This window comes from Perca fluviatilis, chromosome 17 (assembly GCF_010015445.1).
Source record: "Perca fluviatilis chromosome 17, GENO_Pfluv_1.0, whole genome shotgun sequence".
NCBI classification, from domain to species: Eukaryota; Metazoa; Chordata; class Actinopteri; order Perciformes; family Percidae; genus Perca; species Perca fluviatilis.
In genome coordinates, this window is record NC_053128.1 from 17,362,932 (window position 1) to 17,435,020 (window position 72,089).

General features: G+C 40.2%; 2 protein-coding genes across 4 annotated transcripts; one reads left to right on the top strand and one right to left on the bottom strand.

Annotated features, from left to right (window-relative positions):
* Positions 1-3,233: 3,233 nt before the first annotated feature.
* Positions 3,234-9,111, bottom strand: ccdc80l2 (coiled-coil domain containing 80 like 2). 2 transcript variants are annotated; one of them, XM_039780887.1, is made up of 13 exons: positions 9,046-9,111; positions 8,430-8,826; positions 8,252-8,340; positions 7,915-8,088; positions 7,659-7,810; positions 7,195-7,518; positions 6,781-6,994; positions 6,442-6,598; positions 5,468-5,604; positions 4,677-4,828; positions 4,427-4,530; positions 4,039-4,119; positions 3,234-3,799 (listed from the first exon to the last, which is right to left on the bottom strand). In XM_039780887.1, exons 2-13 carry the CDS (start codon positions 8,704-8,706, stop codon positions 3,465-3,467), a joined length of 2,196 nt encoding a protein of 731 aa, XP_039636821.1. In that variant the 5' UTR covers positions 8,707-8,826; positions 9,046-9,111; the 3' UTR covers positions 3,234-3,464. The 2 variants fall into 2 exon arrangements, with proteins under 2 accessions (XP_039636821.1, XP_039636820.1); XM_039780886.1 differs by lacking the exon at positions 9,046-9,111 and adding an exon at positions 8,912-9,039.
* Positions 9,112-13,414: 4,303 nt separating this feature from the next.
* On the top strand, positions 13,415-48,886 carry nnt (nicotinamide nucleotide transhydrogenase). Of its 2 annotated transcripts, XM_039780883.1 has the most exons (22): positions 13,415-13,497; positions 15,431-15,646; positions 18,990-19,219; positions 19,424-19,641; positions 20,222-20,309; positions 20,470-20,558; positions 21,065-21,252; positions 21,633-21,766; positions 22,528-22,719; positions 24,344-24,497; positions 25,633-25,794; positions 29,373-29,483; positions 31,854-31,999; positions 32,154-32,349; positions 33,027-33,260; positions 35,074-35,234; positions 37,741-37,920; positions 38,216-38,375; positions 41,534-41,615; positions 43,951-44,069; positions 45,243-45,358; positions 46,293-46,442. In XM_039780883.1, exons 2-22 carry the CDS (start codon positions 15,493-15,495, stop codon positions 46,440-46,442), a joined length of 3,264 nt encoding a protein of 1,087 aa, XP_039636817.1. In that variant the 5' UTR covers positions 13,415-13,497; positions 15,431-15,492. The 2 variants fall into 2 exon arrangements, with proteins under 2 accessions (XP_039636817.1, XP_039636819.1); XM_039780885.1 differs by lacking the exon at positions 13,415-13,497 and having other exon boundaries at positions 15,493-15,646; positions 46,293-48,886.
* The last annotated feature ends 23,203 nt before the right edge of the window (positions 48,887-72,089 follow it).

Here is a 72,089-nt window from a genome sequence, read left to right on the forward strand (position 1 = left end):
CTCTATTTTTTGGGAAGGCTCAGGTCCTTCAACATCTGTCAGAAGATGCTAAAGATGTTTTATGAGTCTGTGGTGGCTAGTGCTCTCCTGTATGTTGTTGCATCCTGGGGCAGCAGGCTGAGAGTGGCAGACACCAACAGACTCAGCAAACTAATACAGAAGGCCAGTGATGTTGTTGGTGTGGAGCTGGACTCCTTAAAGACCGTGTCAGAGAGGAGGATGCTGTCCAAAGTACACTCCATCCTGGACAACTCCTCCCGCCCACTCCACAATACACTGGTCTGCCTGAGGAGCACCTTCAGCGACTCAGACACCCATGATGCACCACAGAGCGCCACAGGAGGTGGTTCATGCCTGTGGCCATCAAACTATATAACTCCTCCCTCTGAGTGTCCCACGCTTAGAGTTAAAACTGAAAACTTAAACTCAATATTCTTGGACAATTATATACAATAATTCCTTCAATAGTTATCAGCTACATGAACATTAGTGTTATTTATTTATTTATTCACTGCTGCTACTTGTATTCGTACTGTACACTGCACTACAATAGACGTGTACAATCCATTGAAACAATGTTTTTAACCTAGTCTGACTTGTAACCTAATCTCACTTACTTCTACTTAACATTTTTATTTGCCTGTAAATACTTAACATTTTATTTATATCTTATTGTAGATATGTTACTTATTTACTGTATACACTTATTGTCTTGCTCTTTTCTCACTCTTATTTTACCTTGAATGTGACTGTGAGCAACTGCAACTAAATCATTTCCCTGAGCGGATAAGTATTCTGATTCTGAATGATTCTGACAAAAAGATAATTGCAACAAAATGAATGTCCAAACCCCAGCCCTATGCCGTTAAATTAACATAGCTGAAGCCTAATTAGTAAAATGAAAAATGCATCCAACTAGAGGCAAATAATATAGATTTTTAGCCATGGTTTGTCAAATGAAACCGGACAAAAAGTAAAAGTACTATAAATAAGAAAAAATTATCTTAATATATATATATATATATATATAGGTTTAGTTTTTTTAAGATAATTTTTATATATATATATATAGTTACAAAAACATCTTCTGATTCACATATATATATATATGTGTACTGTATGTATATTGTTACGGTAGACATGATTGTTTTCCTGTCTATGTAACAGAAATGTGTAGTTTAGGGTTATGAGAAAAGGTGGTGACAAATAAGTAACATTTACCCACATAAACCAACTAAGGCTCACAACAGATTCTCCCAGGATGCACTGGGTGGAAGGCACTCACCAGGATCGTTCCCCAGTCCACACCATTCATCATCCGTAATGTGACACAATTTGCATCTACCCTGTCTGGTTGCCATTTATTTGACCTGTGGAAGGTACATTACACCAACATGCAAATGTGATCATTAGCATCAATACGTTCATGTACGTGTTATCTTGTTATTTTGATGTTATTTGCCTACCAGAGTGTTTCCAAACCTCCAATTACCAACTTCTACTTTTCTCTTACTGTAAGATGCTGCTCCACTAACAGATGCTGACATCCACATTTAGGCATGTGTGGTGGTTGCTGATCATTTTCTTACCCATATATTTCCCCTGAACTGAGTCTGCGTATATTAGCATTGCTTTAGGATATATTTACAGTGCTGCCATGTCATGACTGTTCACTACTGTTTGATATATGGGAAATATCTGGAAATGAGATGGAGACTAGAACAAATGCTGAGTACAATGAGTTCAGACTAATGTAGCTTTATTCACACAACAAACAAACATACTTTCATGAAAGGGAGAACAGTTGACATGCACCAAATGTATATGCCAAGGTTTCTCTCCTAGAAAGGAAGATAACCATGTGTACACCCTCCTAAGAGCACCCATGTACCCATAGTGTCTCTACGAACATCAAGATAGCTCCTCCTTTATACTTTTTGTCCTCACACACGTCAAGCTATCTATTTCAGTGCAACAGTTTACTTCCAAACTACACCTTTTATGGCCGATGCTCCTAATAGATTCTCACATTCCAGGCTCCAATTCCTCTTTGTGACAGTTGTGCCCAAACTCATAATAGATTTACCCATTGTAAGCTATTCCTGTGGGGGAAGGTTGTCCCCAGACTAACCTTCTCGTGTAGTACCTTAAATACAAGATATGAAATACATTTGAAACCCTGCATGCTGAAATATCCAACCTATCACTGTCTCTACTGGGCCCTGGATTGGTCTATGTCAGGGGTTTGGAACCTGTGGCTCCGGAGCCACGTAAGTCTTTTGCCCATCTCCAGTGGCTCCCTGTGGCATTGACAAAAAATAATTTTGAAATGACTAACATTTTATTTTACAATGACATTTCAGTGGACTAAAATGTGCATCATAGCCTTGGTATATGTCTACAGCCCAGCACCTTATCCTCTAAATTTTGAAAAACCTCAATAGCGGTCTTGCCATTCCAGTTTCCATAGTCTAGCTATGGATTCCAAATCCAAAAAGAGTAATATTGAAAGAAATCTCCAGAAAAAGCACACTGCTTTTGCTCAAAAGTATCCGGCTGGGGATGAGAGAAAGAGAGTTTTTTCTGATTTCAGAACTGGTGCAGAAAGCAAAGCAGAGCACATGTTTTGCTTTTAAGAATTGGATCAAATGGTCAAAAGACCGGGCAATAAAAAAGGAAACAAACATCATCATATTTATAAATGCTCATTTAGACCTTTCATTTAGTTGAAATTTTCATTTATAATGGCCAAAACTGGCTCTTTTGGTAGTAAAGGTTGCTGACCCTTGGTCTATGTCTACTGTATATGATATGAATCACGCTCTCCTTATTATAAAATAATGTTTGTGTGTTTGTTTGTAGATAAATGTATAAAACCAAAAACAGTTTTTGGTTCCACTGATGGTATGTTTTTTTAAGTACTGAAAGCCTTTGCAGAAGGTTAAATTTAAGAACTGTTATAAAAGGATGTCCTGAGGCATGTAACGAATCCAGCATCAACAACTCTTTGTTTTACTGACCCTGAGGTGTCTGAAGACTGGAGCTCTTAAAAAAAAAAAACACATGTTCGGCTTTCCATTTTTGTGAATGTGTTTGAAAAAGAGTGGACAGAAGTGTTGCCAAAGAGCACAATCTGCTCGGGCTTGGATGGACTTTCTTCTTGTCAAACTGTTGCTGTAATCAGCAAACAATAATAGAACACCATGTTTTCTAAAAAAAAAAAAAAACAGTTGAAGGGTGCACATATGCTTTTATTAAGACTTTCTTGAATGAAACATTCCAATATATTCTGCTCTGCTTTTCAAACGTATCTTATAATTGTGGGTCTGTGAGTCCTGGACCTGTGAGTCCTGAAGATGAGTTTACGTATTAACTTGCTTTTGTGTGTTCATGTATTTGCCTAGTCATCTCAAGAATTCAGGTAGCTTTTCCTCACTCCACTGCATCTTCTTCCTCCTTTCTCATCATTCCTCTGACTGGTGATACAAGTACATCTCCTCCACCCCGTCTTCATCATAGCCGTGATAATGCCCCCCCTCACTGCCTCCTCTCCCTCTGTCCTCAGGGCAGTGGATCCCCAGTTTCTTCTGCAGCTTCTCTTCCTGGAGGCGTAGCTCCATGGAGTCCACCAGGTCGTAGATGCTATCCAGGGACCACATGGGTGATGGGAACCACGCCTTGACATCGCTATCCTTCCCCACAACCAGCATGCTGAAATAGTCCTTACTGATCTTCAGCTGTTCTCTCAGATTGTTGACCATGTCACGGGATAACGGCTCAACTTCACTCTGACTACGACCTGGAGGAAGAGTGACAAGGTGAAAAGTAAGTTGTTGCACTTTAGAAAACACCTTAAAAGGGGATTTAAAAAGACAACTTGGAGTCCTGACAAACCTTCAACCTTCAGTTCAACCTTAAATTAAAAAATGTTGGGCATGTCTCTGTATATTTACATTAATATACACAACACTGACAATACAGGTACTGTTTCCATCACAGTCCCATGTACCTGTACTGCCTCACATTACTGTGACTCACCGTTGAGGGGAAATAGTTCAACCGTTCCTGACGCTTTGTCTCCAGTTCCAGTCAGCTTCAACATGGCAAAGTGGCGAATGCCTGCAGAAAGACCCAAAAATCAGGTAGTCAGGAGGCAGCATAATACAGTGTGCAGGTAGCATAATACAGTGTTTTATAGTATAAATAAGAATATATCATAGTACAAATTATGCAGTACACTTCTGTATGTATGGATGACCTTTTTTATAGTTGTTATGTAGTTCTGCCAAATAAGGCCAACACTGTGTTGGTTTGAATGTCAGAGAAGAAACGTGACTCTGTTGTAATATTTTCATATTGCGCCAAAAACTACAGATCAGACAGATGGTGAATTGTTCAGCAGATGTATGTGTGGCGTGTTCCTGACCCAGGTGACACTCCTGTCCACTGAGAGCAGACTGCTGCTGTTGGAAGGAGTAGTCGTCCTCAGACGGAGCAGAGACGACCAGCAGTCTCCTTTTAGACATGAACCTAAACATCCATAGAAACAGCGCTTTAAGTTTAAATGTTGGTCTATACGTCTATAAGTATTATGTGACTGTTACATGATACCTCCAGATGTTGTTTGTCTTGTTGTAGTATTAGGTAATAATTAGCACTGGATTACAGTACAGTACCTGAGCAGTGAATTCTCAGCTCCAGGCTTTTGCTTGCCATTGGAGCAGGACGGAGGACTCCTCCTTTCCTTTTCTTTTTCTGAGCGCCTTGAGGGAAAGTTGTCAATGTACTCGAACAGAGCAGTACTTGATGGGGGAGCCTCAAAGACGCTCTAGGGGAAAGATAAAAGTTAATTAGGTAAAAAACAACAACAGAGAAACAAGTCTAGTCGAGGGACGTGTATTTGTATTACACGGGATAACATTTCAGTAGTTCCTGACATAGCCTAAGACAACAAAACATGGAAAGGACATTGTAAAAACACAGGAATGACACAGCTGGATTATTAAAAAAAAGTGGGGATCAATTGATTATTTTGTAAACCTCCACTAAATTATGCTGGATTGTCTGATACATTACATATAAGGGAGCTATAGTGTGCGGACATACAAAACATACAATCCCATCTCCACCCACCCAGAAAATCTTTATGTTTTCTTAATGTTTTTATTGGTCCAGAACCTCCCTTCAATGGTATTTGGATGTGCGCGACTACTATTTATTGTATTGATTATTTTAGATTTTCACAAATAAATGAAAGGATTGTCATACAATTTTATAAGAAGTCTTGTCTTTGTGACTCCTGCACTGACTTGGCAGAAAAGGTGAATGTTGTTCTCATCACTCTGAGCAGCTGTGTACTTGACTGCTTCCAGGTGTGATCATGAGTAGGAGTGGTGCTGAAAAACGAGCATGCACGCTTATCAAATCCATATAAGAAGAGAGAAACAAGTGCAGAGGAGACTCATACATTGGGCTTAATGTCGTAGTCTGTGACGGTCATGGAGAAGAGGTCAGAGGACGACAGGCCGAACTCTGCTCTCAACACAGAGGCCAGGCCTGAATCTGAGAAATGTTCTGATTGGTCACTGAGTGGAGGTTCCGACTCTGAAACACACAAAATAAATGAATAAATGTGTCTGCATGGATATAAAGGGTGCAGACAAAATACCACCATAAAGTTGAATCGCCACCTCTGAACAATGTTTGAAGCATATAACCATGGAGGACAGTATTTATTGCACGTCTGATTTCCAGTACTTTGGTTTATGACCAAATACCTACAAAACAAACGACATTCCCATCAGCCTCAGCTGTAGTTCGTGTTTCCTGCTAATTTAGCAAAAGTTGGCATGCTAACACAATAATATGTGTTATCATTTAGCTCAAAGTACCACTGTGTGTGTTTTAGTGCACCCTTAGAGCTGCTAGCATGGCTGTAGAGTCTTGTTTTCCATTGAAGCGGCTGCTGTTCAGCTGCTGCCTCTCTTGGAAGTATCCACATCATATAAAAACACCCCAGCACAATAACAAATGTTAGCAGCACAATCACAAAGCAGACTATAGCTGCTTGTTTTGAAAATCGAATTTGAAGTCAAGAGGATCAGGCTTAAAAAACACTAGTATGATTTGTTTTTTTGTTTTTTTTTACAACAAATACAAGAGGGAAGAAATTCACTGTTTCAGACCTATTGAATTAAACCTCCACTGCTTTAACTATGGAAGCAACATATTTGCTTTTGGTCACGCCTTGGTTAAAAAATACAACGTGTTCCTCTTTTGGTTAAGAATATTCCAACAGTAGTTATATATGTAAAAACATCTGCTCGAGATTTTCCGATGACTTGGTTCACCGCTAAGGAGAACCTAACCAAATGTTTTAGATGCAAATTTGAAAACAAACAGCCTCGTTTAAACACACAAACGTGTACAAACACTCCATACCGAGCTGGTGGTGTTGCAGCGTGAGCGTGGCGTCACTTCCGCCTCCCACAATGGTCGCCACGGTGATCATCCTAATAGCAAGGTCACAGTGATGTTTCTCGCTGTCGTCTTTCTGCTGGATGTACAGCGTCGCATCTCTGCTGGGCGTTGAGATCAACTAGTACCAGGACAACACACACACAGATATACATCACTTCAAACGAATGATAGGGAGGCACAGATGTCTTAAAAGTCCATGCTACTTTGCATGCATTTATAATGTGGATGTACAACAGGATTAAAGCTAAAAGACAGGGAGAAAAATGTAGACAACAGGATGCAAAAAGAGAAAGTTCTCACCATTAACCTTCTTTTCCCCTTTAAACTGTCCAAAAACTTCTTCAGTGCTGTTTTATCATTCTCACTGGCCTCTCTGTTGGACTTTTTCCCTCTTCCTTTCCCTTTCCTACCTTTTTTCCCTTTACCCTTTTTCTTAGAGCTCTGTTTTTCTTTTTCATCTTCACTGTTTTTCCCTTCATGTCTTCTCTTCCCTTCTTCCACAGTGGAGTCAGGCCTGCAGTAGAACAGAAAAAAATAAATGACTTTGATGTTCATCCAGCGCTAAAAAAACCCCCCACTTCTGTCTAGTTTAAGGGGATGAGGAAGAATGACAGACCAGATGGGAACACAAAATCTAAACAGGGTTTAAAATCAATCAAACATCCGCACTCTAACGTCTGTTTGAAAAATTGACCATAAATATAAAGATAGCACCTGTCTTTCTTCACTTCTTCGTTGCTCTTTGACACAGATGTAGGGCTGTGCACTCTTTCCTGTCCATTAGAAGTGTCTCGGCCACCACTGGTCGAGGCCTTTCCCTTCGTGGACCCAGCAGCAGGCACCGTACGGATAACAAACCTCGACCGTCCACTCAGTATATCCTGGATTTTACTCTTCAGGACAGCTTTTTTGTCCAGGGGAGGTTTTCTTTGTAATGCCACAACCGAAGTCATATTCCCTTGCCTCTGAGGGCTCAGTACCATCTTCTTCTTCATCTTTTTCCTTTTCATCACAACCTTCTTTTTAGTGGTTTTACACCTAAATAAAATAAAAACATAGTTTTCCAAACTTTGACATTATGGTCATTCTTCCTACAAAAAGCACAAATTTAAATTGAAAGTGGACTGAATGAACTTGTGAAATTCTTCCTCCGTTCTCTATTAGTGTTATAATGGAACCTCAAATTGGATCCTTTTCTTGTCATCTTCTCCAGCTTCCTCATGGGGAAATGATCAATGAGCTCCAAAACTGCCTCAACACGGACCGCATAGGGGAAGCGCTCACTGACCCGAAGGTTCTTCTTCAGAACCAGCATGGTGAACCCTTGCTCCTGAAACAATTGGTACAGTATGAAAACTACATGTCAATTGAATTCAAATAATGAATTCAAAGTCTGTAACCTGCGTATATCTTGTCGAGATACTAACTGCTTACCTGGCTGGTGAGCTCCAGGTAGTGCAGCAGTTTGCTAACAGTGTCGGAGTCCAGGCTCTCCACTGTGGCGTCTCCTTGGAGAGTTGTTTTCTGGATTCGACCTTCCATCATGGCGTTCTGGATGATGGTGATGATGAATGTGTCTCTTTCTGCTAGACGGCAGTTGAGCCCTTTCTGAGCGAGTCAGGGAGAGACCCAAAAGAAAGAAAGAAAATGAGTTACAGAACAGATAGAAAGGGGACTGCTTTTAGTGAAATTCCTTTGTATGTTTCCCAAAGAAAATGAAACAGAATAGAAAGATAATCTCCAACGGGTGTAAAATAAATCAGTACAGTACCTGTTCCATGTCTTCCAGTTGTTTCTCCATCAAACGAAGGTAGTGGTCATTGTGTGATGGGGCTGTTATCACCCACAGTCGCTTTTTACCTGGAGTGGAGTAAGGGGGTGGAGGTACAGTACTGTAATTAGGTAAACAGACAAGTAGATACATCAGCTGATCGGTACATTTGTCTTGCCTGCAAAGTCAGCCAGGAAATCCAGCTCCGTAGCCAGGCTTGATGAGGACTCTCCAACTCCTCTGTTGTCTCCATGTTCTTCGTCCAACCCCAACCCCTGCTCAATCCCCGGAGGCAGGTCTGAATAGTCTCCCCAGTCCCGCACGTTAGGGTCCAGCTGATCCTTGGGCTTGCTGCGACTGATGCCCGGCCAGGCGGTAAGCAAACTTGGGTAGCTGAGGCTCCACAGAGCAGCAAACAACAGCAGAGGCAAGTGTGACTTATAGAAATGAAACATCCTTACTGACTGACTGTTGACTGGTTGGTTTGTTGATCAGCTGGAACTGGTTAGCGGCTCACAAATCCCCCTCTGATTAAAAAATGCATTTGTGCTAGATCGTAGGCATCAGTGTTGCATCTGAAACAGACAAAATGGATGCAAACGTGATTTAGGAGTTTAAAAGCTCTAGATCAACAGGCACAAAACTGAGAAATTTTCATACGTTGAATCCAAATTCAGAACCCCATTAAGGGCCGAAGAATTCGGTGTCCTTAAAAGAAACAGGTGGACCAAATCTGACATGAATCTCGAAGGTAAAAGGACAGCAAATACTGCAGTGATGTTAACCCCTCTCACCAGCAGAGAGAGACTGACTGGGGAGACTTCCCTCTCCTTCAAACACACACACACACTCCTGGTTCACGTTATACACCAGGATCGTTAACAGGAAACTCCTGGAATTTTCTGTGACTTCAAAGCATTTTCTTGCTGAAAAAAAATCCCCTCCCCCCCCCCCCCCCTTTTTTTTTTTTTTTTTTTTTTTTTTCTCTCAATCTCTCTCTCTCAAAATATCACACCACACACTCACACACATTTTCTGTGTGTGGTGCTGCTTTGTCCCACAGCTAACTGGGGGTGACTTTAATGTCCATTTAAAAAACAATCACTCACAGAAATGTGAAGGCATCTGCCCTTCTGTGTTTTTGATGAAGAGACTTGCTTGCTGCTCTGACCTCTGACCTCCCTCTAGAGTGGGGCAAGTGAAGAGACAATATCCCTGCAAGGATCAGATTTCTTGCATTATTACACGTGGTGAAGATTTGACAGTGTTTTTTATTTTAACATTTGTCACCATCCATCAAAGACTGGCACTGAATATTGTAGACTGCCTTGCACATGGAGAAGGGGTAAAAAATAAGAAAAACTGAGCATTGACAGAATAAAGGGGTTAAAGTGAGAGATTAGAGTGAAAGCAGTTCACCTTAAAGCCATTTGTTTAACAGGAGTTCAAGCTTTGTAATGAAGGGAAATGGCCTCCTCAACCATAAATAACCCAGACGGGCTAATGGATGCCGCAAGTCTAGGAAAGTTCACACCAGTTCAAAGTTGGGATTACGAGGCAAATGTGCCCACAGGCGAGTTAACCCTGAAGACTTTCTGCAAGGAAAAAGGTAATCATCCCTCCCACTACTGCCCCTTAAATGCGCCACCAACTAAAATCTTAAACAAAGTCTGAATCTATCACTTAATGCACAACCATGTCTACTATCAATTCCCACCAGGAATCAGACCTCGAAATTTCCCTTTAAACAGCTGATATTAGCATGAGACCACATGGCTCCACAAACTTATAACCATAAACTTGACTCTTTTATGTACAGCCTTTTTTTTTTAAAGTAAGTAATCCTTTATTTCCAAAATGTGGAGCTTTAAAGGGCTGCAACTAAGGGAACAATCTAAGCTCAGAGCACAAACATGAAGCAAAAACTAAAATGAAGTTGACAGCAGAAATTAAATGAGTGAGTTCTGATAAAATCCACATGGGAATGGGAATAGGATTGATCCAAGATCCTATTGTTTACTCCTTTTTATGTAAGGCCAGGGTCAGTCACCAAAAATCAAAATTTTGATGGCCTCTGATGTACAATAATCCAACATTCAACAGTCAATCAACATTATTTGACAATTGTAAAGGGTCTTCATTCTATCCTTGATTTTCAAAATAACATGGAAAGCACACATGGCCTTAAGGAAAAGAGGAGAGATTTTTTTAGAATAAAAGATGGATATGCAATAAATGATATGATATAAACACTTGCATATACTTAACAGAGCGAGGTACATGGACAGGTAGTGTTACACACTTTGAAATGACTGAAAACTATGACTGTTAAGGGGCGTTATGATCAGAAATGTTCATCTACCTGCTCCCTGGCTTCACAACATGTGTTGGTTACATTTATAGTTTTAATCACTGAGGAAGAAAAAGAAATGAAGAGAGATCAATAGGAGAAAAAGAAAACCAAAGACAATCAAGCAAAGCCAATGCAATTAGAAGAGCCATCTTTAGGGTGAAACGCTGAAATGAGAACCAGGCGTAACAACAATGCATTCCACTCTCTGAGCCTGATAAAGAGAACCAGATGATCAGTATGTGTGTGAGAAAGAGAGTATATATCATGTCTACACAGTTCATATATCGTACTGTTCAGGAAGTGTAGGGATGTGCTGGTGCAGAGTGAATAGATATGCTGATAATAAGATAAAGAAATAACGTATTTCTCCTGTTCCTCATGTTCAAGATTTCCAGTTAAAAGGAAGCCAACCACCTTCTATGTGTCTCTACAAGCACAGAAACACAAATGCAATCTGTCCCTCAAAAGTAAAACATTTACAGCACATCAGAACTGGAGGAACGAGGCAACATGCATGTGACAATTCAACAAACACATTGTGTAATGGTGCTGGAGAGGAGAGAATGGGCTCCACCACAGTGACCTTATATTCTATTTATTATGTATCATGAAAGTTATAAAGCATCCAGAAACATGTGAAATTAACAGTTCAGATATCCTACAAGCCCACATCTGTTTATAAGGAAGTGATGCTTTGGAAAAGTGTTTCTCAAATGTTTGTTAACTTTGGAGTACTGCAGAGGGTATGTGAGATTTTTGCAAAATGCTCATTTAAAAAATATGTCATGCATAATTCCTAAAATAATTATGCTATAATAATGAATGAATTACGTGATGGATTCTGAACATTTGAAATGTAGCATTTAAATGTTTTTCAGTTACAAGGTTGGTGTTGTTTAGTAAATCTATCACTGCCGACACTGTATTGTTCCTCTTTATATAGACTTTCTTTTCTACCAAAAATGTTTTTTTGGGTACTTGGCTTAAAAACACAATTCAAAGGGGGTACATTATTGAAAAAAGTTTGAGAACCACTGCTTTAGAATACACATACTGTGCAACAACGTCTAAAGCACCCTTTCCAGTGACCTCACACCACCGTCCAAATGACTCAAAACACTGGATCTCACACAGTGTGTGTATGATTATCTGCATCAGTCACACTTCCCAAAATGAGGGCCAGGTGTTCAAAAAGGGAATTAGAGTGGGGATGCTGTGCAAAGTGATCTATTTGTGTGTATATATATATATATATATATATATATATATATATATATATATATATATATATATATATATATATATATATATATATATATATATATATATATACACAAATAGATATATATATATATTACATTTAGTTAAAAGGATATACATCTAAATGTACTTATATTAAAAAATTACAAAGACATTTCCATCAAACAAGCTTTTAGGCTCATACACCTCCCCCAAAAATGTTCCCAGAAAAATGCCCATTGTATTTTGTTTGTAGGCCTATCAGTATATGTACTTCCTTTGGAATATCAAAACATATTATTGAAAAGGGAAAATGTATTTACAGAAAATATGTAATCAAACATGTTTGTACATATCTGCAAGCCTGGATTAGCAACTGGGCAAAATAAACTACTTTCTCCAGAGCTCTTGGGTGCCTCTAAAGCTCCACCTTCACTATGTGTCACTGCTGGTTTGCGGTCATTTTTTTTATTGAGAATTGTTTCAGGAGGTGGCTCAATGAAATGATTTCTATGGCTAAGATGGAACAGATTCGGTTTAACAAAAGAAATTCACAAAAACACTACTTGGTGTGCAAACCTTTTCTGATATTGCTTGATGAGACCTAAATGTCTGATTTACGTGTTTGCTGCTATGTTTTGCCCTTAATCTGAGCAAGCTTTGATCTTGTACTCTGATACTCTGGTGTTTGTGTGTGTGTGTGTGTGTGTGTGTCTCTGTGTGTGTGTTTGTGTGTGTATTTGTTTCTTTGTTTCTTTTCGCCGTCTGTTTCTGCTTTTTTTTATTGCTGTTTTGTCTAGTGTATTGTGTGACTGTTATGAGAAAATGAAAATAAAGTATTTAAAAAGAAAAAAATAAGTAGCTTAAGGTGGGTCCTGCTTTATTTTCATGAGACCCTGTCAACCTGTTATGTCATGTCTCACCCAGTGTGAACAGATATATCCAATCCCCTGTGCAAAGGATAAAATGGTATAGATAATGGATGGGTGGATGGATGTTGCATTGCCCCATGCCCTCTTAACAGGATTTTTTGAAGGCATATTCATATGTAAATTCATGTGCAAGTCATACTTTTAAGCTTTAGTGTTGAAGGAAAATGGATCCTGAAAAAGATTGAAAGACCAAATTGTATCACAGTGCAATGCTGAATATAAAATGGTAAAAGAGCGCTCCTCAGTGGAAGTATATAGAGTTGCATCTTCAGTACGTTTTGGGACGCCATTCCTGATATAGTAGAATACACGTATGAATGTGCTTATTAAGCATTTTCTTCATCATCGAATATGTATTTGCATGGTTTGTCTATTTAGAGATCTACTTGCCGTGCATAATGCTTCCAACAAAGTTTTTAAAACTAAACGTGTGCCTAAATGAAGCCTTACTGTAACTGATCATGTTTGTGATAATACAAAATTTGAACATTAATATTACTGTCAATGAATTAAATAAATGAGTAAACTGTTGTGTAGGCTTCAATGTGTAGGCCTATGTTTTTGTTATCAGTGACAGCACGTACAAAGTCATCGGATATCCTCTGATGCATCTTCTCATATGATCCCATAATACTCTCATGTCGGCTGCTTTCACCAGACATCTTCCGGGTCGACAGAGAGTTCGCCTAGGTGCTGAGCAGAGCCAGGACTATTTTGCAAAGGTCAGTCGAGTTGTCTGCCGCTAACCTTCCCACTCTCACTTTTCAGCGTGCATTTGTTTCCGTTTGCATTTCGGTGCTTGTGTAGGGGGCTTTTTGAGTCATACTTCGACTTCATGCACGAGACAGATGTGTATTAGCTGCCAGCTAAAGTTAGCTTAAATGTTAGCTTTCGAGCCAGGCTACATTTCCCAGACAAAATGAGAACTGTCTGGGTAATAGTCTGTTTATAAACGTCACCGAGCACCTATTGGGTCATAGACGTTAAAGATGCGTTAGCCAGATGTTTATGAAAGCCGTTCAGTCCTGTACCCAGGTTCAATCCATTCAGGGCAAATCAACAAGCGTTTGCTATATGATGCCGTGTTCATCCATTTTCATGAGCTAACTTGATAGTGTTGGCAAAATCTGTGTAATTCATATTTTTAGACCGCGATACTTTTTGGTGATGTGGCAGCTTCAGTTTTTTTTGGACATGAAATAAGAGCCCTGAACACAACACTCACAGCTGCTTGTTTTTCTTTTAGTCTCTTTAAAATAGTTTATTATAGTTATAATAATTGGTAAATCGTTCCTATAATTTATCAAGCAAAAAAAAAAAGTTTGTTTTGATTTGCTGCTTAATTTTTTATGATTTTAAATTAAATATATTTGGGTTTGGGTTTCTTTGTTCGGCAAAACAAGTTATTTTAAGACATGAACTTGTACCCACTTTCACTATTTTCTGACAGAGATGACATGACATAATTGACAACCTACTTTGAAACTTTCAAAATGCTTACAGAGGGTTAGATTAATTTCTAGGTTCATTGCTTTCAAATGATTGTGGCCTATACTTTGCACTTTGAAAGTGTAATACTGATTCGATGCAATGATTTATTGATCCTTTGACTCATCTATTAACATTCTACCAAGTAGGTCAGTTCTGCCACTAAGGCTCCATTAGTGGCGTTAGTGGGACACAGTTGATTCACATACAAGATTTTATTATGCCTTTGTGCTAATTTGCATAGTGGGAAATGCCTTCCAGGGCTGCAACTTGACAATTATATTTTATCACCAATTGATTATACTAGTTTTGCAATTTAGTCAATTAATTGTTTAGTTTTTAAAAGTTAAATTATTTAAACTTATTTTAGAGATGCTGGAACCAGCAAATTACAGGTATTTTTTCTTGATAAACAGCCTTAATGATTAATCGATTATCAAAATGATTATTATGCAACATTTTCAATTAATTTAATCACCATTTCAGCTCTAGTTTCAGCACTAATGAGGAGTGGTGTTTATTATTTTCAGTTTTAAGTTGGGTTTCCTCTGTTTTTGACCTTTTTAACTAACGTGGCTTCTTTATTCTGCACTGTTCTAATTTAAACCTTAACCAGTCTATCCCAGTTCCATTGCTTGCCTTTAAAGTAAACACGCTGTCCCTCATGCTGTTAACTGCCTCAGAGTCATTCAGTAGGCTGCAATTAAAAGAAGGCTGTTCGTCATTATGTTAATGTACAGGTGTGTAAAAATTACGCATTTGTTATCCTTGAAAATGGGACAAAATTGCACATATGCCTGCATTGGAGCAAATACCATGGCCAGATTCATAATGTGTCTCCAACAGCCAGGAATGTGTGGATTTTGGTAAATGCATGTAGGGAAGTGTGTGACCTGTTGCATGAACATAGGTCATAAGTGTGTGTTTACACAAGGGCACAAGGGGACACTGTAGGACATATTTCTGTGGAACTTGTGGGCACAACTTATAGTACATACTTTTTCAAATGCGAGAGTATTTGCAATTGAATTGAAAACTGACAATGATGGATAGAGATATTTTCCCTCTCTTCCACACAATTTCATCCTCCTGTTATTCCTCTTCACCTATAATCTCCTCCCCTTTCTGTCTGGCGGTGCCCTTATCTTTCACCTGTCTCTTTCCCAGGAGGGGTGCTGTCTGCCCTGTTGAGCTCCTCCTGGTGTGTGAGTGTCGGGTGTGTGTGCACCATGGCAAGCCTCCTACGTGTTGTGGCGGCCACCTGCTCGGCCCCTTTGTTCAGCGGTGTTTCCTGTGTGAAGCTGCAGAGCGGCGGTGCTGTCAAATCATCAGGCCTTCGCTTTTTCAGGACCCACCAAGCTCTCGGACGATGTGCCAGTCCAGGTAACACACGATGCACACACACTGTGATTTGACATGGACGATGTAATAGAACCATTTACAGAAACCATCTAATGCTACATCTGCAAATAATAATTTTACATTTTGTTTACCAATGGTAGAGTAACATCATTACAATTAAGACAATTCCTGAAAACTGAGATTTCTTTCAATAGAAAGCAACACAGTGTTGTTGCAAAGATCTCCACTGATGTTACATGATCTTGCAATCTCTACAGTGTGACAAATGGTCAATAACAACATAGATGTTATATGTACAACATACGTAGAAAGCATAGAGGTTCTGATGGAGCATTTAAATATTTTCCAGCTGTCGTTGAGCAAATAAAACTGTTTGAAACTTAAATATGCTGATAGTCTGCCAAGTTTTGGACTTTTGATTTATTGGCAACATGCATGCCTTGATTGACAAACTATAACCTAATAAGATTAGCATCAACTCTAGATGAAAAGCTGCCCTATATAAGTGATCAGTATGATACTGTAGACTGGAAATTAGTTAAAATGTTCCTTTTTTGATTGCTCACCTGGCTGATAAGTTATTAGCTCTTAAGTGACCACTTTCATTTTTTAAGTTTTACTCTACTGTACTGTATGTGCTACATGTGATCGGCAACGGTTTTGATAAGAAAGTAATCGTTAATCATCAAAAATGCCAAATATTCTCTGGTTCCAGCTTCTCTTTTGTGAAGATTCACTAATTTTCTCAGTTTTGTTTCGTTGTACAATTAATCTCTTTTGGGGTTTTTGACTGTTGATCGGAGAATAGAAAGCAAGCAATTTGATTATGTCACCTTGGGCTCTGGGAGTAGTTTCAGTAATTACTAGTGGCTTATTGGCTAACATGATATATTTTCCATAGTAACTAAAAGGGGATGATGGCACCAATAAGTATAAAAATGTAGTGTACTTCTTTCTAACTTTCGAGAGAAAATGCTCAGGTACAAAATTGGGTATGTGTGAGCAGTTACATAACCACATATCCCATGACTTGGCTCCTTTTTTATATGTATGGCTGATATGTCACACCAGCAGAGGTCAATGGTATAGCCTTGTCTGTATTCAAGGTAGTGTTTATATAAAAGTAAATGAGATCATAAAGGGATGGTTTATTTCATGGACACCAGGCACATTGGACTCTAAATTTAACACACTTTAACCCAGCTGTTGAAGGTTTATAGATCCATGGTTTACTACTACTACTACTGAGCCACATTAAAGCAATGTCACCTGTAGCTTCTGTGTGCATTCTCATGTACTTGTGTATTAGGTGCAACATGGTGGCAGGTGGCAACATTCTCATTACATTAACAATGACAGAGCTTAGAAATTCAGCATTAGAGTGGATAGACACGTATGCTCATTCATACCATTGTGCTTCGTTGGCCTTGGCAACTGGGGACACAAATCTGTCACTGTCATTTTTGCATGCTTATTACTTTTTAATTCCTTCTTCATTGTAATTGTTTTGAAGAAGGTAAGCCCCCGTTTAGGCCCAGTAGAGGTACAGTAAATAAAACCAAACAGAGGACATCTTTCCTTTACCCTCCTCTTAAAAGTTTATTGTAGAGGTCAGTGTTGCTACCTGCATTTACTTTCAGCCTCAATGTCACATTAATGATGCTGCAACCCTGTGTGTGTGTGTGTGTGTGTGTGTGTGTGTGTGTGTGTGTGTGTGTGTGTGTGTGTGTGTGTGTGTGTGTGTGTGTGTGTGTGTGTGTGTGTGTGTGTGTGTGTGTGTGTGTGTAAAATAATAACAGTGTGCAAACATCGAATTTCCCCTCTGGGATTAGTAAAGCATGTCTTCTTCTATAAAAAAAAAGATACAATGATTATGACAAAGACACTGAACTATTATTATTTTCAGTCAGTAAATTGTGTGTCGTTTTTAGTATTCAGGTCTATAGTAGTGTCCAAGCGACAGGCAGATCACATGTTGTTTCAGCTCCTATGGAAAATTCCACTGCAGCTCTTTCCGTCAGTCTCCTTGTCTATACATAAACACACGAGGCTCTGACAGGCCTCTCCTCTCACCCTGCTGTGGTGACCCGTCCTCTAGTAACCTTTGTTTAACAAAAAAGTTAAACACAAGACAGCCAAAACACTGGTTGCCAGCTATTTGATTATTACCTTTCTATAAACCAAGAGTCACCAAATGCCATGTATGCACTGTGTGTCCCATTTGTTTTTGCCAACAAACTCAGCACTCAGGTAGCAATCAGTTGAAAATATACACACATTGTAATGGTAAAGAAAATACCTAAAATGAAATCCACAATGTACCTTTAGGGCCATGGACACAATGTGATTATCAAACTGATTCTCACTATGCACACCCCCACTAATGCACAGTTGGTGCCCTGTTTCAAGTATAATTACTGTATTTATGTCATAACACTAGTCCCTCAAACAAACATCTACAGTACATCTAAGCTGGCAGTGCTTGCAAGATTGTGAATGGCAGTAACAGTTTGTTCATAAAGCAGTCTCACATGGACACACTGCCTCAGTCTATAGTACTGTATGTCTATAGGCTCCCTAGAGGTCAGAGCATAAGCACGTCTATATCTAAGTGTGGTGTGTTCCCCTCCTCTCAGAGCATGTAAGCTAATACTTGTGTGCCCAGAATAGACGCTGCCAGCTGTTTCTGGCGCTAGCTAAACTGCAGGAATGTGGGCATGAACCAGGTTACAAGCACCCTTAAACACCCACCTACACATACATGAACCCAGCTCACACAGACATGAAGCACCTGCAACCAGCTGGTACTGGCTTACACGTGACAAGCTGGCCGTGGGGCTCTAGAGATCGCAATGCCAGTCGTTCAGTTAAACATTTGTCAAGACTGTGTTATCTTAAAAACAAGCCTATAGGATGGATTGCCATTACATTTTGTACAGAGACATTTATGGTCCCCAAATGATAAATGCCCCTAACTAATACGACTGTAGACTCTTGTTGCTGGACACTTACCTTGTCTGTCTGCCTACAAAGCCCATTGCACATACACTACAGTATTCTTGGTACACCCAGTTTTAACTCTGCTCATGGCCGTTTCCTGAGGAGATTGTCCTTGAAGCTGCAGAGGTATCTGCCTTAGAGAGTATTTTCCCCTGTGCTGTTGAGATGTTCATAATTAGCTATTTTCTCAAATGATCTCCTAAAGCTGCAATAGTTGCAATGATCTATTCAATCAACAAAATAACTATAAAGTATCCTGTTTATTGTTTGTGTATCTGTTTTGGAAGGTTTTGAATAAATGAATGGCGATAACCGCTGTCACTTAAATCATATGCTCCTGTACTGTTTCTCTTTGCCTCTGCAGGTATTGCCTACAAACAACTCACAGTCGGTGTACCCAAAGAAATCTTCCAGAATGAACGTCGTGTGGCGCTTTCTCCCACTGGTGTCCAGGCGCTCATCAAACAGGGCTTCAACGTTGTCGTGGAGTCTGGAGCTGGAGAGCCTTCCAAGTTTCCTGATGAACAGTACGCCCAGGCTGGAGCAACAATTAAAGATATTAAAGATGTCTTGGCATCTGATGTGCTGGTTAAGGTAGGATTTAAGTGTCTGTGTGTGTGTGGGGGATGAGTGGTGGGATGTTTGATAGTTCAGAGAGAGAGAGAGAGAGAGATAATCTGCATTGGATGTCCTTTCACACTCTCTGCTTTACATTTACAGCTTTTAATGGAATATTTAGTTGTCCCTCTCATGTTCCCCCTGTCCGGGTCTTTTCTAAACAATATCTCTGTTCTCCAGGTTCGTGCTCCCATTTTCAACCCTGACTTGGGTGTCCATGAGGTGGAGATGATGAAGGAGGCCGCCACTTTAATCAGCTTCATCTACCCAGCTCAGAACCCTGAGCTGATGGATATGTTGTCCCAGAAGAAGGCCACCGTCCTGGCTATGGACCAGGTGCCCCGAGTCACCATCGCCCAGGGTTTCGATGCACTGAGCTCCATGGCAAACATCGCAGGGTATGTACACGGTGCCTTCAAGAGGGATCGTGTCTACTTGAATGACTCACTGATTTGATTTTCTATCTAAGATAGACTTACTGATAGACTACTGCACTTTTATGTGTTCACATATTAACAATCATGTCTTAAAGCTTTAGCGCATAACTTTTTGATATTATTATTTGTTGTTACAAAGCTAATTAAGACTATCAGCTCCACACAACTCTCTCTGTATTTCTCAGTATGGTTATGTTAAGAACATTGTGTCGTCCGGTGACTTTCCCTCGCAGAAAATCGAGTGAAGATAATGACCTCTTCTGAAGAGTCCATCATGTTTTTGTAATCCTGCGTGTCCTCTGTGGCTACTAACAACAACAATGACAACAACACTGTCGGCGCGTCCACATGATACAAGCCTTACGTGATCGCGCACGCGGCGACAGTGTTGTTGTCATTACTTAGAATTCCTCATGGGGGAGACAGAAACTACGTGCTAAAGCTTTAATTAGACATGTTTAAACATGTACAGTTCATACATTTAGATTCATATTGCTTGATGTTTTACTTGCATTTTCTGTGTTTCTCTCCGTCATTTTAGATACAAAGCAGTTGTGCTGGCAGCAAACAACTTTGGTCGCTTTTTCACTGGACAAATCACAGCAGCTGGGAAAGTGCCACCTGCAAAGGTGTGTAGTATGAGTGTGTGTTTCTTTAGTTAGCATTTCTTTTAATGGCAAAGAATATAAGTATTATTGTACTGTAAGGGTGAATGTGTCTGCCATTTTTAACATGCTAAATCACTGTACCGTCCATCCCAAACTATGTCATGCATGTGAATGTGAATAGGTTCTGATCATTGGAGGTGGTGTGGCTGGGTTGGCAGCAGCTGGTTCAGCCAGGGCCATGGGAGCCATTGTCAGAGGATTTGATACCAGGTGTGTTTTTAATATTGTACTGTATGTCTGAATTGCAAAAGGCTTTCAAAGATTTTATTTGAGCACAAGTGCTTGAAGTAAATGATCTAATTGTCTTGTTCACCTGCTAATATGATCAGATTTGTTAAATCAGATCGGATCAACATCTGCAATGGCAGCATGTGATGTGCTGTGCATGTGCACGTAATCATAGCAAACCCTCTTAATTAAAAGCCTTTAAAGAAACTATTCAAGACAATCAAGTGTTTTGGTACAATGTTGGTAATGAAGGAGTGACAACAATATTGCATAATTTCCACATGATTTGATTGATATAGATTATATTACTTAAAATTCCAGTCCTGGGGCAACAGACTTATGTTGTTTTAATAAAGAAGTCAGCAACCGTGGTCTTTGTAAGTCTATTTGTGCAGTTTTAAGGACAAACAATGTTACTCCTGCATTACCAGTCATGCAGAGATATTTTCCTTATGCCTGACTAAAAATAGCTACACCTACTCTCCCAGAGCTGCAGCTTTGGAGCAGTTTAAATCTCTGGGCGCAGAGCCGCTGGAGGTGGACTTTAAGGAGTCAGGAGAGGGTCAGGGAGGCTATGCCAAGGAAATGTCAAAGGAGTTCATAGAGGCAGAGATGAAGCTGTTTGCCAAACAGTGTCAGGAGGTGGACATTGTCATCACCACTGCTCTTATCCCAGGTATGCACTGAAGCACAGACTCGCACACAGCGTAAACGCTGACTGCAAATGTAAAAAGTGAAGGACACAATACCGAGGCAAACAAACGAAAGGACGGGGGAATATCTGGAATATTACAGAATGTGAGACATGTATTCTGGGCATGTAGTCAGAGAATTTAGAAATAAAAAGCATCAGTCACGGAATAGTGACCATTAAAAATAACTTTACCAGAAAAATATTTTACAACAGTTTCACATTTGTTCCATTACTCTGGTGTTTTCAGTCGTTTTTGTACATTGTACGGCCATGTATCCACAGGAGCTGTAGTGAATAAGTTTCACCTATTGGGAAAGTATGTATAATGCCTTGATGTCTGTGTTTCCATTGTAACATTGCAGGTAAGCGTGCACCCATCCTGATCACCAAACCAATGGTAGAGAGCATGAAAGATGGGTCAGTGGTGGTGGACTTGGCTGCTGAGGCTGGAGGAAACATTGAGACCACAGTACCTGGAGAGCTGTCAGTACACAAGGTCAGCGCACATACTCACACCCATACCAAAAAGACCAAGCAGTGTGTCCCCTAGAATTGTACAAGCCTGGGGGGTTTGTACAAAAATAATGCCAAATCATTGTGTTACCCCTATATTCATACTGCAGCGATGCACTGCCGTGAGTCCATGAACGAGACAACTGTTTGTGGTTAGTTCCCGTCTGTAACAGCAGGACAGTCGAGTGTGTTATCTATTTATTTCTGTCTGAACGGCTAAATCAGTTGAAACGTTGCCGGTAGCCTACCGGTTACAAACAGGTGCGACAACTTTAGCGAATGACATGCTAATGTGCTGACAGACTCGATATTTGGTTAAAACAGATCAGTGATGATGTTGGGCCCTCGTTGTTCTCCGTGAAGTTTGCTGGAAGTGATGTTATGTAGCGTTTTATGTAGCGTGAGCACTGCAATCCATTTAAAAAAAAAAAAGCCTTTTAAATGCTACATTGCTTGTAAGGAAATAACGTGAATAACATGCGAACCCGCTTTAAAAGTGACGTGGTGTCTTTTTAAATAAGTGCTCTGCGGTGGATTCATTTCATGCCGATGGGAATAGTGGTTCATGCAGATTTTGAAAAGTAACTGATACATATTTAAAGAAACTTTAAAGTCTTAAATTTGCTGTGGTGGTACCGAAACCAACCCTCCAGGCTAAAGCAGTCCACCTAGGGGAAACACTGGCAAGGTTTTTTAGTTTATGTTGATTGTCTTTTTTATATATATGTAATTATTTTTTTTTAGGGAGTGACCCATATCGGCTACACAGACCTGCCCAGCCGTTTGCCGACACAGTCCAGCACTCTGTACTCCAACAACATCACTAAGTTGATGCGGGCAATCAGCCCAGACAAGGACAACTTTTACTTCAATGTGAAGGAAGTGTTTGACTACGGGACCATGGATCACGTCGTAAGGGGATCTGTTGTCATGCAGGTATGACATCCAGTGTGGCCAGCAGCCGAACAAACATGCATGTATGTCTAAAGCTGAGATATCACACATATTTGTCAGCTGATACACAGCACAGACAAAAATCTGAGGATCCTTGCAGTCATAGAGAAAATCATTCAAAATGTCCCGCAGGTCCCTTTCACTGTCACTAGATGTCACCCTAAGAACACACAATCTTTTCTTCTTACACTTTCTATTCAGAGCACCTTTAGAGTTGCCAACAGAGTGATGTCCCAATAAACATAAACCTTTTAATCCATGTTTGAGTATTAACAGTGAAGAATATGGCACCAATAATAATGATGATAACAAATATACAACCACCTTCACACGGAATAAAGAAGCCATAGCAAAGATACCTTTTGATACCTCTAATATAAAATGTCATTGTGCTTCTTATATACTCCTTACTTTAGATTTATTGTTGCAATTATTTAGTTAGTCAATTAGAAATGGGTTCTTGATAATTTGACTCAAATGTTCCTAATATTGTAACAATTTAAATTTGGCAGTAAATTACTAGTAATAAGTTAAACTAGTAAATACTACTACTACTCTTCAATACTGCTCTAACATTGGCATAATTTAATTATCGCTTTTGATAAATCTTTGACTTGTTTTTAATGACTTAATTATGAGTTTATCTGTCCAACTGTGAGTCCTGTTACTCCAAAACAAAAATGTCTCCAAACAAGTATTTGTCAGTTCATTACAATTAAAAGCTCGCTATGTGTCACCAATTAAAAACATTTTTCGAATGTAAAATGTCCCGGTCATCAGTTCTGCAAATTTAAGGGATTTGTATCAAAATGTAATCCATGATACTCCACTTCCGGGATTGCTCCGGTGCTGCAGGAAATTCCGCCGGATGCATGTCTTTTCGCCGATGTCCGTTTCCTTCCGCTTTCTTTGTGTGGGCTCCTCAGATCTCTGCAGGGTAAACTGAGAAAGCTAGCTAGGCTATCTGTCCAATCTGAGTTTTCTCTCGAACGACTAAAACAACTTTTGAACCTACACACGTCCCACCAAAACAAGTTCCTTCCCGAGGCTATTTTGCAGCGGCTCCATGCGGAGCTTAGCGCCACCCATGGCGATTGTAGTTTAAAGAAATGCCAATAAACCAGAGCAGGTTTTTCTTCCATCCCGGAATGCTGTGTACACCATGGACTAGCCACACTGTCCTCCGCAGCATGTGGAGGAAGGTCTGGCAATGCAACACTATCTTTGCTGTAATAAATCTGTCCAGCTGTGTTTATTATTTTGGTGCAAACTAATATATTTCCATAATTTGACCCATATCTGATCGCTATAATGGTCCCACATCTTATAAATGATGCTGAAATGCAGATATTACTTACTGTGCTTACTGATCATTAGTTTGCTTACTTTGATCTTGACAGCATTGTCTAATGTTTCACAGATTTACGAATGCAACAGAGGACATTGTACACCATCAGGTGATGAGATCAGGGAATAAAGTGCAGACAAGCCGAGCCATTAATATCATGGTTAGGAAAGATTGATTGAGCTTTCTGTTTGTTCTTTTTCCCCCCTCTTTCTCCCTTTAACATCATACCTTTCTCTGTCTAATTATTGTCACCTCCAGAATGGACAGAACCTGTTCCCCGCTCCCCAGCCTAACAATGTGCCCACTGCAGCGCCTCCTAAACCCAAGTCTGTCCAGGAATTGCAGAAAGAGAAGGCTTCACAAATCTCCCCCTTCAGGGCTACACTTACTACTGCTGGCATGTACACTGGAGGTTAGTAGAATGTGCCATTACATTTAGATTTTCTAAGAAGTAGAGAAATCAGGAAGCTGCTATATCTGAGACCTTTGCTCATCTACAAGTTGTATTCTTGTTTATTGTCTACAATGGGTCTTAAGGGAGGTTGCGGTCCACCAGAAGGTGACGCATAGGCTAATAATTGGCTTTTAAGGTTATTGCTGGAATGTGCACAGGAGGTGAGAAGTGACACACACAGACACCCTGTTAGTGTCAGGAAGTGTGCATTGTAAAAAATAGTGTCACGCTGAGTGTGTGTTTGAAGTAGTGCTGTAGCAAGTGGTTTCCATGGTGCCACACAGCGCTCTATGTAAGTGCGCCACATGCAGTTAATGCGGTTCACACATTGTTTAGGTCCTTGACACCACCACCACACAGCTGCTGGTGTTAGCTGTCAGAGTGAGAACTTGCTTCGTGCTGCTTACATTTTTTATTAGCGTGGCATGTAATGTTGTCATTTTTAGTTTCGCTCTTGTGGATATTGATAACTTATTTTGTTACACCAGACACTGGTGGCATGTAACAGACTAATTGCTCTTTGACTGATAATTATATCTGTCTGTTGAAGTAACAGGAAATAAGGACATCATGGGTGGTCAAGTGCCTACCACATCTTGCAGTCAAAGAAAATGTGGTTATAGTTGGGGAAATAATATATGTCCAATTAAACTGCTACTGTTAGACCAAATGGGTTGAAAGATGCTAACAGGGAAGGAAAGGGAGAAAAAAAACATTTCTGCTACATAAAAATCTGACTTTCTAGTTTGGGCTCTTTTTTTGTGAAGTATTGGATAGTTTTCTATCTTCTCTTTGGGCTTACACTGCATTGATATATATATATATATATATATATATATATATATATATATATATATATATACACACACACACCCTGGGACACAGGCTTGAAAGTGGAAGTTTGTGTTATGGGGTAATAAGCTAAAAAGTTTGGGGACCACTCTACTGGAATAACTATTTCTAGTTCAAAATATACTGTACACTAATGTTATTTATCTCAATTGCTTTTAAATTATATATATATAAAAAAAAAAATCTTCCCCCATATATACAAGCGCTCAAGTTTTTACAGTAGCTCTTTTTCTTTAACCAGGCGCTGCCACCCTGCTGGGTCTGGGTCTGTCAGCTCCCAACGCTGCCTTCACTCAGATCGTCACCACCTTCGGTCTGGCTGGCATTGTGGGATACCACACAGTGTGGGGAGTCACTCCTGCTCTGCACTCCCCACTCATGTCTGTCACCAACGCTATCTCAGGTTAGTTGTGTTCAGTGTTTCTTTTACAATCACCTTTCTGTAAAATGCAATCCAGTACACAGCCACTGCTTGCCACAGACACAAGGTAGGGCTAAACAATATGATCTGTGATCTATAGATCAAGTGTCCAAACTTCATAGCAATACATGGGATGATGAATATTTTTCAATACATCAGTACTTGGAGATGCCTTTGTCATGTTTGCTTACATTTATATATTCATCTGGATTAATTACAATATGACCAGTTTAACTTTCCGGACTTTAGATAGATTTGGACTATTTTTAATTGCAAACTTTGATGTGAGTAAATTTAGATTAATAACAACATATTAGAGCATCAATTTCCGCATAGACACTAACACTTTTATTAAATTACTACCAGAGTGGAAAAATGTCTTAAAAAACAGCACAACAACATGAAACATGCAGAATAAATTTGGTAACAACACCATTAAATCTAACACGTAGTACACTAGTAAAAAATATATGAATAAAATATGTCAAACAAAGAATAAAATATGTCAAACAAAGAATAAAACATTTAAACATAAAATAAAGACCTAGCTAGATGAATTAAACATGTCACATATCGGTACAGCAAGTCTCTGCAGCCACGCTGAGTCCAAATAAAACACTCCCATAAGGACACAAAGACTGTGTCCTTATTGTTGGCTGCTGCTTAACACAGTGGGGTTAAGAGGTTAGAGAGCTAAGTGCATGTGTGTGTTCTTGTGGCTTTGATCACTCTTAAGACCCACACTGGGGTAGGAAGTAACACACCGTCGGCGATCTTTGAGGGTCAGGGCAGTCCTTTAAGTCATGCACATGATTACCATCTTCACACAATCTAACTTGTTCCTCTGGGTCTGTGCCCTTTTACAATCTGCCCTGTTATATCTTCTTAAAGTTCATTTTCTGTTACACTGTCAAGTTTGTCAAATTCCATCAAAAAATGTGATTTCTTTAATTGTGTTCATGAGATCATCACTGATTATCAGTAGACTATGAGATCGCGAATGAAAGAAATGAATACATGTTAAAGTTAATTTGAAGGTTTTCCTTTCCTCCTTTTCTCCCGTTTTGAGGTAATTTTTCTTCATATTTAGCATTACTTAAATACTTTTTTTTCTGTCACTGACTAACTGTGGTTATGGAAACAGTGACACCAACGGAACACTGTTGTTGTGCCAGGCATCGTAAAGACAGAGACACACACACACGCACACACTCTTGCAGACATTAGGGAATCATATTGGTATTTAGTGAGGTTATATTCTATTCTTCATGGGGAGATTATAGTGTTACAACCAGTAGTGACTCTGACTGGTGGGTCATCTAAAATTCTTCAGACACTGGTCTCATATCCAGTGGCTCATTGAGGCAGATCTTTATATCTGGTGTCTGCTAGAAATGCTTTAATCTACTTTAGAGCACTGATTCACTGTCCCACTCTGCCTGTAGCCTGGTAGCTGATGTTTGTCACACACCTACACCTACAGGACGTTGGCCCACCCAGCATCACTATGTGTGTATGTGTCATAGTTGTCGTGTGCGTCTGTCCACTGATGCCTATTGGCTTTCTTTCTGGCTAATCTGTTAGTTGTGGTGGCCAGGCTTGCCTTTGATCTCCGCCTAAATGGTGTAACTGTACCTTTTTTTTTTTTTCTTTTCTTTTTTTTGATCAAGTAGCTCAAGAAAAATAAGGTGTGCCGAATTGAGATGGCTATAGCTGTTATTTCAATGTGTCAGATACATTTATTCTACATTTACAGTAGGGAAATATAGGTTAGAGCTGTAATCGGGCCTTAAAAGTATTGCCCGAAAAGGCCCGAGCCCGACAGAGTTCGCCGCGAGCCCGAAGAGTACATTTTGATTGACAGCTTTTTAAAAGCCCGAACCCGTTTACAGCCCGACTGTACAAAAGGCCGTCTATCAGCAGTCATTAGAGTGTCGGAGAATAGCGCGGACACGCGCTTCACACCGCGAGCGGGCACACGCACCACTCGGCGGAAAAGGGAGAGAAAGAAAAAAGAGACTGCACCGCACGCACACAGCTCCTTTTGTCTTTCGTAAAGAACGAGTCATTTAGACATGTTTTAACATAATTTATTCATGACTAATGGAGGAGGCTATCGGCCACTTGGAAGTTGGAACAAAGAAATTAATTAAGTCCTCCAGAGACCAGCCTCCGTTTCACCTCCTCAGGATCCATTTTCACGCTAATCGAAACGCATCACCGGACCGCTCATTTACCATGCACCCCGAAGCCCAAGCCCGAGCCCGGCCCGAGCCCGTGTAAAATAAGAGAAATTAAGACTGAACCCGTCGGGTCCCGTTGGGTCCCGTCGGGTTCGGGCAAAGATCTTCAGGTATCAGACTCTGTATCACATACACCCAATATTAAAGGACTCAGACTAATCCAAAAATGGGCAAAGAGGTATAGCGTGGATGGAGCTGAAGCAGAACGAATTAAGCCTACAGTCTCCTGTTGACGACAGCCACCTGTCACTCAGAGTGACACGCCCTTAATTATGCATAACTTCAAGCCTTGATAGAATTTAAACGGTGAGTTATAAAAAAAAATTCACCCCGAACTGTTGTCATGAACGGGGAAATTAGCTATAGACACCAAAACCGTTTTTTTGTACCAGACTGTAAACACGTTTAATTCTGCTGTAAAGTTTGGACATTTTAACATGGGGCTCTACAGGAATTGACTCGCTTTTAGAGCCAGCCCCAAGTGGCCATTCAAGGAAGAGATGTCAGGACATGGAGGGCATTTGTAGATGTTTCAAAATGTTTTAAATGCACTTACTCTTACTTACTAAAAACGGCATAAATGACAATAGGAGGTGAGAAGCGGAGCAACACAGCTAGTGAATATTGCAAAATGCGTGTATTTGAGCATACAGAACAAGATTGCAAATGGGATGGGAGCTGTATAAGAGTACATTTGCACATGTGAGTTAACCTTACCGACACTAGCATCTGTGCCAACTTGGTAATAAGAGAAAAACATAATTATTATTAGCCTGTGGAGAAAATTGATGATCAGTGGCATCATGACACACTTTCAGGTTTCAGATTTCTTTGCGACTTTGTTAGAGTAAAAAAGGAGACTAGCGAGAAGGTTAAACTTCTCATTTGCCTCATTTAAAATTCAAACTAACACAACTAACTTCAAGCACAAACATGCACGCATACACACTCTCTACCTGCTCGTCAGCCTAAATTGTACTCAAACACAATTCCGTGTGAATGCAGGCTCCCGGGGTGCTGTGTGTTGCATCTTACTGCCTGTAAGTCATTACAGGGCTGATGTTATCAAGGTTTCCTGAGCCTCTTTTGGTAAACACACACACTCCCTCTCTTTCTCGCTCCTTCTCCTTTTATCTCCAAATCTTCCCTATTTCTGTCTTTTTCCAATGTGGGAAGCAGACTGAGTTTTCTGAGTTTAAGAAGACAACTATAAAAACTTTTTTTTGTTTTTGTTTTTTAACATCTTCAACAAATGTTGCAATGTCCTGTATAATCAAAGTGGAGGTTCATGAAAACTAAAATATCCTTGTTCTGCAGGTCTGACGGCTGTGGGTGGTCTGTCCCTGATGGGAGGTGGCTACACCCCAACAACTACTGCTGAGACACTGGCTGTTCTGGCTGCCTTCATCTCGTCGGTCAACATTGCTGGTGAGTCACCCGCACATAGACACCTTACAGTGATCCCTGCCAGTTACAGCAATATTTAGCCAATAAAGTACCAACTTAGGCTGAAGATTAAAGTGTTTTATATTGATTGTACAATAACATGCTTTCGAACCAAGTTTTGCAGCTGCCCTCTGTACCCACCTGCTCAGTCCAGAGTCGGTGGCTCTGGTTTGGACCACACACATTCATCCCTGCTATTACCCTTAATAATTCCCATTATAATGACAGTGTTCCTGAAGTCATTATACTACTCATCACTCTCTAATAGGCCTGGGAAACAGAGTGTTCCTTAAGGGCTGAGGCATGAACTTTAATTTCTCCTGTTAGCTCACAGCTAGACACCAGGGGAGACTTTGACACAACTCAATGAATAGTTAACTTGCATAATGGATCAGTTCAGCCTGTTTGTTAAAATCCATAGACGCTTCTTTAAGTTCTATGTGTGGGCACCACAAGGTCTCTTAAGTTCAAGGCAAGGCTGTGAATCCTGCCACAAATGTAGGGCCCTCTAGGCTCTATGGCATTACTGTTCAAACCACCTATTAGTCTTTTAGATTTCTCTTAACCAAAGCATGCTAAAATACCACAACCTTTATAGACATACCTAGTTTAATTTAATTTTTGATCTTCTACATGGGTTCCTTTCCACACGCACATTTCTAAGCGGTTTACCACATTGCCCATAAACCCCCGGGAACAGAAAAAAACATTCCATGGAAAGGGACGAAACACAATGGTGAAATTTAGCTCCAATAAAACAGACCCTGACATTTTTGAGTCTGTGTCTGTTTTTTAGGAACAGGTCCCTGGCCGTAGCTTCTTGTTCCCTTTGTGTCTCCGCAACCATAAGATGTGGGAATGCATGAAAAACACCCGGGTCTGTTGTATATCTTGCGCTTATTATGTTCACTTTCTCATAATCCAAATTTTAATCTGCGCTATCAGATTCCATATTTTCCTGTTATTGCCTAGGCCGTCAGCGTTATCAGTAAAACTCTGATTTTATAAGTGGTTTCAAATAAAATAACATCCATGCTAGAAAACGACCAGCTGTAAGTCTTTTGTTGAAAGGTTTTGACTGCAATAATGGATGACTAGGGATTTCAGGGGCACTTGATAGGATCTGTACTCAACATACAGAAGACTAATATAGCAGCAAACAAATATTTGCTATATAAAGATATAGTGGAGTAATGGCGTCCTAAGCAGAGAATGAACTCAAGCTACTGTATGTGTTGTAATCCGAGTTTCTCTGTTCTTTGGTTTGGCAGCCGGTCCAGCCGGGCGTGAGTGCCTTGTGCATCGGTATCAAACGCAGAGTGCCGTGACAAAACGTTTGTATTTCACAAATTGGGGAACTGTCTGTGAGAGCGTGTGGTGGCATACCCAGCCCACTTTTCTTTTCGGTATTTCAAGTACAGCTCCTTTAAGTTTTTGGCCACAATCATGGCAATGTTAGTTGTCCGGACTGAAATATCTCAACAATTGGATGGATTGCCTTGAAAGGTCGTTCATGGCTCCCAGTGGATGAGTCCTAATTACTTTGATGATCCCCTTACTTAAACTCTAGTGCCACCATGAGGTCGACATTACTGGTTTTGAGGTAGAGGTCTCAACAACAAAATTGTTACATTCAAGGCAGAATTTTAATCACTTTGGCCGATGCTCTGACATTTCCATTCTGGGTATAAAAACTCCCAAATAATCAAAAGAAATGAGTGGATAATGGCTTTGCATTGTTGAAATACATGAACATTCCTCCATGTTAATATATTGACTCAGATTGGTCAGCAATAATATTAGTCAGATTCTGTTGCATGTTTTAACTAGGACAGTCTACGACTAAAATTACTGGTAAGAAACAGGTGCTAGCCTCTGATTCACCCTTGTACGTATGGGCGCGTGTGTGTGTGCGCGTTACTACAATCATGCCACAGGGAAAAAAGGCAGACATACACACGGAAATGTGATCTCCTGCTGTAAAGCAGTGAGACACCGTCTGGTCCCAGTTTGACACTTTTGAGGTTTTCTACTTGAAATATTTACACTGACATAAAGTAGACTCATTAAATTCCTAACATTGGTTATTGGGCTTGGCAACCGTTTTTAGCTATTGGCTTTAAAACACCTGCTGTCTAAAAATAAGTATTTTTTTCATGTACTTCAGGAGCCTCCACTTCCTGCCTTTTACATCCCTGCATCAACACCTCGTACTCTTTTTGTTTTTGCACCTTTTTTATCATTTAAAGGTTTTTCTTAAATATTACTACTCCTTTTTGTAAAGCAGCTTTTAAATCTGATTTTGTGCCACTGTAAGTACAGGAGTATTTATTTTCTCTGTGTCTCACCCAGGTGGTTTCCTGGTGACTAAGAAGATGTTGGACATGTTTAAGCGACCCACTGATCCTCCAGAGCATAACTACCTTTATCTGCTTCCTGGTGGTGTCTTTGTCGGTGGCTACGCTGCTGCTCTGCAGTCTGGATACAACATTGAACAGGTGCGAGAGGATGTTTATGCCATGCCTCCTGTGTTTTCCCAGATGTAGTACAGGACATTCCAAGTAAATCATTTGTCCCTATTTCTCATTCTGTGGCCCATCAGTCTTCATCTATGACCCCCTTTTTCTTTTCTCTGTCTCTTCCTCTCACCAGATGATGTATTTGGGCTCAGGTCTGTGCTGTGTTGGTGCCCTGGCTGGCCTTTCCAACCAGTCCACCGCCCGTCTGGGTAACGCTTTGGGTATGATGGGAGTCGCGGGGGGGATCGTTGCCACTCTGGGTGCCCTCAAACCGAGTCCTGAGCTCCTGGCACAGATGAGTGCAGCCATGGCTGTAGGTGGTACTGCTGGTGAGTCTGTGTGCATTTATGTCAAAAGAAGGAGAGGGCAGACTTGCAAATACTGGACTCTAATATTTGCAGAATTGTGTTGCAGCAGATTGCGTGTGTGTATGTGTGCGTGCATGCATGTATTCCAAGCTTGGCTAGATGAAGCCGCAGGTGTGCAGAGCTCAGGGACATCTCTGTGATGTTTACACCAAACACAACATGACTAACTCCCCGCCAGACTAAGGAGGTCTGTCGAAATGGTCAGCAGCATGTATTACTCACTTTATCTCGCTCATTCAGGACAGTTTGATCATTTAAATGCTAAATGTTCCAGTAAAAAAGCAGAACCTTAGATGAAAACTATCCACACAGACAGTAATGCTTGTTGCCAGATACAGCAACATATTGCAAGGCTTCCTGCAGGACACGCACACACACAAACATGGAATTTCCCCGAACAGGCCTCATCAGCAACACCTGGCTCCTCAGATGGACCCACTTCCCAGCAATCCTCTGAGTGTCTGTGCACGTGCTTGTGATTTGCATGTTATTAGTGTGTGGGTCTTTCAGGGCCGATGCACTTTATTTATTTGTTATGTCTCTCTCTCTCTCTCTCTCTCTCTCTCTCTCTCTCTCTCTCTCTCTCTCTCTCTCTCTCTCTCTACCTCCCCTACCTCCCTCTCCCTCCCTCCCTTTAGGCCTGGCCATTGCTAAGAAGATCCAGATCACCGACCTGCCCCAGCTGGTGGCTGCCTTCCACAGCTTGGTGGGGCTGGCTGCCGTGCTTACCTGTGTGGCCGAATACATGATTGAGTACCCACACTTCGCCACAGACCCTGCGGCAAACCTCACTAAGATAGTCGCGTACCTCGGCACCTTCATCGGTGGAGTCACTTTCAGTGGCTCTTTGGTGGCATATGGCAAACTGCAAGGTGAGAGAAGCGTGTATATACTTATTATTCCCTGCAGAGCAAACATGTACACTTCCAGTATGCTGATGCATTGACAAAACTTGCATTAATGCTATTATCGTGTTATAAAGCACATTCATCAAACAGTTGATGACTATCTCCGCTTAAGATCTGCCTTACAATGTTATGGAGTGCCATGGGGAAGGCACACCCAGTCATTAAATGGTTCTTAGATTTTCCTGTGAGAGGATTAGTGTCCAAGATTTATGCCAAACTGATGCAAGTATCCATAGGAGAACTCCCAATAGTAAATAAATGGGAACGAGAGCTGAGCCCTGAGGGGAACGCAATTAACTGGGAGATAGTTTGGGACAACGTTTTCCACTGTTCCAAGAACCCAAATCACCAGTATATCCACTTCAACATATGTCATAGGATAGGATAGGATATTGGACTCCTCAGGAGAGATACGTCTCTAAAGTCATTCCCACTCCCTATTGCACGTTCTGTCAACCTGAAAAAACTGTAACTTTCCTGTATATGGTCTGGGAGTGTGAACCGGTGCATGAGTTCTGGAATAAAACAACATCAATAATATCTGATGTGATAGGATGTCAAATTCCTACTGACCCGATTGTTTTATTACTTAATGACAACTCTAAAGAACAACTCTAGGAAAATTTGGCTAGCCGGCTCAACTGCAACCAAAAAAATTATAGCTCAATGCTGGCTCCCCCCTCACTCGCTTTGTATAAAACAGTGGTTGGCGTATTTTTTTAGACATAGTTATGCTTGAGCTCTCTACAGCAAGGATTAACAAAGCCAGATCATCAACTATCAGCCTATGGTAAAGCGTAGCAGCACAAATATCAGACTTAATGACCTCAACCCCACAAGAACTAGAGGAGTGTGACTAGGCAAGGTGTGGTCTCTGTTTCCTAGTTTGTTTTGTTTAACTCGAGACCGCAGAGGGTGGGGGGTGGGAGAGGGTTTTTGTTCTTGTTCAATTTGTGTTGATCTGTTCTGTGCACCATCTGCTATTACCTGTAACATGGTGTGGAATTTGTTTTATATGTCTGAAGGTGCCAATAAAAAAAAAGTTGATTACAAAAAAACCAAACAGTTGATGACACAGCTAGACAAGGAGAAGGCCTAAACTGCACATCGAATGTAGCCCATTATGTGTTTGGTATTTGACACTTTATAGGGCTTACTTTACATGATACACATTGGAAAAAAACCTTTGTTGGGAATTGGATTGGCCCTGGCTCCCAAAATGTCTATCTCTCTTCTTCTCTTTATTATATTTGTTTTTTTTGAAAACCACAGCAGTTTTCTTAAGGTGAGCTGTAGTGCCTTTTGCACTTTAATATGTAGGCGTAATAAAATGAACATATTGCATTTATTTATGTGAATGAACTTGACTCAAAACAGGATTATTAGTATATTCCCTATATGTCAGCTTGGCCGTTATCAACAAAAGAAGGTCTGATGCTTCATGCCCACTGCTGCCTGCTGTGAAGGGAAAAGAGAAGTTCATTGGGTTCATGTGCTGGCACCAGTCCTAGCAGCCACACTGTAATTTCCATGTTGACTGCAAGTGTTTCATAAAGGCCAGTTATGCATGAACATGACATTCAGTTAATGACAAGTCTCAAGTGGTGGCTGCTGAAGGATAAATCTAACGCTATACAAGCTGTTTTCCGCTGTTGTATTTATTTATCAATCAGATGTGAAATTGTTTTAGAAAGGCATAAATCAAAAGTGTTTACGGGCAGTTTTTAGGGGTGTTTGTATTAAATATGTTCTCTCCCTCCCTCTTCTCTCCATGCAGGTATTCTGAACAGTGCACCCCTGATGCTCCCTGCTCGTCACGCTCTGAACGGCACTCTTATGGCCGGCAGTATTGGTGGAATGATTCCCTTCATGCTGGATCCCAGTTACACTACAGGCCTCACCTGTCTGGGATCGGTCTCTGCTCTCTCCGCTGTCATGGTATGACGCGTATGACTTAAATATTGCAGATTGGAATTTTCTTACATGCTGACAGAAAGAGTACAAAAAAAACATGCTGCTCGAAGTGAGACTATGATGTAATATCTGAGGAAAAAGTAAGCAAAATTTACAAAAAAAAAGAAAGTAAAATAAGAGGCTTCTTGCACAGGTAATAGTAGCTGTCCAGACATTTAGTCAGCGTTGAGCAGAGAGCTGTTAATAGTCTGGCAGCCATAGTGGCAAACAGGCTTGAGTTTGTAAAACTGCCAGGTTCCTGCTTGTGTTCGACTCATTATATTGGTCTCCACCATTGTTAAGTCTTGCTTAACTTTTGAAAAAGTGTCACATTTCCTTGACTTTCATGTCAAGGAAATTCAAAAAGGAAAATGTATCAAAATATCTTAACTCTGCGTGTACAGTAGCAGTCAAATAGCTCCCAATCACGTCATAAAAATGATCTGCAAGCACTTGAACACACATCAAATAATGCTCAAATACACTGACGGATTGAAGATTAAAGTTATTATTGTTATTATTATTATTATTATTATTATTACCAAAATGATCACCAAACTTTGCACATAAGTCCAGTCCTTTGCCAAACTTAATAAGTGTGATTTGTGTGCTAATAGTCCTGATGGTGGTGCTACAACAAAAACAATAACAAATCAACTAGAGGTGTGAATCTTCACTGATCTCCCGATTCGATTACGATTATCATGTCAGCGATTCAATTCGATTCGATATCACGATGCGTCAAATAAATTTTTCTGTTAAAGCCATGTAGGATATTTAATTCATAGCCTTTCAAGCTTCAAAAAGAAAAAAACATTCTGCAGTGCTCTAATACTAAATAAATTGGATACATAAAACTACTGCTACTATGTTGTTAGGCCTACATTAAATTGTAAACAAAAATAATCGATTATGAGCCTGCCGATTATCGATGCAGCATTGTTCAATGCATCGATTATTTGATTAATTTCAACACCTCTAAAATCAACCTTACATGCTACAACGTTGCAACTTATATCAAACTGTAGCCCCAATAGAGCAGAAACTATACTCTGCTCTTAACCAGTAGCAATTTTGAAGTCCATCGCTCTTCCTTTTTGCAAAAACTGCAAAACTTCTTAAACTTATCTCATCCCACATTTTCATCTAATCTAACACAGGACTTTTACCCAGGAGACCGGGGTTTGTGTCCCGTTTTTTCCCCCGTGTCACTGAAATGTACATTTTACGATCTTTTCCTAAAACCGAACTGTGCTGTTCTTGTGCCGCATGTCAGTTAAACGTACGTCCCGACCCAGAGCGTCAAAAAGTGATGCCAAGAGTCCTGACCAAGCACGTCTAAATATGAAGCTAAAGGAGACTTTTTGCATCAGTAACAAATGGCCAAAGGCACCTGACCAGGCGCCGCTTTTTGACGCGATGGGAGTGAGAATGTGTTGTACGCACCACTCACCAACCCTCACTTAAACAGTCGCCCTGTTCCTTGGGCATAATCAACGGGATGAACAGGAATGTCTCTGATTGGCACTTTTCTCCTCTTTCTCTTGTCCATCCACCACTTTTTCCTTTTCCTCCTCAAAACGCTCGGCCCCAACCATCGCTGCAGAGTCATCGTAATCACAACTTAAATAATGATAAAACAATGTTTCATGAAAGTTTCATGAAGTGTGATGAGAAGCAAAAACAACAGAAATGTGATACGTTTTGTGGTATTTTTTTTACTCTAGATTAATTAATTAGATATACTGTAGTCTTGATAGACCTTGGTAGATTATCTCCAATTCCGAAAATAGATTCTAATCAGGTGAATCCAGGCAGAGCAAACGGAGAGCACACACTAATGTAGTTACTGTAAAAAAAAGAAAATAGAAAAAAAAGTGACATGTTACAATTTCATTTTTTTGCTTGCTTTGCATATGTACATGTGTTGCTTGGAAAATCAGCGACTGGAGTCAGTCCCAGAAAAAGTGATCAGTGCATCCCTAGAGAGATTAGATGAATACCATTTCAGTTGATCTCTAATCAGTCTTTAAAGTACAGTATTATGTATCATCTCATGTGCGTGTTAGTCTGTTCTTTCACTTGCTCAAGTTCCTAAAAAGAAAGCTAAAGTATGTCAACTAGAACAATCTATGATGTGCACCTGGATATCACTGCTGCTTTGATAACTACAGTTGGCCCTTGTTAAACAAAACCTGCACAGATGATAGAGGGACGGAGAACAAGTGAATTTGATTGTGAAAAATGTAAGTGAAGCTGGAAAGGCTGTTTTTTCCTCATGTGGAAGAAAAATTGTTGTGTTTAAAAAAAAAAAAAAAAAAAAATCAGTACATCACTAAGCTAGCAAGTTCCAGTTGTTATGGAGGGAGAGGTCATTTTTTTTCTTTATAGCTGGTCCTCACATCTGCTCTGGCGTTCACTGTATTAAACAGCTAATCTGATTACAGCAGTTGATGAAACGCCTGTTCTGTTTTCTTCTTCTCGTCTTTAGGGTGTAACCTTGACAGCTGCTATTGGGGGCGCTGACATGCCGGTGGTAATCACCGTACTGAACAGTTACTCCGGCTGGGCCCTGTGTGCTGAGGGCTTCCTGCTCAATAACAACCTGCTGACCATCGTCGGAGCTCTCATTGGCTCCTCCGGAGCCATTTTGTCATATATTATGTGTGTGGTAAGTGGAGCACAAGTTTAAAAACACATGCATTGTACTGCCGCTGCCCCGAATCTCTGCAAAACTGCTGTCAATTGATGTGTTTTGTAGATCAGGACAGTTCCATGTGGTTGTTCCTCTCCTGTCCACCAGGAGGGACTCTAACTTTACCACTGTAGAGTATCTGTTATAATTAAAATCTCTGTGTTTTTAGGAATTTCCCCTTTTAAATTTCCTCTGATTGCTGTGTTTTGCTGTCAAAAAAAGGTAATATAATCATAAAAAAGAAATCCAAAATATGTTTCTTCCCTCTCAGGCCATGAACCGTTCACTGGCTAACGTGATCTTGGGAGGTTACGGCACGTCTTCCACCGGTACGGGAAAGCCCATGGAGATCACGGGGACACACACAGAGGTCAACGTGGATCAGACCGTCGACATGATTAAAGATGCCCAGAGCATAATTATCACTCCAGGTAAGACGCACACACAAAATACAAGAACACACATCCCTACACACACTTCAGAGGGCTTGTACGTGAGTGGAAAAACATGGTACTTTGACTTTGCCAGTCTTATTTATTTTTTTTTCTCAGCATAAGCGAAGTGTGTGTTCTGTTTATTTAACCCTTTCTTGACCCATGTTACATCACCATTTTGCTAGGCTAATTGACAAGTCATGGTAGAGTGGGCTCACACACACACACACACACGCTCTTAGGTTTCTGTGTGGTCGTCAGTCCCAGGTAAATAGACATTCTACAGTGCGGCGTATATGTGCAAGGTCAAGGGAAAATGAGATGGAATGAGGGTATGCTTGGTTTATGTTGACAATTTGTACAAAATTGGCTTCTAGTTCCTTTTTTGGGGTTAAAGCGCAGGTCCTAACTTTGTTCCAGGTACAAACTTTTCTTCTTTTTACATGTTTTCAATATTTTACTTTAAATACGTGTCTGAACCTGCCACTTGGACTATTATGATGGTCCTTGGTGCTGTTGTCTTCAAGCCATCATTGTGTGGCCCGGTGACATGTCAGTCCTCTCGCCAGACTGTTCCAAGTTCCAAAGATTTGTTTTACTCACGTGGGTACATGTAAACACAGACTAAAGGCATCCAGCCTGCAAATTGGCGATTCCAGTCACAGTGCTGAGTGCTTATATACAAAAACTAACTCTTTAGAGGAAGCCTCTGCAATTTACAAGAACTAGTACAGTGCCCGTTCAAAATGTGCTTGTTTGGAATGGCCCGATTGCTTGGCCTGTGGTATTGCTGCTTGTAGCTTTCTCCAGACCTTTCCTCAACGTTTTAGTTTAATTCACAGTTTATTATTATCCAATATCCAACGCTGTCCAAACTGCTCCAAATTCCAGACAGACAGACAGACAGACAGACAGACATATCCCGATTTATTAGAGAGATTAAAGTGGTCACATGGTTAAGAAGAGAATACAAGTGAAAAATAAGTGATCCATGTAGCAGCATCCAAAAAACAACAATTTTTTTTTCCTTTTTTGAGACCAACCAAAGACAAAGAGGAACACATCTGACCGCTGAAACCAAAAACAGGCCAAAGACATTTTTAGTTGGAAGGAGTGGAAGAAATAATAGAGCGGAAATAAAATGGTTTTCTTTTTTAGCCTTTTTTCAAAATGTTCTACAAACAACACCACACCAAGACCAATATTAAAATGCCAGACATTTCTTTGGAGGATTATAGAAAAACATAAACCAGTGAAATATGAGGTTAAGAATAAGTAGAAACAAATCATAATAGAACCAGTCAGTAATTTTATGAATTGAGAGATTTGAAAGACATCTGTCAGTACATTGTTAATTCTTTCTGCAGTTGCAACATTTGTATCAAACATTAGTGCAAAGTTTATATGCTCTTGTACAGACATCAATAAAGTGACATAACAAGTGTATTAAAAATTAACACATCACCTCAGCAGATGTATACAGGTATTTTTTGCTAATGACATCGACTTAAGAACACGTACCATATAAATGCATAGTTCTTCTCTCCGCCTTTTGTAGTGAGCAGTCAGACTAGTATTGTTACCCAGCGCAGGCTTTCAGTCAGCCCCCTTGTTTCCATTTTGACCAGTCTCCCTAATTGGAGCCGTCACAGTCACTTTGCCTGATTGACATCTGTGGAAACAGTTAAGACTTTGCCTGATAAACATAAGTGTTTTCCTGGCTTCGTCTGGCCCATGTCCGCATGCCCTAGGTCCACTTGTTTTTCTTATAGGAAAAACTCCAGAGAGAATATTGGAAGCACGAGTAATGAAATAACTGTGATGGAGAGGAAAAAAAAGGTGAAAACCATTAAATGTTTAAGCTGCACTGCAGACAGTCAACAATGTTTCTTGTAGAGTTTTTTTTTTTTTTCTCCTTTCTTTATGCTGAGTTTGAAACCTTGTCATTTTGACTGGTGTGATGTAACAAGATAGATCCTGACTGTTTGTTGTGACAAGGCTAGTAAACACCACTGGACCGTTTGACGTGTGTTTGTGTGTGTGACGCCCTGATTAAAATCAAGTCCCACACACCAGCAATATTAAACATGAAAGAAGTCTGAGGCTTGGAGAAAAAAAGCATATACTGTGTATAGAATTCAATGCCAGTTCCCTTCTAAAAGGCAAGTAACAGAATTACATATAATCTGAATGTTAATATTAAATACATGATTTTAATTATCACAGTAAGAGAAAATGGTTAGTTGAAATAGATATATATTTGAGAAGTACTTTTTTGTCTTATCTATCGTTCTATCCATCATCTGGAACTGTGACTCTTACAGCATCGATAACATAGTCATTAAACCATAATAAAGTTGCAGTAGGGCGGTCAGCCTCAGTGCAGAGTATGTATAATGTTTTACTTAAGGGCACCTCAGTATGGTAAATCTTTCCTTAAACAGTTTGAAACTTGGTTGTCCAGTTAAAGGTTGCTAACATCAACACCACCTCATCACCTGTCAATCAGACTGCTGCCTACCACAGATGGCTTTATTTATGTTTTTTATAAGTGTTGCTTATCACGTAGTGTGTGCTTTTTGTCAAGTTAGCACAGTGACTTTTGGTTAATGCTTGTCATTATTTTATGTGCTTGCTCACTGTGTGCTGTTGAGCATTTTACACGATTTCTGGGTTGGTAAAGTTAAAGGTATTATTTTCATTATCGATTAGCTAGTCCTCAGATTATTTTCTTAATTAATCGATAATTTTTTTTGTCAGTTAAATGTAGCAAAAAAATGCCCATCACAATTTCCCAGAGCTGTGCCCAGATAGCTCAGTTGGTAGAGTGGGTGCCCATATATAGAGGTTTAGTCCTCAACGCAGTGGTGCCGGGTTCAACTCCGACCTGCGGCCCTTTGCGGCGTCATTCAATTTCATGTCTTCATCTGTCCTGTCAAATAAAGGCTTAAAAATGCTAAAAAAATATTCTTTATAAAAAACAATTTCCCAGAGCTGAAAGTGCCATATTCAAAAGACTTAGAAGATATATAGTTTACTATCATATAAGAGTTGGAAAATCAGGAAATGTATCTGTAACAACATGAGTTTTTGTCTCAGATATCACAAATCGTAAATCGTGGTGCTAATTCTTACCTGTTGTTTTAATCTTTCAGGTTATGGACTCTGTGCTGCAAAGGCCCAGTACCCCATCGCTGAGTTGGTGAAATTGCTTAAAGATGCTGGCAAGAAAGTCAGGTAACGGAGTGATAAAACTAACTAACTCATCTACATTAAATGTACATCCATTAAATTAATCGAAATAAGTAGGCTAATTTGACAGTATGTTTAACAACAAGACAAGCTAGCTATCCAGCCATGTCATTGTCCCCAAAACAATATAACGACTTTCAGGAACAATTATCCGTGATGTGTACTGTCGGCCGCAGCCTGAAGTAGCAAACAGCGAACGCGATGTGAGATAACGTTATTCGCTGTGAAACAAAGTAAGTTCACAGGGGCAGTGAAAATTACTAATGGCAGCTTGTGTGTTAGCGCCATGCTATGGTGTTAAGAGGATGAGGAACTGAAGCAGTGTTGCCAACTCTTTTCCAATGAAAGGAACTAGCACCAGCTCCAAAAGTCGCTAAAAGTAGCCAGATGACGTCATACGTTCATTTGCATATTTGCAACGTCATTACGCAATAATTTGCATAAAGCTTAGTGGTTGTGTCAGCAAGGTAGATAGAAAGAAATACAAATCCAAATAATCACAAATTCCATACAGGAATGTATATTACATTATAGTAATTATTTAGGTAGCCTATCTTTGAAGCAAAAAAATTAATTCTACAAAGGGAGGGAGAATTCTCAAGGAAGGCCCCCTCACCCTGTCCCCCCTCCCTTTCTAACTGCCTGTGCAGTGCTGCTTCACATGAGGAGAGAGCAGAGAGGGGAGGGGCTGCTCCTCAGTCACAGAACAGAAGAGAGAGGTGACTGTTTTGGCGGCCACAAGAAAGAAATACCTTGCGTGCTCGCTGGACAATACTGGTGTATTTTCTACAGAAAGTCTCTGTCTTTTCTACAGAAAGTCGCCAGATTTGTCGCTAGTCGCTTTTGTGAAAAAAGGTTGCTAGGGCGTCTGAAAAGTCGCTAAAACTAGCAACAAAGTCGCTAAGTTGGCAACACTGCACTGAAGCACCACACAGTGTTGGAAATCAGATTTACATTTTCTTTTTCTTTTAATGTAGCGCATTAACGGTAAATAGTCAGTTTCACCGGAACTCCTTTAGTAAGTGTCCTATGACACTTTTTTATGGACACCCTGCAGCCAATCAGAATTGAGTATTCACCCAGTCCATGGGATAAACTACAGTAACTACTGTATCTCAGGCAAACAGAGTTGTGAAATACAGGTAGTACAAGGCGTGTTCATAAACAGTCAACTGTAATTTCTACAGATGAATAGCTAGATAGTTATATATGTAGATAGATAATACAGTATAGATGGATGTACATGTAGATTAAGAAGGGAAGGAAATAAAGTCACATTTTTACCCACTACAAGATGTAAGCTGAGCCATGAAGGAATGAAAAGGAGAGTTGTGGTTTTGGGCTTGATGACAAGAAGATGGGACAGATAGCAAGAGACCTGTGTGTGGAGAAAGAACAAAAAAAGGGAAATGCGAAAGAGCGTAGAGGAAGGACAAGGTACAGCGGAAGCTTGTGTAATTGTGCTGCCTCAGTCGTTTGATCCTGGCTGTTGCAGCTGCTGCTACTTAGAGCATTTGTACTTGATTAGAGGAAAGTGGGTGGTCAGAAAAACAACTCTTCATCCTGATTTCTTACTCTTTCTCTCCAATTTTTCTCTGTTCTGTATTCTAATGCATTCTCACGATTTATCACTTGTCTTCGTACTCTTCATATGTTATCCCTCTACAATTTCCCTCGGGATGAATAAAGTATCTATCTATCTATCTACCTCTCCCTTAGTCTGAATGAACCATATGCTGTTTTACTCCTCTTCCTTACACACTACACTTTATTTACAGTATGAGGTTCGGCAGCACAACACACTTCCGCTGCCCTCTCCAAGATCAAAGCCTTTGCAACTTCCCACTATCCTCTAATGCATGTAAACCGTATGGATTTACATGAAGGGCAAAAAATGACTTTTTCAATCGGCAGCCACAGTCACTAATAGATCCCAGAACCGACAGACCATTTTCACTCGGAATCAGCCTAAACTCGCCCAACATAATAGAAAATAAATCTCCAAATCGGTCAGAGAGAGCCAGCCACCAGAATTCAGTGACTGGTGGTAATTTACTACCCTGATTACATGACATGGCTAATTGAGTTTGAGAGCTATGTATATCCAGTCACACACATGCGTACACACTCAACAAATAATACATATGCAATAGGAAGTGTGTGAGTAACCAGACTATAATCACAAACGTCTCTCAACTCCACTTGTGCAAAATCTCCATCTTATTGTCTCTTTCTCTGCCCGACTCCATTCATTTTGATCCGATCTCCCTGATTAGAGGAGGGACCGTGTTAAAGTACTCATTAAATGTTGTTTTTACAGGTTTGGTATTCACCCTGTGGCTGGCCGTATGCCTGGTCAGCTCAATGTGCTGTTGGCTGAAGCGGGTGTCCCATATGATATTGTCCTGGAAATGGAGGAAATTAATGAAGACTTTGCCGGTAAGAGCCAGTCCTCTCTGTCTTTTACAAACTGTACCTGCTGTGAATTTCTTGACTGATTCATCCAGAATTGCTGGGACCCAACATGTTTGATTTTGCTTCAGCTTTTTAGAGCGTGAAGTTAAACGTACAATATGTCATTTATCTGCCGCTAGGGGTCTCTCAATCAAAACAATAACAAAAGATGCAGATTGGTGATGTTGTGAAGTAGCGTGGGATCTGGGATTTGTTGTCTTCACCACCATTGTCGTCATTGCAGTCAGCTTCTCCTGGTTAAGATTCCTTGAGTGTTCATTGTTCATGAGGTTTTTGCCAGGAGCCAAATGTGGTCCCCTCCTCTCCAAAACCAAAGGACCAGGTTATAAAAACTGGTTAAAAAAAAAAAAAATACTGAATAAAGCAGTTTCACGTTAAAAATCTGTGTTTCTCCGACGCTGTTTGGCTTGTCTGCGGAGGGGCTGGAAGCCGAGCTGCCGCTTACATTCTCTCAGCTTGTTTCTCTGATAGCACTAACCAAATGAAATAGAAATGGCCTGTTACCTTGATTCAAATTACAGACTTCTCTGGTTTTTTAACATTGTTGAAAACATTTGGGATAATTACAATTTTATATATTATAATTCAAAAAATAACATCGTTCTAGTTGTTTTTAGAACCTTTTAATGTGGAAATGTTAGATATTATACTATTTTTAAAAGAATAGTTTGACATTTTAGGAAATAGACTTATTCGCTTTCTTGCCAAGAGTCAGATGAGAAGATTGTGATCTGCTCAGTATGAAGACTGGCAGTTAGGGACAACGGCTAGCCCAACTCAGTCCAAAAAAAAAGAAAAAAGAATGTGCTAACCAGCATCGCTAAAGCTCACAAATTAATACATTACATGTCATTTGTTCAATCTGTACTCAAATCAAAGTATAAAAAATGACAAGTTGTGGTTTTATGGGGAATTAGGTTGTGGAATTATTTCTTGGCTAGGACTTCCTGGAGTCTCCGCTGGTTGCCTGGTAACCTAACAGTGACAACAAGACTAACGTGATATAATTTGATTTGATAAGCGAAAGATTGGATAAGATATAACGTCATGGAGTCAAAGGCCAAAACTAATAAATCCCGTAAACATGAGGTAAAAGTATTGTTTTCTGATTTTTATATGTGTTGGGTGTCCAATCAGAAACCGACCTGGTCCTGGTGATCGGTGCCAATGACACAGTGAACTCAGCCTCCCAGGAAGATCCTAACTCTATCATTGCTGGTATGCCTGTTCTGGAGGTCTGGAAGTCTAAGCAGGTGAGACATCTGGTACATGCATGTGTGATAATGAGGTTGTCCTGAAGCCCAAAAAGATAAAGAGGAATGGAAGATTTTACAACAACTGGCCTGCTTTTTATCGCCACAACTGAATGTTGGAATCCACGCCCGTAGAGGGGCCTCCATTTGATGACACGCACACACAAAACTCAAGAAATACATACTCAGACACACTCAGGCTCACATACATAGACACCGATTTTTCCAGTTCCAGGTGCAGTCCCATCCTGATCCCATTAGTGGTGGCTGTGTCGCTGTGGAATGACGACATTCGGAGCATCCCACTGGCACCGCTCCGAGATCTGGGATTTATACAGCGCTCCCACTTGTTTCCACACACTTTCCCCCGGGGAAATCAAAGAGGACATTCTACCTAACCGCACACACTCATGTGGATGCACACAGAGACACACTTACAGCTGCACAGATAAAAACGCGCAAGGACAAAAATTTGGGTTTTACAAAAAAAAATCGCACAAATGCTTTTAAACGGTCATTCCTAAGTGCCCAATTATGCATACATGAGTCATGAAATGAACTACTTTTTCATACACAACTTTGGACTTTTGTTGAAATCAAACATCTTTATTGAATTCATGTTGTCCCAAAAAACTATGAAGGAGTTTCAGGTTATAATTTAATCAGTTAAATTAATTTTATCAATGTTGTTAAATGTGTTAATACAGCAGCTGTTAAATTGCAAACATCCCAGCGTTATTTCTAGATCCATGGTCAATAAACAGATTGAGGAGGAGAGAATGGCATTCAATATTTTCACATCTAATCATCGAATTAGAAGCTTGTGTGTGTGTGTGTGTGTGTGTGTGTGTGTGTGTGTGTGTGTGTGTGTGCGCATGCGTGCGTGCGTGCACGTGAACGTACGTATATGTGACTGTATTTCCTCCCACTCCAGGTGGTTGTGATGAAACGTTCACTGGGTGTGGGATACGCAGCTGTTGACAACCCCATCTTCTACAAGCCCAACACTGCGATGTTGCTGGGCGATGCCAAGAAGACTTGTGATGCCCTGCAAGCCAAGGTCCGCGAGTCCCAGAGCCAGTAAGGCGGACTCCTCCACTTAGAGCACACGTGGAGCGAGGAAGGTCGAAGACAATGAAGGGTTTTTTTTCCAAAAATATCTCCACATTAAGATGATAGTGATCCGATTGTGACTCAGCCAATTAAGTAAAGATGATTTTAAAAAATGTTTTTGGCACACCCTTCCTATCATCTATAAATAAAAGAAATACAAATTAAATAATAAAAAAGCCCTTGTGCAGTAGGATCCAAGCAATGCAGATATTGTAGTTCTTCCATTAGTGCTCCCACTGTAGTGATGTACTTAGATACAGATTTACAGGCATGTCTTTTATTTCTAGATAATAAATGAAGGGTATGTCAACAAATACATGTGGTCTGTGTAATCTGGGCAGCAATCGACAGTGTCATCTTCATTATAGACCCCTATATTAATGTAAAACAACAATGAAATGTAGATGCATTATGTTGTTAAATATTTTAAAATTAGCTATTAAGATATTTTAGGAAATAGTCAATAGTTGAAAGAACATTTGAGATGAATTGGAATTAAAAAGAAACAAAAGCTGAGATATAAAGGTGAAAACCCGAAGAAAGAGATATAAGAGACTAAAGCACTCATGTTTTTCCACACTGTTAGGCGTTTTCCCCAACGTTTTCTCCAGAGATTCCTTTTATTATTGTAAGGTAATTTGCTGTTCCCTTTTGATAGATTTATTTGCTCAAATGCTAATGTCGCACATTATTTTTCTGTACAAGTAAAAAGAAAAAAAGCAGGATAGTGCACCATTTTTGTAAAGTTCTTTCAGCTCCAGTTTTTACGGTATTGAGAGATTTTTGTATTTGGTCTAATTACTATTATAAGCCTAGAAAATCACGTTTTAGAAGCCATAGCTGACTATAGAAATCTAGTTATGCTATTTTCTTTTTTTTCTTTTCACCCGTGACCTCCATCTATGCCTCTAGTGCAGCAATCACACATGGATCCAAAAACATTAAAGATCCATTCAAACCTCGTCTATCAAGTATTTAAGGCAATCAACCAAATAGATCTGACCTTTTTATTTTTATTTTATTTTATTTTTTTAAATGTGAGACCACAGCTGTCATGTAATGCTAGTAAAGACTGTAACTACTCCCACAAACAGACACTCTGATAGCCGGATGGATTTTATGATGTTTTTGAACCAGGTGCATCACATCATCCTGTGTGGTTCTGATGCTACAGTACACGTGATCTGAGGCTAGCCTTTGGTCTTTACGGTAAAGGAGGGTGTTTTTTTCTTCTTCTTTTTTAAGTGAATGTGGCTCCATCCACTCCAATATGTGAGTCCTCATTATTTTTCTAGAGGGAAATGAAGGATCACTGTTTGTAAACTAGGGCCAGATGTTAACCTGGTTGTTTTGTAAAGAGTCTAAAGCAACATTGCATTCAATTAGTCACGACGTTCAGAATACATGAATTGTTCGTTATTATTAACCATTTCTAAATTAATCTTGTCCCTTTTTTTTCCTTTGCCATAAACATAAACTTGTGCCAAAACTTCCCCTTTTAAACTCAATCTGGATAGATTGGGCACACATATAGATGGACTTGTTGCTGTTAAACCACTTAATTATTGAAAGTAATTCTTGAAAGATCACTGACAAAATGACAGTACCTCCCACTCTACACCTAACTAACTAATATCTATATCACCAGAAACCTAGTCCATTGGAGTTAGTCAGAGGTTTTCCTGGTACAAGGTTTGAGGAACAATAGGTGATGAGGTGACAGGGCAGCAGTTTTCATTACTTTTAAAATCTATAAGTACTGTAAGAAGTTAGTTGTTCTAGTTTTGTCCTGGGACCTGATACATTGACCATGACAACTATCCTACCTCTCCATAAAACGACCAATAACTTTCCAGAGGACCCTCATCTGACCAATTACCCTTGACTGAAATGACCACAGGATGTCTAACAGCTCTCATTTATCCTAAGCCTGACCAATTGCCTTCTGTTTTGTGTTCACGTTGTGTTTTTTAACCATTAGACCTCAGTTTGCCATTGGCTAGTTGACTGTATGTTATTTAAGTGTAGAGCTGCAGATGTCATTGGTGCTCAAGAGGGGTTATTGTTCTTCCACGTCAATTTACACAATTAGCAGTCATTAGGGACTATTAGATTGAGATGTTTGCTTAACATTTGTGGCTTGTTGCTGTTTTTGAGGTATTGATCAAATTAAGGGAGATAAAGAATATTAATAGTTTTGCTAATGTGCCCCTTATCTTTTTTTGCCTTCTTAAGGAAAGTATTTTTGTAAAGAGGCACCGTATTTGTGCAGTGCAACAATGGGGTTTTTGAATTTGACAGTGTTTCAGTGCACCATGTTAGGGAGATGAAATGATGAAACTGTACTGTGAATGTTTTTCCCTGTTGTTTCTCATGGAACATTTTCATCCCTAATAAACTTGTATTTACACTAGATGTTGCCTGAGTATGTCATTCCTTCCCTGACACACTCTTAAAGGTGCAATTGAATTTCCTGATAATAAACAAGTGGATCTGCAAGGATTTCCCTGAGGTCTACCACAGCTTTGATGGTAATGCTACCCGCCCAGTTTTGACCGGCGGGGTTGAAAACTCAAATATTTGCAGCAATTACCTGGATCAAGGATCATGAGGGGAAGGAGTTGTATCCACACTCGCACACATACTTCATCTGTGCAGTGCTGCTTCACAGAGGGCACCCCAAATAATGTAAACACTTTGTGCAAAATAATTTTAGCTATATCAAAATCTGGCAATCGGCACTTTGATTGGATGAAAATTAAATGCAGCTGAAGAGCTCAAGATAACAGTATAACTACTTAAAAGAAGTCACGATAAGCCATTGAAATGCAGCTAGGAAGTAGTTTCTTTTTGCTGTCCTGCCACCAGTGTCATGCAATGAGCATGTCTTCTATTCCAAAAATGAAGCTATGAGATGAACACAATATCTCTGCCTTGATGAGGGATAGTGGGAAGAAGGTACACACGCTGGTTAGGAAAGCCACCTCTACAACCTCAAAGTGTCCCTGTGCAACAGAATGGGATCGCATGAGTTTGTCATGAGGGTTGTGATGATGACTGAAATGTAAATATCAGTTTGTGTGATATTTTCACCTACAAGCGGCACTTGATTGCTATTCATCAGCGGAGAGTGAACTGGAGGTACTTAGAAGGGGAGTGGTGCCTACAGAGATGGAGTAGATTAAACCATAGATAGATTTATGAAGATGGGGATTGCATGTGTGTGTGATGAGGGTGTCTTCATCCTTTAACAAGTAGCACTCAGACAGGCTGTTATCTGGTCTCAGGCTGGATGAGATTTAAAGAGAACTGTCACTCCCACAGCAGAGGCCAGATGCAGAGATAGTGAAAAAGAATGGGCTATCACTTATTTTGTGAGCTGTCTGAATTGTTACCTTCTTGAGCGTGTGTGTGTATGTGTGTGTAAGAGAGAGAGTGAGAGAGAGAGAGAGCGATCATGAAGATTTACATCCTGATAAGTGCTGAGGTGACAGCCTCCTCGGCTCAAGCTGGTCTATTGTCACACTGCCAGCATTTACCGAGAGTGCTGAAGGATAGCCAGCATGTTCCAGCCACAATAAGCCTCCATCCCTTCTCCCTACTGGGATAGTCTGTCCTCCCTCGAAAAAAACAAACACAATTTGTTTTGCCTGGCCTTGCATGCAATTTGACATGGAGGGTATTTAATTATTTACGACGAGAAACTGTTTTGGCGAGTGAATGTTTTTGAATCTATTTGATGATGAGATGCACTTTGTGGATTCCATGTTTGATAAGGTCGGTGAGCATGCATGTAGCCAACGTGTAAGAAGTAAATATGCAGTTGATTAAGTGTTCAGATTATTAATAAAAAGTAGAATTTGAATTAATTTTATTAATCTGTTAGGTAGCTAAAATTATCTGTGAGCTATATTGACCCCTTGCTTGACCAGCATGTACATTTTAAAACAGGGCCCCTGGTAGACAAAACAGGTAATACTCCAGAACCAGCCTTAAGGCCCATATCATTTTAGATGCTTGTGCTTTAGGGGCATAGGCAACTGTATATTTCCAAACAACATTTTAATTACAAAAATGATCACAAACCAACTAACACACAATGAACCTGGTGTTTTTAGGGTTCCTGAGGATGAGAAGGCCTGCAGCTTTGCCCAGTTGGTAACTCCGCTGTTGGATTTTTATAATGCATTAACATACATTATTTAATATGGTAGTTGGTGGTGCTAACGTTTTTTTACTGTATGTAGCCTACTGCTGGGTAATTTGATCTATAACAATGCATTATATTTTTTTTAACTGATCACATTTTGTATGTAGGCTATAATCTCACCTCACAAATGTTGACCTCTGAAATGTAGTGGAATAGAAGTATTTAAAGTAAATGTAAATACCTAAGTAAGTACCTCAAAATTCTAACTTAAGTAGGCTACTTGAGTAAATGTACTTCCACCACTTAAAATACTATACAAATGTGTGCATGGCAGCCTATATTTCTATACTAGGTACATTGTTGCAATGTACCTAGTACATGCTTTAAAATATTGTTAAATATGTTTTCAAACACATTTTAGATTGTTCCCTCTTTCCTAAGGCCATGTGGGGTTCTACCAAAGGACAAAACAAACAAACAAACAAACAAACAAAAACACCCTCTGTATTATAACTAAAAGATTATAATTACCTATTATGACTATTGTACTGGCTCCAAGTTTATAAAAAGCATGCAACTAACACACACCTTGTTGCTAATTTGTCCGCCCACTCGTTAGCCCTTCCGGTGCTGCTAAATTGCCAGTAATTGCTAGGAAATTACTCCGCCGTGAAACTGCACAATGTTGCATTCAAGAAGCTAGCTTGTGTTGTATCGCTTCATGACGCCAAAGTTATCGGATAAATAATGTGTCCCCCACAACAAACTGAGAACGTATGGTGCCAGGTGGGCCTCAAATACTGCTTGAAATGCAAAGGGAGTTTCCTGTGCTGTTTTAGCTAGCTTGGGACTGCACTTACTCTTCCGAAAGGACTTTTTGCTGACTGAGATGCCGAGGACCTTGCTTCACATCAACTAGCTAAGTACCCAAGTTACTACTGCTTGTAAATTGTGCTGTCATGGTGTTTTGCTTTGTGCACTTGTCATCTGCTTGCTGCAAATGCTACTAATGTGAATTAACTTAAGTTGTAGTGGTTTAAGTTTTCTTTTGGTGGTTGTTGTTGTTGTTGTTGTTGTTGTTTGATGTGTGTGCATTGGAGCAGTTGACGTCACGAATACTCCTCATGTTTGAGTGTATACATTTGACTATAAATGTAATGGGGCTGGATTGGTTTTGGCCTTGGCCTAGAGATAGTTGCTGTTGTTGTGGGCAGTTATTGGCTCAGTGTTATGGACATTATGGTAACAATGCCATGTTGACTTTATGGATGTACCAGTGTGTTTTCAAGACTTTTTTTTTTCACATGATATTTCCCTGTATTTGCTTCATTTGCACTCAACACTCACTTTTCTTCACATTCATATTTCTTTTCCACAGTTAACACTCCGCTAAGCATTGGTGGAATCTTCCTTCAGAAGTAATGTGTCCACTTGCTTGCATTATATGATGCTGACCTCTTGTTCTGTGGTTTATGCTGCTGCTGCTGCACTCTACTGCATTCAACTCCAACTTTTAACCACATACTGTAGTGTCAGTGCACTGTTGATACTCCGTTTATATGCTAATGTTTAAGCTTTGGGCCAGTGATTTGCCATGTAGCTGATTTGTGATTTGTGAGCCTGATACTGCATAACAGGTGGATTGTTGTATTTTAATTTTCATCTCCTTTCAATTGATAGTATATTTCTTGCAATGTCTGGAGGTGCCTGGTTTGGAAATTGGCTGCATGCTGGGACACTGCGATCCAGCGTCCCCAATGCTGTGCTGAGCTTGGTGTGTTTGTTTGCTGGTAGTGATGAGGTCATAGCCTACACCCAAATATCGACTCTGAACATATTCTAACAGAACTTACTTTTAAATCCCCTGAAACTATGAGAAAATAGTGTTTTGAATGCTACAGCAACATCTCCTCTTCTCTCCCACTCACCACTACAGGAACCACAGTGTTCCAGCACTGTTAGTTCAGGAAACACATTTTAAATTGATGCTAGGCAGACAGGCTTGAGTCTCTGCTGTGTATTTGATCGTGTGATGAGCACCAACCTCAGACCCCGCAAGCTTAAAACTATCTGCAGCTCCAAACTCTGTGTGTGTGTGTGTGTGTGTGTGTGTGTGTGTGTGTGTGTGTGTGTGTGTGTGTTGTGTGTGTGTGTGTGTGTGTGTGTGTGTGTGTGTGTGTGTGTGTGTCAAAATCAGGCCAGAGGATGTGGCTGTGCTAGGGGATGAAACCTCTCCAACAAGCCTTTATACCAGGATCAACATCTGTTTAACATGTCTTTTTTACCAATTGCCAGTCTGAACATGAACTACATACTGTATTTGCTATTCAACTGACATGCAACAGCCTGAACTCACCAGGGTCCCAAATCAGAGAAATCTGTTCTCATAACCCCCACGGCCCAGACTCATTAAACTATATTATTGCTTCGTTACATTCATACTCAACAGAAATATGCCAATGACTGCTTTTGATTTTTTTTTAAAAGGCATAGATCCAGATCATGCGGTTTCGTACTTCAAACTTACCATAGCTGAAGAAATTAAAAGCTAAGCACACGTCTTGGACTTAAATGTGGCAGTGTTATGAGTCAAAACTACTGCCCTTTGAATATTTGCCACCATTTACTTGTTTATCTTGATCCTAGACTGAGATGTAAGACCCTTGTCAAGTTCAAACATTTTTAAATCAGAGATGAATTGGCCTATCCCTATACATTATCATGCACCTGATCTTGTTATCAGCTGGCAGTTACTATTTCTAGTTATTTAGGCTAAATATGAATCTTGAGATAAGCACTGTTAAACTCCACAGTGGAACCTTTTTATTTATTTATTTATTTATTTTTAAATCTCTGTGGTTTCTTACTCCCTTTCATTCCTTGTTCAGTCTGATCTTTCATACAAAGTCCAAAAAATGGATCTACCATGCAAATAGATTTGTTATATCTTTGTCGGTTTTTTGTATCGTTATGCTGTTGTCTTAGCCAGATTCCCCTTAATAAGAGGTCTCCGAACCAAATGGAGCTTGCCTTTTTATTAAACGGTTATATATATATATATATATATATATATAAATATAAAGATACATTTATATTTGCCATTTTATTAGCTTTGAAAATAAAACTGTCTTGCCTTTATCATCTGTTGAGTTAGGGTTATAGGCTGAATCACATAGGAGATCCATCATCCTAATCTATCACTGCAGCACTGGTCTTGTTATATATCTACAGGTAGAGTGATGGTGTATCATCACTCTGCGTTACAAATTGTGGACCTCAACGAGGGGAATCTCTTTCATCTTGAGCATGCTCCCTCCCTTAATGTCTAATCTGATCGTCCTGTTTGGAGAAACTGTGTTATTGAGCGGCATCTTAAAAGCCCCCAGACCCAGGCCTCTTGGATACATCGTCCCATGGACACACTCAAATATACGCAATATCTGCCCCAGACTGTCCTCAAGTCGTTTTGACTGTGACAGCCAGAGATAAATGTAGACACTCTAACCTGGCCAGCGAGAAACACAACTGGCCTCTTTACTGTTCAGTTTTGTTGCTGCTCAGTGCTGGCTAACATAAACATTGTGGGAGTGTGTCCTTTTAAGCTGCTTTTATTGTCCAGCTGCTTCTCAACCTCTGGATGTAAATTGTTGAGAGGTTGGGATGGAAGCATGAGAGAAGAGGGAAATAAGGTGGGGGTGAAAGGAGGTGAGGGGGTGGTTAATGTTGTGGTAAGAAGTGGGGATGGGATTTTCTCTGAAGTACGGCAGGAATGTGTGTGTGTGTGTGTGTGTGTGCGCGCATCTGTATGTTTGTGCATATGTGTCATGAAAGCAGAGGCATCACAAAGTTCAGAGAAACAAAATGTTTATTGAAACATCTTCCCAGACCACTTAGCATCAGTTTGTTAATGTCTTGTGGCAATGCGAGTGTTGTAGGGCAAACAGAAATGCAAAAAGAAACAAACTTTATTTAGACTGAATGGTTTGGAAACCCAACCTATATGCAAACTAGGGGGGAAGGGCTTTTGAATCTGATGTAGCCTCGCTGTGGCTGTCAGACACAAACACTGGGTTGGAAATCCTTGAAAATGTGTCTGCTATACAACTGTGGTGCGTTTAGCCTAAGTATTTGTTGTGCTCATAAGTTGTCATCATACTACATTGTCTGTCTGTCTGTCTGTCTGTCTGTCTGTCTGTCTTGAGAGAGCTTACATTTTACTTATTTTCCCCATGCTTACCATGTGACAGGTATACTTAATGTATCAAATTTAACATTCACTTCCACTGTTATGTTGATGACACCCAGCTCTACCTCTCCACCAAACCCTCGTCCACTCTCCCGCCCACCTCCCTTACTGATTGCATCTCTGAAATAAAAACCTGCTTTATCCAAAACTTCCTCAAATTAAACCATAATAAAACCGAGGTTCTCCTCATTGGCACCATATCCACTTTATCCACAACAGATTTCTCATTATTGATCACTCCTCCGTTTCACCCTCCCACCAGGTTAAGAGTCTGGGTGTCATCCTTAACAGCACACTATCCTTTCAACCCCACATCAATTACCCGGTCTGCCTACTTCCACCTGCGAAACATCAATCACCTCCGCCCCTCCCTTACCCCCCACACTGCCACCATCCTTGTCCACAGTCTCGTCACTTCCCATCTGGATTACTGTTACTCTCTCCTCTTCGGCCTCCCTCACAAATCGCTCCATAAACTTCAACTGGTCCAGAATTCAGCTGCCCGCATCATAACTCGAACCCCCTCCATCCATATATATATATATATTTTTTTTTTATATATATATATATATATATATATATATATATATATATATATATATATATATATATATATATATATATATATATATATGACACACACACACAGTACAGGCCAAAAGTTTGGACACACCTTCTCATTCAATGCGTTTCCTTTATTTTCATGACTATTTACATTGTAGATTCTCACTGAAGGCATCAAAACTGTGAACTATGAATGAACACATGTGGAATTATGTACTTAACAAAAAAGTGTGAAATAACTGAAAACATGTCTTATATTCTAGTTTCTTCAAAGTAGCCACCCTTTGCTCGGATTACTGCTTTGCACACTCTTGGCATTCCCTTGATGAGCTTCAAGAGGTAGTCACCTGAAATGGTTTTCCAACAGTCTTGAAGGACTTCCCAGAGATGCTTAGCACTTGTTGGCCCTTTTGCCTTCAATCTGCGGTCCAGCTCACCCCAAACCATCTTGATTGGGTTCAGGTCCGGTGACTGTGGAGGTCAGGTCATCTGGCGCAGCACTCCATCACTCTCCTTCTTGGTCAAATAGCCCTTACACAGCCTGGAGGTGTGTTTGGGGTCATTGTCCTGTTGAAAAATAAATGATGGTCCAACTAAACGCAAACCGGATGGGATGGCATGTCGCTGCAGGATGCTGTGGTAGCCATGCTGGTTCAGTATGCCTTCAATTTTGAATAAATCCCCAACAGTGTCACCAGCAAAGCACCCCCACACCATCACACCTCCTCCTCCATGCTTCACGGTGGGAACCAGGCATGTAGAATCCATCCGCTCAGCGGTTGGAACCAAAGATCTCAAATTTGGACTCATCAGACCAAAGCACAGATTTCCACTGGTCTAATGTCCATTCCATGTGTTTCTTGGCCCAAACAAATCTCTTCTGCTTGTTGCCTCTCCTTAGCAGTGGTTTCCTAGCAGCTATTTGACCATGAAGGCCTGATTCGCGCAGTCTCCTCTTAACAGTTGTTCTAGAGATGTGTCTGCTGCTAGAACTCTGTGTGGCATTCATCTAGTCTCTAATCTCAGCTGCTGTTAACCTGCGATTTCGGAGGGTGGTGACTCGGATGAACTTATCCTCAGCAGCAGAGGTGACTGTTGGTCTTCCTTTCCTGGGGCGGTCCTCATGTGAGCCAGTTTCGTTGTAGCGCTTGATGGTTTTTGCGACTGCACTTGGGGACACATTCAAAGTTTTCCCAATTTTCCGCACTGACTGACCTTCATTTGTTAAAGTAATGATGGCCCCTCGTTTCTCTTTACTTAGCTGATTGGTTCTTGCCATAATATGAATTCTAAAAGTTGTCCAATAGGGCTATCGACTGTGTATCAACCTGACTTCTGCACAACACAATTGGTCCCAACCTCATTAATAAGGGAAAAAATTCCACTAATTAACCCTGACAAGGCACACCTGTGAAGTGAAAACCATTTCAGGTGACTACCTCATGAAGCTCATTGAGAGAACACCAAGGGTTTGCAGCGCTATCAAAAAAGCAAAGGGTGGCTACTTTGAGGAATCTAAAATATAAGACATGTTTTCAGTTATTTCACACTTTTTTGTTAAGTACATAATTCCATATGTGTTCATTCATAGTTTTGATGCCTTCAGTGAGAATCTACAATGTAAATAGTCATGAAAATAAAGAAAACTCATTGAATGAGGTGTGTCCAAACGTTTGGCCTGTAGTGTGTGTGTGGGTGTGTGTGTGTGTGTGTGCGTGTGTATGAATGTGTATATGTGTATATGTGTATTATCTATCTATCTATCTATCTATCTATCTATCTATCTATCTATCTATCCTTATTATGACTATTATTGCCACTGTTCATCACACCCCCAACCGGCACTGTCAGACACCGCCTACCAAGAGTCTGGGTCTGCCGAGGTTTCTTCCTAAAATGGAGTTTTTCCTCGCCACTGCTAATGCTTGCTCTTGCGGGAATTACTGGAATTGTTGGGGCTTTGGAAATTATAGTGTGGTCTAGACCTACTCTATCTGTAAAGTGTCTCGAGATAACTCTTGTTATGATTTGATACTATAAATTAAATTAAATTGAATATATGCGGTGCTCTGAAGCAGCAGAACCTGCAGCTGCGAGCCGGTGTTTTTAAACAGAGACCCTCGTTTGTTCCAAAATAATGAATAAAAAGAATCATGTTAAATAATAACTTAACCAAAAACATAATAATACTTAGGTCTGACAGGTTTCGTCAAAATGTAACTCAAAACTATCCAAGGCACAGACAAATCCTAATAAAAAATAACCAGTAGGCTAACTCAGATACAACTTCTGCACCAGTCTACTGATTTTTGTTGAGAAAGATAAGCATGTTGAATGATCTGGGGTCAGACGCAACCGCTACCTGGTGACCGTCAGTCCAGCCCCGAAAACCGCCGCGTTGCCGGGATGCACAGGTACCTCCGCACTAACTTGGCCAGCCCGGGGAACCTTATTCCGTTCTTCGTAGTGAGTTTCTACCAGTCTGGTGATGGTACGTCGTGACGAAATGTGATTATGCTGGTTCCAATATCCATGTCAATGAACTTGCAGATCCCTTGGGTAATTTTCTCTGCTCGTTGTGCATCGCAGCTCCTCCGTGCTAACGACGAGTTTATGCTAGGTTGAGACTTAGAGCAGGATGCACCGCGGCCGCCACCGACATGAACCAGGGTCGGATGCACTTTATTTAGTGGTAGGCTACATCATTTGAGTCGTGGCCGTGTTGTACTTATACACGGCATCTCAGTGTTTGCAGTGTCTTTTTAAAAATCTAAGTGGTCCCATGCCACACTTCGCCGTGTCCTCTTCATGATTACTTTTGAAATCAAAATGGAAACTCGCAGCCAGGTAACTGAGTATGGAGTCAAATATTGCCCCCGGGTGGTAAAATGTTTAATTGCTACTAGATTGTATTCTCAACGAGCCGCCATGACACTCGGTTGAAATTCTCGAGCAGCCAGACCCATGTCATGCTTTCGTTCAATCAGCTGCCGGTCAAGGGCGTGGAGCATCAACCATGGATGTATGATGTCGTGACACTATACTTCAGTCGCGTCGGACAAATGGATCAGCACTGTAACACTGGCATCGTTGCTAACGGTGCCTAGGGTGCTTAGAAAAATGGGCATCGTCGGTGTTTTGTCATTTTAGAACCGGAAGGTGCCTGTAGTATCGGTTCTCGTGACATCCCTAGTGCCATATTAGCCCAGATTTTAACATGCGCCGAAACGCGAACGGCTGAAATGTTGTGTTGCGCACGAACGTAGTGTTTAAAATTTACGGAGACAAAATAATAAAATATTGACTTCTTTTGAAATAGATTTTCCAGTTTTGATTTGTTTTTATATATTAAAAAACAAAAAAACTAATATTGAATAGGTGGTTGCCAAACTAGCCACAACTGTTACTATCGAGCCCTGGAGTCACCAAAGAAACAACCAGAAATAAGGTCTGGAATGGCGCTTGAATCCCTCGGGATCTGACCTTTAGTGTGGTGTCCTGTATCTGGTTGGTAGGGGGTTGTTGGCAAGTTCTCTTTTTAAGGTGATGAAACTTAACTCATGTCTTTTAATGATAGAAATATGGTCTAATCAAGAAAACTGAAAATAAATAAGAGGTCTTTCAATACCACGATATCACTCAAGGGTGAAGAGAAGAAATGATGCAAACAAGAGGAAGGGACCAGGGGAAAGGACATACAGATGGTAGCAGTTGTGAGAAGAGAAAGGATACCTCTCCCTCCATACTCCCACTCTTCTTTCCCTGCCTTTCCCCCTCTCTGCGGTGATGTGTTTTCCAACACTTCTGTGGTATCTTTTTGTGGTGTGACCTTTGTATCTGTGTTAGAATGACAGAGAAGTGATTAAAAGGCAGAGGGAACAAAGAAGAAAGGAAGAAATTGAGAGACATAAGCTTGTGTATAAGAAAACTAAAGAAAAGAGGGTAGTGGATGTGTGCACGTGTGTGTGTGTGTGTGTTTGAGGGAAAAGCGTCTTCAATGGGGGAGTCATGTATCAGCTCCATAACCTCTTCAGTGTCAAGGGGGCCTCATCAGCAACCTACACAAAAGAGCGACTGACACAATGAAAGAGGGATAGGGTTTCACAGGCAAGGCAGGAAAAAGAAAACATCACATCTCTACCCTCCCTTTCTTTCTGTCTTACTCACTTTCTGTCTCTTTTTTTAGTGTTTGTAAAACTACAAAGGGAGAAACACCTGAGCCCCTTATTTGGGCAGCACTATGTCATAGAAGGAATGTGCCACTTGTGTGTGTGTGTGTGTGTGTGTGTGTGTGTGTGTGTGTGTGTGTGTGTGTGTGTGTGTGTGTGTGTGTGTGTGTGTGTGTGTGTGTGTGTGTGTGTGTGTGTGTGTGTGTGTGTGTGTGTGTGTGTGTCTGTCTGTCTGTCTGTCTGTCTGTCTGTCTATTTGGATGAGAATGTTCAGCTGCAGCCAGCATACCTCACTTACCTACCTACCTGGGAGCCTTTGAATGCTCTCCAGCTGTATGGTGGCCCATTCAGTGATCAGTGGCACGCATAAAGTGTTTGATCACACAGTCTGGGTATCTGATGAAGCCTGTTTGTTAGCCAGGGAGAGACTAAAGTGTTGGCTTGCTGATATTTTGGACTGATATTGGTGTTTTTTACCTACAATTGGAAACAGGGAAACCACTAAAATGCAACCGCCTCTTATTTTGTTGAACTGCACACTAGGGGTGGGACGAGACACCCAGCTCACGAGACGTGACAAGACCCGAGTTTGGGTTCACAAGATTGAGATGAGACAAGATTTTAACGCTATTTTTACAGAAAACTTCAATGAAGTAGGACGCGTGTCTCTCTCTCTGTCTCTGAGAGAGTGACCATGGATGTATTAAAGGAGAATTCCAGACGATTTTTACCTGAATCTTGATCACTATATATCTGAGTACTGTCGACAGGAGAAAAAAATGAGCAAAATCGGTGCTAGCAAACTGGAGTTGCTGCAGCTACGTCCAGAGCTCCCAGTTAGCCAGTTAGCCCCAGTTATTACCCATGATAAGTCCTGTGTATGGCCAATAGCAGGTTTATGTCACCAAGGGGTCTTCCTGCCCTTGTTGTGCCTCTGCTTTACACAGCGTGGACACATGTAGAACACAACATTATTAGTGATGTAGTTAGGCTGAATTAAGTGATGAAAGTCCTGACTGTTCCCTTATTTGACCCCGTTTTGTATATTGTTTATGCAGGAACAAGTTGTAATGTTGGTGTTTCATCAGGGCCCTGAATGCAGCATAATGATGATTTGATTGGAATGCTTCATAGTAAACTTGGCTAGGGGTGAAAGAAAAAGAAACTTGTAAAATATGAAATATGAATGAAAAAAATAACCTCACAACATTCACACACTTGTATTGGCCTAGTCAGTCAATGTAATGCAGAATCGAGCACAGAGCAGCACAGATCATTTTTCTTTCTCTTCTTGTTTTGCTACATAGACATATCGACCCACAGGTCGACCAGTCCAGCAATACCACCAGTCCTGATACTCCAGATAACCAGTAAATACAGTTATTTAATAAAATATAGACAAATACTGTAGATATACAAATAGGAATTTGGACAGCACAAAATCATATTAATCAGGGCTGTACTCTATTAAGCTTGATGTGCACACACACTTTACATATTTATCTGTTAACAGGTAAAATACTTACATGGAGAAAATAATCCTGTTAACAAAATATTGGTAAAATCAGTGGAATGTGGTTTTGGTTCCATTCTATCCATGTTTTACATACTTTAATAACCATCAGAAACCTAATTACCATCTGGGATTTATTGCGTTTAATTGAGAATATTGAAATGTGCTGACAGCAGATCAGCTCAGAGCACACAGATTGAGATTTTATTTTGGCTCGGTTTTGTACAACATCTCTTCATCAACATCTCAAATTTTATTTACAGGCAGCAAACACAAAATGCAAAGGGAGGCTAACTATAACATTGTATTGGAAACCAAGAAGACTCCGAGCATGTAGGTGAATGCTACGCGGGGGGTGCATAGTCAAATATTGAGGTGGGGTTTTAATGGCTGCACTTACGGTTGGTTTTTTAACAGATAATGAACAGGACTACAGGACTGAGGTTGACCACTTCCATGAATGGTGCAATCAAAACTCACTAATTTTAAACCTTTCAAAAACAAAAGAAATGGGGATTGATTTAAGGAAAAGGCCCCCTCCACTGCAACCTGTTACTATTCAAGGGTCATTAAGACTGTGGAGGAGTAAAAGTATCAGGGAACTATTATTGATTACAAACTCACCTGGTCTGCCAACACTCTAGCAAGATACTCGAAAGCACAGCAAGGGCTCTATTTTTTTAAGGAAACTGCATAGTTTTAATGCAGACACAACAACTCTGACATTGTTTTATTTAACTTTCATTCAGAGTGTGGTGACTTTCGCCATTCCAGTGCAGAACAGGAACATGCTGGACAAGGTGACTAAAATGGGCAGGAAAATTACTGGATCTCCAACCTCACAGAACAGTATACCCTCAATCTGGCCCTGAGGATACTGGATGATCCATCCCACCCACTTTGCTCAGAGTTTTCCCCCCCTCCCCTCTGGACGTAGATTTTGAATGCCCGTAACAATAACCAAACGTGCCATTACATCATTTGTGCCGAGGAGCATTCAGTTACTGAACAGGTCAGACACAGGCACATAGACATTTTATAATGTGCACTATTGATTATTTATTTAATTATTTATTGATTCATCTTAGCTATTGGACTGATGATTGCATGTCCCCACCATTGGTGCGTTGTTGTTGTTGTTGTTTATGTTCTGTTTTCTGTATCCTCTACATCTTCAATGTTGTTGGATGTTTGGTGTGGTTTTTAATAGAGGTCGACCGATAGTGGATTTTACCGATACCGATAGCTAGGTTGGGCCGTATTTGCCGATAACCGATTAATCGACCGATTAGAATTGATACTGGATAAAACAGTTGACAAAATACATACATTTTTTCAAAAAAAGTCCAGACGCTTTTGCCAATAATCAAAATAATAATGTCATATATTGATATTACACCCACAGCAATGCTACACAAGCATGTGTGTTGTCTAAAACAGTTCTCCTACATATTTGGACTCATCCAGTGCAAAAATAAACATAATGAGCATTATAATTCATATAAAGGACAAACTATTAAATTTCTTCAAAAAAGGCCCAAATGAATGCCAAATCTCAAAACAGTGTCACCATTCTCCTTTTTATATGAATTATAATGCTCATTCATTGGATAGACCTACAACCAATCAGAGCAACGGAACGCAACTGTCAACAGAACTCAACACTGTGTATCGTCTCCATAGCAACCACTCTTTCCACAATGCATTCGTTCTAACTTCCGACTTTTAGACTTTTTTGAAGCTGGATATATCATTTGTTGCGTGTAAATATAAATGTGGATACCGTTAGTGATAGTGACATGCTCGCTACAGTTGCATTTCTAGAGATGAATCGGCGAAAACACGTTTTATTTCAATGAGTCACGGCTTTGTTCTAACGCCGCTGGCCGCTCCCTCTCTCCAGTCTCTCTCTATCTCGCTCCACCATATAACGTTACTGTGCTTTCGGGCAGTTGTTGATGCTCCTCCGCTGAGGATTTTAAAATGAATGCGCTGTCTATTCTACACATCTCAATTCTCCAGCGGCAGCCACTAGACGGATCGTGGACAATTTGGGTCGGACTTGCGTTTATTTTTGTCAGTGTTTAACCGCTTGAGGTAAGTTAGCCTACTACTAATGTTTAGCGTCATCTCAGCCTCGAAAGCAAACAAACATACTGTTGTGCTGTTCTTTTTCTACTAATGCAGCATCTATTCAACAAATTAATAACTTTATAATGATATGACAAAATGTACTGTATACATACCTTTTTGCTGTCGATGATTTCGGTATAGATTTTTGCCGATAACGATAGTTCCACCAATCAACTATCGGTGCCGATCTATCGGCAGAACCGATGAATCGGTCGACCTCTAGTTTTTAATAGCGCGCCAGGTGGATAAGCCAGTTTGTGATTGGTCCCCGCAAAATTGTAACGCAAGCAGGATAGATAAACGTACAGGTTTCCAGCCTGAGCTGCAGGGCAAAATCAAATCGGCAGCAGATCAAGCTGGGTTTACCCAGTCTAGCGAATCACTAGAATTTTATCTTTTTCTTATTTTATTTTTTTTAAGATTGTTTTTTTGGGCTTTTCCACCTTTTATTTGACCGGACAGCTAGGTGAGAAAGGGGAGAGAGAGAGGGGGAAGACAAGCAGGAAATCGTCACCCTGGACCTCTGCGTCGAGGCATAAACCTCCAAGTATATGTGCGCCTGCTCTACCCACTGACAATCTGACTGACCATGAAAAAATTAATTTTAAGTTGATTGTCCTAGAAATAATTGTGATTAACGATTTAGGCCTAATTGTCTATTTCTGTTCATTTTATGCCACACAGTGGTGCTGTTGTGTTTGTCTTTGCAACTAGACCTGAATCCATGTTAATTTCAATGGCTGCTCATCGAAATGATGTGATCGTTGGCAAAGGAGTGCCAATTAATCTTCAAATAGTTTGCTGAAACAATGTTTCATCTCTCACTCTGCTGCACAGATTTATTTTAAATAGCTTGTTCTAAAACTGTTAGAACATTACATATACATTATATGTACATATATTATATATACATTAACAGAACAACTGTTAATGTATGAAAACCTGGTTCAAGACAACACAAAGCTAGTAACCGTTCCTGCTTCATCTTTTTTTCAGATTATCATCATTTATAAAAATGCTCTAAATTCCCTTGATTTTGGAAGCCAATGATCGCGGTCAGCTCAAATAATTGTGATTAAGTAATAATTTTAAGTAAAAAGGCCTACTCACCAGCATACAGAAAAAAACAGAGGGAAGAAAATGAAATGGGATAGAAGTAGGGGAACTCCTCATTAGCCTGACAGCCCGATGAGTCACCGCTTGGGATGATAATAAAACTTAATTTAGAGATTTTGTTTGTGAAACTCTGATATGTTTGTGCTGCAAGGCCACACACTGCAGCAGCACAGCTACGTCTGCCAAGAGAACACACCAGAATAGGAAATACTAATAAGAGGCCATTGTGTGTGTGTGTGTGTGTGTGTGTGTGTGTGTGTGTGTGTGTGTGTGTGTGTGTGTGTGTGTGTGTGTGTGTGTGTGTGTGTGTGTGTGTGTGTGTGTGTGTGTGTGTGTGTGTGTGTGTGTGTGTGTGTGTGTGTGTGTGTGTGTGTGTGTGTGTGTGTGGTGTGTGTGTGTGTGTGAGTGAGTGAGTGATGTTCCTGCAGCTATTGCAGTGGAAGCATGGAGGTCAGGATGAAGATGAGCTAAAGCTAGAGTTAAATTGTACAAAGAAAAACAGTTTTTTATTTTAGAGCTGCAAAGATGAATCGATAATTGATTACTACGCCAGCTATTTTGATAATCTAATAATCGGTGTGTCAATTTTTCCATGAAAAAAATATCCTAAAGTTGATGACAAGACATTTGAGGACGTCATCTTGGGCTTTGGAAAACATTGATTGACATTTTTGTTAATCAATTAATGAGAAAATAATCAACAGATTAATCGACAATGAAAATATTCGTTGTTTGCAGCCCTGGTTTATTTTATTATGCTTAATTACGTGTGTAGTTGTTGTTCTTATTGTCCTGACTTTATACTCTTCAGTTTACTTTTTTTTTTTCTCCATGGGTCTGTTTAAAGCTGGGGTAAGCAGAAGGGAAGAATTTGAAGTAGAGTGAGACCTTCTCCTACAGCTCTTTCTCTCACTTGGTCTCTGTCTAGCTCCTCACATCATCTCCTCTGCTGAAAGGTTATTATGGAATTTTTGCCCAACAATGCCAAAAATAAACTGCCTACTCCAGCTTTAATAGCAAGTATAACTTTTGATTCAATCCAGCAGTTAAAAAAAACTGATTAAGTGTGTCTGTTTATTTTTAAGGGCTCTAATTATAAGGCTTGTTTTGGTAAGTGTGGACCATACCTGAGCTCTGAGAGAGTGATTGAATGCAAAGCAGTGTTGAGTGTTTAATTTAATACACTTTGCACAACACACACAAAAAATTGGTTTGGTTAAAGGGGTGATAGAATGCAAAACTGATTTTACCTTGTCATAGTTGAATAATGACAGTTTAGTGGGTAACTAAGACATGCATAGAACCTCTAAATCCCATTGACACCTCTTTTCTCTGCAAATCTCACTATTTGAAACTGCCTCTGAAAACGGGCAAATCTCAACGAGCCCCATAGTTGACGTCAACTATTGCGGCTCCTCCTCATTTGGCTCTAGTCTTTCTCTTTGTCACGCCCCAACATTTGCATAGGCTACACAACTGATCTGAGATCAGTTAGTCTTCTGAATCTAGGTCGTGCAGATCTCAGAAATTGTATACATTGTTCATATGCTATTTTACCATTAAATTCACTTCTGAGACTTTTTTATGCGAGAAATCAACTATGTAGAGGTCAAATATGGGCCGTTTTACGAAATTTGATGTCTAATTGCAAATTTTGTCCGACTGTGTATCGGAGTTAAGAGGCTGGTGCTGCCTGTGTTGCTGCCTTGCCGCCCGGCCTGCCTTACTTTACAGACCCCGACCTGCTGTGAGGTAGATGGAGCTCAGTCACGGCTGGCAACCCACAGCACTCCATACCCGCGCAAAGTCACCGTTTTGGGCTAATGGACTACGAAACGCCGCTGCTCTGACAGAGCTCCAGGGCCTCCAACCCCCCTCTTCCTGCTAGCTAAATGCCCTTTGTATGTGAAAGCGCGGTCAGCGAGTTTGTTACGCCAGCATTCTCTTACCACAGGTTCCAGTTACTCTTTTAATGTGTGTAATTATAATGTGTTGAGTTATTTAAACAAACGATTGAGGAAATAAACGCTGCTTGTCCGTGAGTCTCATTGATAGAGCCTGCGGCTGGATGGAGCTCTATCAATGAGAGCTAGCTAGCCTCCTCTTAGAATTCCTCTGGAATTCACAAAAATTCATTAACTTGAAATCGGACACCGTTGTTAGGTTTATAAGACATTTAGTTAGATGTTGTGTAAGTAGCATGACAAAATTCAAACTGTAAATATTCTCGAATTACGCCGAAAAGAAAGCTAACTATCCGTGATTTGTAGCTAGGATTGAAGGAACAGTCACAGCTAACGAAACACCTAGTCTTCACAAATATTAATTAACTTGAAATCGGACACCGTTGTTAGGTTTATAAGACATTTAGTTAGATGTTGTGTAAGTGGCGTGACGAAATTCAAACTGTAAATATACTCTAATTAAGGCGAAAAGGAAGCACCGGCGGGCGGCGAGGCAGCACCAGCGGCTGAACTCCGCCACACAGTCTTACCAAATTTGCAATTAGCCATCAATTTTCGTAAAACGGCCCATATTTGAGCTTTATATAGTTGATTTCTCGCTTAAAAAAGTCTCAGAAGTGAATTTAATAACGAAATAGCCCGACAAACAATGTATAACTTTGCAGTGTCTGAAATATGAGGCCTGCTGCCGAGTCTCCCGTGTGTTTCTATGTAGTTTGCTCAAACCAATCAGCGCGTAGCTCATTCTGAATATTCATTAGCATACCATATTTGGAAGAAAAGCTCTTGTTCCAAATAGAGCCATACTCACAGGGTAGTTAAGGGCCTAATAAAATAGCATTCGGGCAATTTTCAGCCCAACCAATGTTACATACCCCATTAGGAGACCTTAAGGAACAGTGTAAAATACCCTATATAATCATTCTATCACCGCTTTAAGAAGGGTCACATTTGGTTCAGTTCTGGCTCTAGATATCGCACTGTCATGTGTTCAGTCGGTTGGTCAACTGCTTTGGTCAAGACTGACATAACCATTGTACGGATTGCCATCATTTTGTACAGATGTACATGGTCCCCAGCAGATGAATCCTGCTGACTTTGGTAATCCATTACAACCTTAACATTTGTATTTTGGTGTATTGTGAGAGAACCTGACACTGAAGCATTCATTATTTCCCAGCCGTTTGGAGTTGTTCCCAAGTTATGGAATATTGTTCTTTCACAATGGGTGTGCATTTGACTTTGATTTTGAATGTGGTTTGTCTGGGTGCCTGATAAAATATGCACTAAATCATGGAATTCTCTCCAATGTCTTTCCTGGAGATAGACTGAACCCAGAGACCACAATCAATTCTTGTTACTCTTAATATAATTCTTTAGACCAGAGTTTCAGTCACTCTTGTCTTTTCAATATGAGTTTTGACAGGCACAGAAATCAGATTGAGAAAAAAATAGCTATTGGATCTTCAAAACCAGATGCGGAAGTGGTCAAGATTGCATTCAACAGAGTCTGCATGCAAACCACCCATAATGCACAAAGCAGTTAATACAATTACATGGAAAGTGAGTAAAAAAGTATGTGGATTAAGAAACATTTTGGCACAAGATGCAGATAGCCATTTTGAGGTCAAGTATGGATGTAGGCTATAGCGATGTAAATTAATTGCATATCAGACCCCAAAAGTCACAACACTGCTGATGACTCAAGCTAGTGCTGGACGGTATACCGGTTCACACTGAATACCGGTGTATAATTTCGTTACGATACGAATTTTTAATATACCACCATACTGGTGAATTTGATTACACAGCATTCGAAATGCTACGCTGCGCAACACAGTTTCAGACGGGACCCTTTTCAGTGTTGCGCTTCTAAACACGCATGGTGCGACTGCGAGGCGTGGTGAGGGTAAAGCGTAGTGCTCTGGTGTTACGTTACAGTAAAGATGGATAGGATAGACGTTGAATGTTCCGAAATCAAAGCTGCAGAACTAGTAGAACATGATGACACAGAAGAACTTCAAACTTCAACTCCAAAAAGAGGAGCCGTGTCTGTTGTTTGGAGTTTTTTTTGGTTTCAAAAATAAACAATAAAAAAATAGTTTAGATTCTGTAACTGTTTCATGCATTCTCCTTCATATAACATTATTGTATAATGTTGTGGAGCCAAGCAAACCCTTTAGTAATCAAAAGTTTTAGTAAACATGATGACATTGAAAGGTTTTTTTTTTTTTTTTTTTTTTATATATTTTGACAGTACTGAATACTGACAGTAAAATAAGCCACTATAAACCTATATAAAGACCCAGTCAAGCAAAAAGAAAATACTGTGAAACCGCCAGAATCTTAAAAAATACTGTGATACAAATTTTTGGTCATACTGCCCAGCACTAACTCAAGCAGAAGGTTATGAGTCTGTAAACAGAATCAAGATGTGTTACTGCTAGGATTTTGGACAGTTGAGTCCAGATATGTCAAAATGAGCAAGTCTCTCCAAAAGCTAGAAACAAGATAGCCATGACTCTGTTGCTAATATTTTGGAGAGACAGGTCCTGAACGTGTAACAACCAGAAATATAATATAATACACAGCATGTGATCATAGAATTGATCACCTGATTGAAATTGTACAAACTCCAAGCCTTTAAATGTAATAAAAGATGAGTTATTTGTCATACTGTACTCACATGCATGTGTCAATATTTAGAAACTTGTGTTCTTGTTTACAAAAATGTATTCAGCTATGTGTAACTATTAGGACTATCAATAAAGTCTAATAACTAGGCAAGACAGATGTTTATTGATGCCAAATCCTTTTTCCATCATCTGCTCACATTAGTTCAGGATGTTTATTCCAAATTTTCCACACACCTGGAATTTGATTTGTTTTTTCCCCTAGTGCAGATTTGTGTGTGTGTGTGTGTGTGTGTGTGTGTGTGTGTGTGTGTGTGTGTGTGTGTGTGTGTGTGTGTGTGTGTGTGTGTGTGTGTGTGTGTGTGTGTGTGTGTGTGTGTGTGTGTGTGTGTGTGTGTGTGTGTGTGAGCATACTTCATCTTTGTTTCTAAGCAGAATTGGCAGTGTGTTTTTGAAACGTTACCCCTCACACCCTGTCCTGCACATGGATTGCTCCACATGCCAGCTCATCACCAGGCCGGCAGAACAATTTTGATTTTTGGGTGGGTGGGTGCATGCTGATGTGTGGGTGTTCCTTGATTACACTGTAGTCTATGGATGTATAAGGTTAACTACCAGTGCAGAATTGGCTGAAAGACTACCCAGGAAGGTGCATCATCATCATCATCAAAATTGAACTGATGACTGCATACTGACAGTACCATGAAATACTGACTTTTAACTTTCATCTGTCTCCTGTTTCTGTGTTCTCTTCCATGTCTTTTACTGGATGTAATGAAAACATTTCTTTATTGTGAAGCAGTTGATCCATCTTTCCATCAACCTATCATCAATATATAATTTGGAGGTGCTACAAACCTATTTACATCACAACCAGTTTAATACCGTTAACTACTAGCTGCTGGATACGTAAAAGCGTAGTTTTAGGGCAGCTTATTCCTGTTTATTACAACTTGAGTCTTATTTTCATAAATACAGTAGGTAACGAAAAGATTGTACTATTGTAACATTGCTACAATGAAGTGAAATGGGGCGGTAATCCCGAGCAGTCAGAAAATCAGACAACAAGGCAACAGTTAAGTCAGGGGTAAAAACAAAAGTAAGTGCATCCACAATGTTGATAATAGTCCTAAAACTATGCGCGCCCCTAACTTCAACCATTGGTCCGCACAGTAGGTATGTATGTCTGTGGCTGGATGTTTACAAAGGACAGTGTGGGCACTCTGTACTTTTTTGGGTACCAACCGAATTATTTCGGTACTATCGAGGGCCGATTAATGTTAAATCAAACTCTGCCAAATTTCGGTACCTGAGAGCTTATGTGTCCTCTCTGCATGTTGACCTCTGTTATGTTTTAGTGTAAGAAATTAATACTTATTTGATTTAATAGGTTGTAGAGACAGGTTTGGGAGGGCAGAGGGAGGAGTTTTATTTTGTGAGGAGTGTAAAGTCTTGTAAATAACAAAATGTTCATAGTAAATAGGATAAATAGGTTTGGAATTATTTTTACAACTGAAATAATTTATTTGTTATTACAGAAGGAAAGTACTGAAAAAAGGTACCGTTTGGTACCGGAACCGAATTCCAGGTACCGGCGAAAATGTGAATGCTACCCAACCCTAGTGTGCAATAATTTAAAGTTTTAGCCTTTGTTTTACCTTCCACTTCTCTTTCCTATGATAATCTGAGCACTTTCTTTTTTCTCCATATTCCCAGATCTCTTAGTGAACACAATATTATTCTAACAGATTAGGTGATGGCAAAAACGATAATTTTGGTTGTAAAAAATCCAACAAAAGAGGATCATCTTTAAGTGTTTCCATGATTCTGATCACATGCTTGTCTCTGTAATCTTTGGATTCAGATCCAGAAAAGCTTAGCGAGACTGACAGAATTTACTGTTTCTGAGAAAACAAGTACTTCAAGTTCAAGCACCAGCTGACTGCTGAGTTAATATCTTATGATAAAGAGACAGAACTGCTGAAAAAAAAAAAACTATGAGAAAAAAACGCTTCAAGTGTTTACTAACGTCACTACATTACTACATTTCCTACTTAAATTAAGCAATGTCTGTTAGGGCTGGGTATCGAACGTCGATACTTTTATGGCACTGAAAAAAATAAATAATCTTTTGGTGCCAAATTTCGGTTCCAAAAGCGTCTGAGCGCGTAAGCGCAAGCTTATCTGTCCTCTCTGCATATTGACACAGAGCAGAGCTCCGACACACACACACACACACACACACACACACACACACACACACACACACACACACACACACACACACACACACACGGAGTAAACTGTTTGCAGTTTTGTTGAAGTCACTGAGAGTCACGGTTGGTTTCAAGTGTGGTTACAGTTTTTCAAAACTTCACGAAGACAGCGTTTGCTGCGATATGATAATAATGGCGAGCGGAAAGCGGTCGCTGTGCTGTTGACGTTACACTTCCTCTTAGACAAGCAGGCACAACAGTGGTTTCTCTGCCCTGATGACTGACTGACAGGATGAGCTTGCAAGGCACTTTTGATAATGTTATGATATGGTATCGAAAAAAGTATCTTTAGGAACCGGCATCGAAACTGAGGTATCGAAATTGGCACCGGATCAAAAGATTTTGAACGATACCCAGCCCTAATGTCTGTGTTTTTGTGTGTGCATGTGCAAGCTGTGTGTCTGAATGCATACATGAGTGTGTCCGTTGTGTTTCCCTGAACAGCCCTACAGAGTCTCCACTCTAAAACAAATACAGCAGGAGGTCACAGTTCAGTGTTTCCTCTAGGGGCGGGGGGGGTGGTGTATTGGACGTCAGTGTATGGGCTTATCTGCTAGTTTATGTTAGCTGCGACCGTTACCTTGAAACCATCCAGCAAATAGACGGTACCGTAGGGTGATTTAACGTCACCGCAGCGCTCATTTTACACACACAGTTTAACAACAAAACTAAACGCTGAGTGAACATTACTAGCTACGTTTTTCATGTTGGTTTTGAGCGGTATGCACCCCCACTAACCTGGAAAAAGGTTTTAAAACCGTAACATTAATACAGCGTGTCGGAGGAATACAGCGTTCCCCTGCAACGGGAGTCAGAGGCAGAGGGACCGTCACTAGTGATGGGTCGTTGGCGAA

Excerpts from the sequence above, each read along its gene's own strand:
- ccdc80l2 (XM_039780887.1), bottom strand. The coding sequence starts at position 8,706 with ATGTTTCATTTCTATAAGTCACACTTGCCTCTGCTGTTGTTTGCTGCT. Across the intron at positions 6,599-6,780 it reads AGGGGAAAAGAAGGTTAATG|TTGATCTCAACGCCCAGCAG; the intron begins GTGAGAACTTTC and ends TCCTGGTACTAG. Across the intron at positions 4,531-4,676 it reads GCTGAGAATTCACTGCTCAG|GTTCATGTCTAAAAGGAGAC; the intron begins GTACTGTACTGT and ends ATGGATGTTTAG.
- nnt (XM_039780883.1), top strand. The coding sequence starts at position 15,493 with ATGGCAAGCCTCCTACGTGTTGTGGCGGCCACCTGCTCGGCCCCTTTG. Across the intron at positions 21,253-21,632 it reads CACCACTGCTCTTATCCCAG|GTAAGCGTGCACCCATCCTG; the intron begins GTATGCACTGAA and ends GTAACATTGCAG. Across the intron at positions 24,498-25,632 it reads TGCTGGCATGTACACTGGAG|GCGCTGCCACCCTGCTGGGT; the intron begins GTTAGTAGAATG and ends TTCTTTAACCAG.